The sequence below is a fragment of the Entelurus aequoreus genome, linkage group LG06 (assembly GCF_033978785.1).
Source record: "Entelurus aequoreus isolate RoL-2023_Sb linkage group LG06, RoL_Eaeq_v1.1, whole genome shotgun sequence".
Lineage (NCBI taxonomy): Eukaryota > Metazoa > Chordata > Actinopteri > Syngnathiformes > Syngnathidae > Entelurus > Entelurus aequoreus.
This window is the reverse complement of record NC_084736.1, coordinates 77,356,007-77,417,691: the sequence shown is the minus strand read 5'-3', so window position 1 is coordinate 77,417,691 and position 61,685 is coordinate 77,356,007. Positions and strand designations below refer to the sequence as shown.

Here is a 61,685-nt window from a genome sequence, read left to right as displayed (position 1 = left end):
TTGCCATCCAAGCAACATTATCATGGACGCCCCTGCTTATTTCAGCAAAACAATGCCAAGCCACGTGTTACAACAGCGTGGCTTCGTAGTAAAAGAGTGCGGGTACTAGACTGGCCTGCCTGTAGTCCAGACCTGTCTCCCATTGAAAATGTGTGGCACATTATGAAGCCTAAAATAGCACAACGGCAGGGCCGGCCCGTGGCATAGGCCGTATAGGCAAATGCTAAGGGCGCCGTCCATCAGAGGGCGCCACGCCAGTGCCACAAATGTTGGAGAAAAAAAAAAAAAAAAAAAAAAGTTGGTACTATTATTTTTAAATACAAAAAATAATCCCACATTAATTAAAATGCAAAGTAAAGCCTATTTAATAGAAATATTATTTGTTACAACATTACGCCCCCTCCTCCCCCCGCACGGTGCGCCCCCCCCCCCCCCCCCCCCCTCCTCCCCTCCCGTATCATGACTCTTTTTGTTTTGGACGTCACCACATCAAAAAATCAACACAAGATGTCAAAACGGCCAAAACTGTCAGTTGCCCAGGGAAGAAAAAAGAGAAAAGAAGAGGAGAAACGAGAAAAAGACAGAGGTAGCAGGTAGGTAACGTTAGCCTACATGAAATTATTTGTCTGTTACAGAATGTGATAGTAACCTGGCTTTTTAGCATTAAGCTAATGTTACATGATTCGGCAATTGCTAATCAATAAATAGCTAGTTCTGTTTTAACGTGGGGTTAATATTGTGGAGGGGGCTAACTTGTTATGGAAATTAATAATGTAACGTTAGGTAATTACAGTACTCCCTGGTGTACAGTAATTTGTAAGTCATTCTAGTTAATGCAATATTAAAAAGCACAAATAGAGAACTGTAGGATCCCCTTTTTTTGTAATATAGTTGTTAAAGTCATACTGGTTTGATATCTTGTTTTGTGCAGTGCCTTATTTATATTGTATTTTTAATTTATTTTATGCAACTTGTTGACACGTTTTTATTTATATTGTATTTCATATATTCATTTTTTATTTTTTGTATTCATTTATTTATTCATATTTTTTTTTTATCTTGTTAACTATTCTGATTGTTAATTTGCTTTCTTTAAGTACAAAAAAAAGGTCAAAGACAAAGCTATTCGGTTTCTTGTGAGTATATACACTTCACTGCCGATGTGGGGGGGGCGCCACCTAAAATCTTGCCTAGGGCGCCAGATTGGTTAGGGCCGGGCCTGCACAACGGAGACCCCCGAACTATTGAACAACTTAAGCTGTACATCAAGCAAGAATGGGAAAGAATTCCACCTGAGAAGCTTCAAAAATGTGTCTCCTCAGTTCCCAAACCTTTACTGAGTGTTGTTAAAAGGAAAGGCCATGTAACACAGTGGTGAAACAACTTTTTTGCAATGTGTTGCTGCCATTAAATTCGAAGTTCATGATTATTTGCAAAAAGTTTCTCAGTGTGAACATGAAATATCTTGTCTTTGCAGTCTTTTTAATTGAATATAAGTTGAAAAGGATGTGCAAATCATTGTATTCTGTTTTTATTTACTATTTACACAACAAGAAAACATTTCTTCAAAACAAGTGTGGAAGCAAAGAAAGACGGCATGAGGAAACACGAGGGTTTTGAAAGTTTGAAAAAAAAACAACAAAGATGAGCACACAGGAAGCAGGAAGTGTGATTTGCGATAGTTTACTTTACTGTGTGTGTGTGTGACTGTCAATGTGTGTGTGTGTGTGTGTGTGTGTGTGCAATTAACTCTGACCTCTACTAGAAATTGAGGACTATGTCTCTGAAACTGCGTCGCAACTGGGATTTCAGCACCTTCAAAGCTGACCCAGCACGAATAGGTAAGTACAGCCCGGCCCGTGCTGCGTTCACTGACCGCAGAAAAAGAAAAATCTCCATTTTTAACCAAACAAGAAGCGTCGAATGCAATTGTGATGGAAATAGAAGAAAGAAAATGTTGCACAGTTTTTCTACTATAGAAGCTTGCAAGTTGAATTATTATTATATGCACATTTTTAAAAATCTAATGTAAATACTTTTAAGTTCTCCAAATGGAAAAATGTATACTATATTTCCAGGACAAATATGATGAGGTAACAGTGTTTCTATGCAACAGGTTTAGCTTACCACACATTGAGGTCACAACAGGTCGACATGCTCACTGATCGTCGATAAAACAAGTCCTGATACCGCCTGCAACATTTAAATTACATTGTTATCGACAGCTTGTGTGCGGGGCATTATGGGACCAACAAAGTGTGTAAAAAGATAGACATGTCCTATTTTTATTCTGCTTTTATTATGTTTAATTATTGTTAAAAAGGTGTTTATCGTACAAAAGCAGTGAAGTTGGCACGTTGTGTAAATGGTAAATAAAAAGAGAATACAATGATTTGCAAATCCTTTTCAACTTATATTCAATTGAATAGACTGCAAAGACAAGATATTTCATGTTTGAACTTAGAAACTTCATTTTTTTTTTGCAAATAAACATTTGGGAACTGAGGAGACACATTTTTTAAGCTTCTCAGGTGGAATTCTTTCCCATTCTTGCTTGATGTACAGCTTCAACAGTCCGGGGGTCTCCCTTGTGCTATTTTAGGCTTCATAATGCGCCACACATTTTCAATGGGAGACAGGTCTGGACTACAGGCAGGCCAGTCTAGTACCCGCACTCTTTTACTACGAAGCCACGTTGATGTAACACATTGCCTTGCTGAAATAAGCAGGGGCGTCCATGATAACGTTGCTTGGATGGCAACATATGCTGCTCCAAAACCTGTATGTACCTTTCAGCATTAATGGTGCCTTTACCATTACCCATGCCTTGGGCACTAATACACCCCCATACCATCACAGATGCTGCCTTTTCAACTTTGCGCCTATAACAATCCGGATGGTTCTTTTCCTCTTTGTTCCGAAGCACACGACGTCCACAGTTTCCAAAAACAATTTGAAACGTGGACTCGTCAGACCACAGAACACTTTTCCCACTTTGCATCGGTCCATCTCAGCGAAGCCGGCAGCGTTTCCGGGTGTTGTTGATAAATGGCTTTCGCTTTGCATAGTACGAGTTTTAACTTGCACTTGCAGATGTAGCGACCAACTGTAGTTACTGACAGTGGTTTTCTGAATTGCTCCTGAGCCCACGTGGTGATATCCTTTACACACTGATGTTGCTTTTTGATGTATTTCAGCCTGAGGGATCGAAGGTCCGTAATATCATCGCTTACGTGCAGTGATTTCTCCAGATTCTCTGAACCCTTTGATGATATTACGGAGCGTAGATGGTGAAATCCCTAAATTCCTTGCAATAGCTGGTTGAGAAAGGTTGTTCTCAAACTGTTCGACAATTTGCTCACGCATTTGTTGACAAAGTGGTGACCCTCGCCCCGTCCTTGTTTGTGAATGACTGAGCATTTCTCGGAATCTACTTTCATACCCAATCATGGCACCCACCTGTTCCCAATTTGCCTGTTCACCAAATAAGTGTTTGATGAGCATTCCTCAACTTTATCAGGATTTATTGCCACCTTTCCCAACTTCTTTGTCAGGTTTTGCTGGCGTCAAATTCTAAAGTTAATGATTATTTGCAACAAAAAAAAAAAGTTTATCAGTTTGAACATCAAATATGTTGTCTTTGTAGCATATTCAACTGAATATGTCTTGAAAATGACTTGCGAATCATTGTATTCCGTTTATATTTACATCTAACTTAATTCCCCAACTCATATGGAAACGGGGTTTGTGCAACCCATTTACCATTGACCATATATGACTTTGTGTGAGACCACAGAATATTCAAACGTGTAGGTGGAGGCCTCACTTCCCGTTTACCCCAGCGAGGTAGCTACTTCTTCTCTATTCTGTAGTTGTCCCACCAAGTCACACTGAATAAAGAACTGCATAAACCGGCCTTGGCTCGGATTGTACCATCTGTTCCTATCATCACTGCACTTTGTTGTGTCCGCGCCTGCACTCCATGTCATCTCCAGACCTTTGTACGGTTTGCAGCTCTGCGCTGGCAGCCCCGACAGGAACTTGGTCAGCAGTTTCTACCCACACCCTGAGGGTTCAACTGAAGATCCTGAAAATATTGCATATATTAACTGTGAAAAGAGGAAGCAGTCGTTTAGCGAAGATGTTTCTGTGACGGTCTGTGATGTTTTCCCCCTCTGATGCATCTTAGCCCGGTCCAAGAGCATACTACCCGCTGAGGGAACCCCAGGTTCTGGGTCACGCCGCGTCTCTAAATCCATGGAGAGACCTCTGAAGGCCGGCTGGCTCAAAAAACAACAGAGGTCTTTGGTGAAGAACTGGCAGCAGCGCTACTTTGTGCTGAGAGGCAGCACTCTGACTTACCACAAAGACGACCGGGAGACCGCCATCCTGGTGAGGAATCGACATTCAGTCCCGTTACTTTGAAGGATATTGCATACATACTACAAGATGGTGGTTTCAATCGTATTTTACAGGGCTTCATCCAGCTGCAGTTCAGTAAGATCAATGAACTGCCCGCAAACTCTGACGACAATGGGAAATGCATCTTTGAAATCGTACCAGGTAATATTTATACACCGCAGCTACACTGTGGTATTTATACCCAAGTTGTATGCAATCTAACATGAAGCAGATTTTAACTTTTTTAATATGCACAAACAGACTAACTACAGATAGATGCATGGATGGATGGATGGATGGACATGTTCTCCTCTTTTGTTAAAGGCCTACTGAAAGCCACTACTAGCGACCACGCAGTCTGATAGTTTATATATCAATGATGACATCTTAACATTGCGACACATGCCAATACGGCCGGGTTAACTTATAAAGTGCAATTTTAAATTTCCCGCTAAACTTCTGGTTGAAAACGTCTATGTATGATGACGTATGCGCGTGACGTCAATGGTTGAAACGGAAGTATTCGGACGCCATTGAATCCAATACAAAAAAGCTCTGTTTTCATCGCAAAATTCCACAGTATTCTGGACATCTGCGTTGGTGAATCTTTTGCAATTTGTTTAATGAACAATGGAGACTGCGAAGAAGAAAGTTGTAGGTGGGATCGGTGTATTAGCGGCTGGCTGCAGCAACACAAACAGGAGGACTTTGAGGTGGATAGCAGACGAGCTATCCGACGCTAGCCGCCGACCGCATCGGTGATCGGGTGAAGTCCTTCGTCGCGCCGTCGATCGCTGGAACGCAGGTGAGCACGGGTGTTGATGAGCAGATGAGGGCTGGCTGGCGTAGGTGGATAGCTAATGTTTTTAGCATAGCTCTGTGAGGTCCCGTTGCTAAGTTAGCTTCAATGGCGTCGTTAGCAACAGCATTGTTAAGCTTCGCCAGGCCGGAAAGCATTAACTGTGTATTTACATGTCCATGGTTTAAAAGTATTGTTGATCTTCTGTCTATCCTTCCAGTCAGGGGTTTATTTATTTTGTTTCTATCTGCATTTGAGCCCGATGCTATCACGTTAGCTCCGTAGCTAAAGCGTTTCGCCGATGTATTGTCGTGGAGATAAAAGTCACTGTGAATGTCCATTTCGCGTTCTCGACTCTCATTTTCAAGAGGATATAGTATCCGCCAAGTGTGTGCTCTTTCAGTCAATTAGTGCGCATATATACAGTTTCAAGCATGTTTTACTCAATATAGGTCATCAAATCTCAGCAACAAGCTGTAATATCTTACTGAGATCATTTAGGACCAAAACCCTTAAAACAAGTAAAACACTCTAACATAAAATCTGCTTAGTGAGAAGAATGATCTTATCAGACAGAAAATAAGCAAATATCACCCTTATTGGAGATATTTAATCTTACTTAGATTTCAGTTTTTGCAGTGTAGAGATTGAACAATTTTGGTCCCAGTATTGACCTCTGGGGAACGCCACCAGATATATGTAATGTGTAGACCAGGGGTCGGCAACCCGCGGCTCTAGAGCCGCATGCGGCTCTTTAGCGCCGCCCTAGTGGCTCTCTGGAGATTTTTCAAAAATTTATGAAGAATGGAAAAAGATGAGGGGAAAAAAAAATCAATTTTTTGTTTTAGTATGGTTTCTGTAGGAGGACAAACATGATACAAACCTCCCTAAATGTTATAAATCACACTGTTTATATTAAACATGCTTCACTGATTCGAGTATTTGGCGAGCGCCGTTTTGTCCTACTAATTTTGGCGGTCCTTGAACTCACCGTATAGTTTGTTTACATGTATAACTTTCTCCGACTTTCTAGGACGTGTTTTATGCCACTTCTTTTTCTGTCTCATTTTGTCCACCACACTTTTAACGTTGTGCGTGAATGCACAAAGGTGAGTTTTGTTGGTGTTATCGACTTGTGTGGAGTGCTAATCAGACATATTTGGTCACTGCATGACTGCGAGCTAATCGATGCTAACATGCTATTTAGGCTAGCGATATGTACACTAATATTGCATCATTATGCCTCATTTGTAGGTATATTTGAGGTCATTTAGTTTCCTTTAAAGGCCTACTTAAATGAATTTTTTTTATTTAAACGGGGATAGCAGATCTATTCTATGTGTCATACTTGATCATTTCGCGATATTGCCATATTTTTGCTGAAAGGATTTAGTATAGAACAACGACGATAAAGATTGCAACTTTTGGTATCTGATAAAAAAAAGGCTTGCACCTACCGGAAGTAGCGTGACGTAGTCAGTTGAACATATACGCAAAGTTCCCTATTGTTTACAATGATGGCCGCATGAAGTGAGAGAGATTCGGACCGAGAAAGCGACAATTTCCCCATTAATTTGAGCGAGGATGAAAGATTTGTGGATGAGTAAAGTGCAAGTGAAGGACTAGTGGGGAGTTGAAGCTATTCAGATAGGGAAGATGCTGTGAGAGCCGAGGGTGACCTGATATTCAGCTGGGAATGACTACAACAGTAAATAAACACAAGACATATATATACTCTATTAGCCACAACACAACCAGGCTTATATTTAATATGCCACAAATTAATCCTGCATAAAAACACCTGCGTGTTTGTTATGCTAGCTCCTAGCTCCTCTGCTAGCTCCTAGCTCCATAGAACACGCCAATACAATTCAAACACCTGATCAACACACACAATCACTCAGCCCAAAAGACCGTTTACCTAACCCAAGGTTCATAAAGCTTATATATTTTTAAAAAGTTACGTACGTGACGCGCACATACGGTCAAGTTATCGAATGTTTAGCAGCCAAGGCTGCATACTCACGGTACCTGATATTCAGCTGGGAATGACTACAACAGTAAATAAACACAAGACATATATATACTCTATTAGCCACAACACAACCAGGCTTATATTTAATATGCCACAAATTAATCCTGCATAATAACACCTGCGTGTTTGTTATGCTAGCTCCTAGCTCCTCTGCTAGCTCCTAGCTCCATAGAACACGCCAATACAATTCAAACACCTGATCAACACACACAATCACTCAGCCCAAAAGACCGTTCACCTAACCCAAGGTTCATAAAGCTTATATATTTTTAAAAAGTTAGTACGTGACGCGCACGTACGGTACGGTACGTGTTATGCTAGCTCCTAGCTCCTCTGCTAGCTCCTAGCTCCATAGAACACGCCAATACAATTCAAACACATGATCAACACACACAATCACTCAGCCCAAAAGACCGTTCACCTAACCCAAGGTTCATAAAGCTTATATATTTTTAAAAAGTTAGTACGTGACGCGCACGTACGGTACGGTACGTGTTATGCTAGCTCCTAGCTCCTCTGCTAGCTCCTAGCTCCATAGAACACGCCAATACAATTCAAACACATGATCAACACACACAATCACTCAGCCCAAAAGACCGTTCACCTAACCCAAGGTTCATAAAGCTTATATATTTTAAAAAAGTTACGTACATACGCAAAAAAAAGCCAAAGCTGCATACTCACAGTAGCACGTCTGCGTCTTTGTCATCCAAATCAAAGTAATCCTGGTAAGAGTCTGTGTTGTCCCAGTTCTCTACAGGCGTCTGTGTATCCAAATCAAAAGTCCTCCTGGTTAGAGTCTCTGTTATCCGAGTTCTTCCATCTTGACTGCATCTTCCGGGAATGTAAACAAAGAAGCGCCGGCTGTGTACTGTTGTGGCTGACTACGTTCGAAAAATACGTCCATTTCGCACCGACAACTTTCTTCTTTGCTTGCTTGGCTTCCTTCTCCATAATGCAATGAACATGATTGAAACAGATTCACGAACACAGATGTCCAGAATACTGTGGAATTATGAAATGAAAAGAGAGCTTTTTCGTATCGGCTTCAATGTGGAAGGCATACCCGTGTTCGCCGGGCTACGTCACACGCATACGTCATCCGCAGAGGCGTTTCGAACCGGAAGTTTAGCGGCAAATTTAAAATGTCACTTTATAAGTTAACCCGGCCGTATTGGCATGTGTTATAATGTTAAGATTTCATCATTGATATATAAACTATCAGACTGCGTGGTCGGTAGTAGTGGGTTTCAGTAGGCCTTTAAGTCCTCTTAATTAAATTTATATCTCATGACACATGTAATATGGCTTTTAATTTTTTGCGGCTCCAGACAGATTTGTTTTTGTATTTTTGGTCCAATGTGGCTCTTTCAACAATTTGGGTTGCCGACCCCTGTTCTAGTGGCTCTCTGGAGATTTTTCAAAAATGTATGAAGAAAGGAAAAAGATGAGGGGGAAAAAAATCAATTTTTTTGTTTTAGTATGGTTTCTGTAGGAGGACAAACATGACAGAAACCTCCCCAATTGTTATAAATCACACTGTTTATATTAAACATGCTTCACTGATTCGAGTATTTGGCGAGCGCCGTTTTCTCCTACTAATTTTGGCGGTCCTTGAACTCACCGTATAGTTTGTTTACATGTATAACTTTCTCCGACTTTCTAGGACGTGTTTTATGCCACTTCTTTTTCTGTCTCATTTTGTCCACCACACTTTTAACGTTGTGCGTGAATGCACAAAGGTGAGTTTTGTTGGTGTTATTGACTTGTGTGGAGTGCTAATCAGACATATTTGGTCACTGCATGTCTGCGAGCTAATCGATGCTAACATGCTATTTAGGCTAGCGATATGTACACTAATATTGCATCATTATGCCTCATTTGTAGGTATATTTGAGGTCATTTAGTTTCCTTTAAGTCCTCTTAATTAAATGTATATCTCATGACACATGTAATATGGCTTTTAATTTTTTGCGGCTCCAGACAGATTTGTTTTTGTATTTTTGGTCCAATGTGGCTCTTTCAACAATTTGGGTTGCCGACCCCTGTCCTAGTGGCTCTCTGGAGATTTTTCAAAAATGTATGAAGAAAGGAAAAAGATGAGGGGGAAAAAAATCAATTTTTTTGTTTTAGTATGGTTTCTGTAGGAGGACAAACATGACAGAAACCTCCCCAATTGTTATAAATCACACTGTTTATATTAAACATGCTTCACTGTTTCGAGTATTTGTCGAGCACCGTTTTGTCCTACTAATTTTGGCGGTCCTTGAACTCACCGTCTAGTTTGTTTACAACTTTCTCCGACTTTCTAGGACGTGTTTTATGCCACTTCTTTTTCTGTCTCATTTTGTCCACCACACTTTTAACGTTGTGCGTGAGTGCACAAAGGTGAGTTTTGTTGGTGTTATTGACTTGTGTGGAGTGCTAATCAGACATATTTGGTCACTGCATGACTGCGAGCTAATCGATGCTAACATGCTATTTCGGCTAGCGATATGTACACTAATATTGCATCATTATGCCTCATTTGTAGGTATATTTGAGGTCATTTAGTTTCCTTTAAGTCCTCTTAATTAAATTTATATCTCATGACACATGTAATATGGCTTTTAATTTTTTGCGGCTCCAGACAGATTTGTTTTTGTATTTTTGGTCCAATATGGCTCTTTCAACAATTTGGGTTGCCGACCCCTGTCCTAGTGGCTCTCAGGAGATTTTTCAAAAATGTATGAAGAAAGGAAAAAGATGAGGGGGAAAAAAATCAATTTTTTTGTTTTAGTATGGTTTCTGTAGGAGGACAAACATGACAGAAACCTCCCCAATTGTTATAAATCACACTGTTTATATTAAACATGCTTCACTGATTCGAGTATTTGGCGAGCGCCGTTTTGTCCTACTAATTTTGGCGGTCCTTGAACTCACCGTCTAGTTTGTTTACAACTTTCTCCGACTTTCTAGGACGTGTTTTATGCCACTTCTTTTTCTGTCTCATTTTGTCCACCACACTTTTAACGTTGTGCGTGAATGCACAAAGGTGAGTTTTGTTGGTGTTATTGACTTGTGTGGAGTGCTAATCAGACATATTTGGTCACTGCATGACTGCGAGCTAATCGATGCTAACATGCTATTTAGGCTAGCGATATGTACACTAATATTGCATCATTATGCCTCATTTGTAGCTATATTTGAGGTCATTTAGTTTCCTTTAAGTCCTCTTAATTAAATGTATATCTCATGACACATGTAATATGGCTTTTAATTTTTTGCGGCTCCAGACAGATTTGTTTTTGTATTTTTGGTCCAATATGGCTCTTTCAACATTTTGGGTTGCCGACCCCTGGTGTAGACATATGTTCGTCTAGCTCCACTTGTTGCTTCCTATTTTAAGTTAGATCATTTCTTAACCAGTGCAAGACCAACCTTTTGATGCCATACCTATCTAATTTATTTCATGTGCCAAATGCTTTTGTTAGATCCATCAACTCTAAATCTAACCAGGACCGTCTCTGGCTGGATGGATGGATGTACGGTTGTGTGATGGATGTGCTGTTCACACCCACACATGATTCTTTATGTCTCGCAGGTACAAATGGAGAAAAAGAGCGATGCCATTACGTGTTCATGGCCAACTCTCAGACTGACATGGTGGAGTGGGTCCGCACGCTGCGCAAAGTCGTCGGCGTTCCCAGTGGAGGTTCCCTTTCAAATCTTACTTCAACATTTTTAGACTTATTCCATCCAAGGAATGTGCATAGATATGCAATTGCAGTGAAAAAACAACAACAATGCAGGACACTCTTTCTGACTTTACAAGTACAAACCCCGTTTCCATATGAGTTGGGAAATTGTGTTAGATGTAAATATAAACGGAATACAATGATTTGCAAATCATTTTCAACCCATATTCAGTTGAATGCACTACAAAGACAACATATTTGATGTTCAAACTCATAAACTTGATTTATTTTTGCAAATAATCAATAACTTAGAATTTCATGGCTGCAACACGTGCCAAAGTAGTTGGGAAAGGGCATGTTCACCACTGTGTTACATGGCCTTTCCTTTTAACAACACTCCGTAAACGTTTGGGAACTGAGGAGACACATTTTTGAAGCTTCTCAGGTGGAATTCTTTCCCATTCTTGCTTGATGTACAGCTTAAGTTGTTCAACAGTCCGGGGGTCTCCCTTGTGCTATTTTAGGCTTCACACATTTTCAATGGGAGACAGGTCTGGACTACAGGCAGGCCAGTCTAGTACCCGCACTCTTTTACTATGAAGCCACGCCGTTGTAACACGTGGCTTGGCATTGTCTTGCTGAAATAAGCAGGGGCGTCCATGATAACGTCGCTTGGATGGCAACATATGTTGCTCCAAAACCTGTATGTACCTTTCAGCATTAATGGTGCCTTCACAGATGTGTAAGTTACCCATGTCTTGGGCACTAATACACCCCCATACCATCACACATGCTAGCTTTTACACTTTGCGCCTATAACAATCCGGATGGTTCTTTTCCTCTTTGGTCCGGAGGACACGACGTCCACAGTTTCCAAAAACAATTTGAAATGTGGACTCGTCAGACCACAGAACACTTTTCCACTTTGCATCAGTCCATTTTAGATGAGCTCGGGCCCGGCGAAGCCGGCGGCGTTTCTGGGTGTTGTTGATAAATGGCTTTCATTTTGCATAGGAGAGTTTTAACTTGCACTTACAGATGTAGCGACCAACTGTAGTTACTGACAGTGGTTTTCTGAAGTGTTCCAGAGCCCGTGTGGTGATATCCTTTACACACTGATGTCGGTTTTTGATGCAGTACCGCCTGAGGGATCCGAAATCACTGCTTACGTGCAGTGATTTCTCCAGATTCTCGGAACCTTTTGATGATATTACGGAGCGTAGATGGTGAAATCCGTAAATTCCTTGCAATAGCTGGTTGAGAAATGTTGTTCTTAAACGGTTGGACAATTTTCTCACGCATTTGTCGACAAAGTGGTGACCCTCGCCCCGTCCTTGTTTGTGAATGACTGAGCATTTCATGGAATCTACTTTTATACCCAATCATGGCACCCACCTGTTCCCTTGTGGATCATTAAAGTTTGTCTAAGTCTAATTAGCCTGTTCACCTGTGGGATGTTCCAAATAAGTGTTTAATGAGCATTCCTCAACTTTCTCGGTCTTTTTTGCCACTTGTGCCAGCTTTTTGGAAACACGTTGCAGGCATCAAATTCCGAATGGGCTAATATTTGCAAAAAATAACAACGTTTTACAGTTGGAACGTTAAATATCTCATCTTTGGTACTACTTTGTGCATGTAACTGCTAGTGAAAGATGACATCATAATAAACACACATTACATCATGACTTTTCCTGCTCTTTATTTGGTTAAGTGTCTCTCTTTTTGTGTCCCAGGAGTGTTCGGTAAAAGCCTCACGGACACCGTGACGTACGAGAAGCGTTTTGGTTGCCACATGGTGCCGATCCTGGTCCAGAAGTGTGTGGAATACATCAGAGAACACGGTCTGAACGAGGAAGGCATCTTCCGCCTGCCTGGACAAGACAACTCTGTCAAACAGTTCAGAGACGCCTTCGATGCGGGAGAGAGGCCGTCTTTCCCCAGGTGATGCACACGCCTCTTTACCTATGGAACTTTTTGAGTAAAAAAAATATTCATTCTATGGCTGGACTTCCGGGCAGGGGGTCCAGACTGAGACCAGGAAAAATATAACCTCAATAGCCATAGCACACACAAACAAGTTACAAAGAACACACAAGACTTGCAACAGAGTCAATTTGAAAAATCCCTCCTTTTTGGGACCACCCTAATTTTGGATATATTTCACCACCAGGGAGCAAATGAGACATTCTCTATTAGATGCGATGGTTTTCCGTATTGGGACCATGATTTATGTGCTAACTTGTTCACACCTCCTCAAATGGAAGCTACTTTTCCTTCTTGATGTCTCAAGGAGAGTAGAAATACAAGAACACACACACACAAACACACTCAAACGCACACACACATTCTTGTATTTGTTACCTTCTTGAGACCTCGGAAAAATGCCTACCTCTTTAGGACCACCCTCTCTAGATATATAAAGATTAGTATTCTACAACATTAATAATATATACATACTATGCAAATATAAAAAAGGTGGTGTGAAAAATTTGTTGGAATTTCACAAGGAAAAGGTCACAATTTCACAAGATACACTTTGAATTTTGGCAGTATTATAATAAAAGTCGTAATTTTACTCAGCGGAAGTCAACATTGTACAAGAAAAACTGAACATTTGTGCAATTTTATGATAAAAGTCGGAATTTTACTCAATAACAGTCGCAATTTTATAAGAAAAGCTTAAAATTTTGGCAATTTTATAAAAAAAGAGTCGTAATTTTACTTGACAAAAGTCACAATTTTATAAGAACACTTTAAAATTTGGGCAATGTTATAATAATAATCGGAATTTTACTTGGCAAAATGATGACAAAAGTCATAATTTTACTCAAAAAATTTCACTATTTTACAAGAACAACAAAAAAATGGCAATATTGTGATAAAAGTCAGAATTTTATACGTTTTGCATTAAAAAGTAATAATTTTTTATTTAAAAAAGTATTAATTTCACAAGAAAATATTGCAATATTACAGAAACAGAAAGAACATGAGAAATTGTTCCCAATTTTATAAGAAAAAAGTCGACACATTGTGAGAAAAAGACTGCTTTTAATTTATTAATTTTTTATTAATTTTTGTGTTCGTAATTGATTTACAATCTTCATTATTTATTTCAAGTTATTACAGTATGTCTCGATATACATATTTATTTTATTATTGTAATTAGTTTTGGCCAAAGGGGGCACACTTCAAATTTTTACACACAATTGTTATTTCATTACTTTTCCTTCTCCATGTCTCAAGAAGGATGGAAATACAACACACACACACACACACTCACACACACACACACACACACACACACACACACACACACACACACACACACACACACACACACACACACACACACACACACACACACACGCATATTCTTATATTTGTTACCTTCTTGAGACCTCGGAAAAATGCCTACCTCTTTAGGACCACCCTTTCTAGATATATAAAGATGTGTATTTACAACATTAATAATATATACATACTATGCAAATGTAAAAAAGCTTGTTGTGAAAAATGAGTTGGAATTTCACAAGAAAAACTTGGAATTTTGGCAGTATTATAATAAAAGTCGTAATTTTACTCAGCGGAAGTCAACATTTTACAAGAAAAACTGAACATTTGTGCAATTTTATGATAAAAGTTGGAATTTTACTCAATAACAGTCGCAATTTTATAAGAAAAGCTTAAAATTTTGGCAATTTTATAAAAAAAGAGTCGTAATTTTACTTGACAAAAGTCACAATTTTATAAGAACACTTTAAAATGTGAGCAATGTTATAATAATAATCGGAATTTTACTTGGCAAAATGATGACAAAAGTCCTAATTTTACTCAAAAAATTTCACTATTTTACAAGAACAACAAAAAAATGGCAATATTGTGATAAAATTCAGAATTTTATACGACAAATGTCACCGTTTTGCATTAAAAAGTAATCATTTTAAATTTAAACAAGGATTAATTTCACAAGAAAATATTGCAATATTACAGAAAACAGAAAGAATATGAGAAATTGTTCCCGATTTTATAAGAAAAAAATCGACACTGTGAGAAAAAGACAACTTTTAGTTAATTTTTTGAATTTTTTGTTTGTAATTGATTTATAATCTTCATTATTTATTTCAACTTATTACAGTATGTCTCGATATACATATTCATTTTATTTTTTAATTAGTTTTGGCCAAAGAGGGTGCACTTAAAATTTTAACACACACTTGTTATTTCATATGTTGACCAGAGGGAGAGCACTTAAAATTTTTACACACACTTGTTATTTCATATGTTGACCAGAGGGGGAATACTTTTAAAACCGACACAGTCCATTTGACAAATCCCTCCTTTTTGGGACCACCCTCACTTTGACAGATTTCACCACCAGGGAGCAAATGAGACATTATCTACTAGATGCAATGGTTTTCCGTATTGGGACCATGATTTATGTCCTATCTTGTTCACACCTCCTCATATGGAAGCTACTTTTTGATGAGGTCTCTTGAAGGGTAGAAATACAAGAACACACACACACACACACCCAGACATTCTCCCCAGAGATTTCTTCATGAGTTAACACACCAGGAAGTACCTAGAGAGAAATGCAGAGCGACTTCGATTTCTTCTCACACCACATCCTGTTCAGGTGGGCACGCAAGAGGATGCCTGCCTACACAATACCATAAGCTTTTTTCCCCCACAGCTTGCGTTGCCTAAATAAATGGCCAAGATAGAGCGACATAGTTCAAACAAGTGAATCTAACTCTTGTGCACGGGGATTGACCGACCCAGGGTGCATAGCTGGGATAGGCTCCAGCTCACCGTGATCCTGAACGCTGGAAAATGAATGAATGAAAGAAGTATGGCTCAGTATTGGTTTGTGTGTGTGGACTACGTCTTGTTAGATACCCCAGAACCAGTGAAGTTGTCACGTTGTGTAAATGGTAAATAAAAACTGAATATAATGATTTGCAAATCCTTTTCAACTTATATTCAATTGAATGGACTGCAAAGACAAGATATTTAATGTTCACACTGAGAAACTTCATTTTTTCCCCCAGTCTGTGGAACGCTCTCCCTGACCACCTGAGGGCACCACAGACTGTGAATGCTTTTTTTTATTTTTTTATTATTTTTTTTAAAAAGGCTTAAAAACCCTTCTTTTAAAAAAAAAAATATATGCATGCTAGTTCTAGCTTTTATTTTTATTATCTTTTTATTTATTTATTTAATACACTTTAGCACTTTGAGGTTGTTTGCTCAATGGAATGCGCTTTTTACAAATAAAATCTATTATTATTATTATTATTATTATTAGTCAATAAACGTTTGGGAACTCAGGAGACACATTTTTGAAGTGGAATTCTTTCCCATTCTTGCTTGACGTACAGCTTAAGTTGTTCAACTTTTGATGATATTACGGACCGTAGCTGGTGAAATCCCTAAATTCCTTGCAATAGCTTGTTGAGAAACAAGCTAAACCACAGTTTCTAAAAACAATTTGAAATGTGGACTCGTCAGACCACGGAACATTTTTCAACTTTGCATCAGTTCATCTTAGATGAGCTCGGGCCCCGCGAAGCCGGCGGCGTTTCTGGGTGTTGTTGATAAATGGCTTTCGCTTTGCATAGTAAAACAAGTAAAATTAGTAGGGATGTCTGATAATGGCTTTTTGCCGATATCCGATATGCCGATATTGTCCAACTCTTTAATTACCGATACCGATATCAACCGATACCGATATCAACCGATATATACAGTCGTGGAATTAACACATTATTATGCCTACCGTAATTTGGACAACCAGGTATGGTGAAGATAAGGTACTTTTTAAAAAAATGAATAAAATAAAATAAGATAAATAAATTAAAAACATTTTCTTGAATGAAAAAGAAAGTAAAACAATATAAAAACAGTTACATAGAAACTAGTAATTAATGAAAATTTGTAAAATTAACTGTTAAAGGTTAGTATTATTAGTGGACCAGCAGCATGCACAATCATGTGTGCTTACGGACTGTATCCCTTGCAGACTGTATTGATATATATTGATATATAATGTAGGAACCAGAATATTAATAACAGAAAGAAACAACCCTTTTGTGTGAATGAGTGTAAATGGGGGAGGGAGGTTTTTTAGGTTGGTGAACTAATTGTAAGTGTATCTTGTGTTTTTTATGTGGATTTAATTAAAAAAACAAACGATACTGGTAATAAAAAAACCGATACCGATAATTTCCGATATTACATTTTAACGCATTTATCGGCCGATAATATCGGCAGACCGATATTATCGGACATCTCTAAAAATTAGCTGACAAAAATATCTTAAAATAAGTATATTCTGACTAATAACAAGTGCATTTTTCTTGGTAGAAAAAAAAGAAGAGACCTTTTTGATCAATATTTTGAAAAATATTCTTAAATTAAGTAAATGCTAGTGCCATTATCTTGACATAATGATATGCGCTCGGCATCCTGATTTTTTTTTTCATGCTTAAAGTAAGAAAGTATTACTTTAAAAAAGTAGTTTTATACTTGTGAGTGTTGATGACACAGCTTTGCAACAGTTGATATTCTAGTTTCAAGCATGTTTTACTCAATATAGGTCATCAAATCTCAGCAACAAGCTGTAATATCTTACTGAGATCATTTAGGACAGGGGTGTCCAAAGTGCGGCCCGGGGGCCATTTGCGGCCCGCAGCTAATTGTTTACCGGCCCGCCACATATTCTGGAAATGCTATTGCAAAAAAAATAAAATAAAAAAAAATAAAATGTGGAATGAGGTGAAATCTAACTAGAAAAAGTTGCAATGTTGACACAAAGCTGCCATGCAGGCTGTTTTTTGTCTTTTGTCTATCTTTATTTTTTTTTTTTGCCATTGCTCAAAAAAACAAAACAAAAAAAAAAAAAATCAACGTTATAATGAATTATTGACCTATTCAAGGCTCCAATTATTTAAAATATTTCACTTTAAAATGCTTTATGTGGAAAATATTGCATATATTGTGTGGTTGCCATATACAAATATCAACGTTTTCTTTGACAAAAGAGCATAAAACAAACAAAATAATAGTTCAAACGTAAAATTGACAGATATATCTGAAGTTGATCTCGTAACTTAAGTGTTGAAAGTAAAAACAACTAATAAAAATGTATCACTTTATGAGTGGGGCACTTTTTGGATCCCAAATATATTTAATGGGATTTTATTCATCTTTTCACTGTGATTACTCAAAAATAATAATTAATTAAAATCAATGGTGTCCTGCATTATTGATCTTTTTCACATCAAACTTTGCTTTCTGAATGTTTTGGGCAGTGGGGGAAATACTGCATATTTCAGTTTTATTATAAAAAACTAAGTTGTCTAAAACAGGAAAGGCTTTTTTTTTAAAAACTTAATATCAACCTGAAGTTGATATACTGTAGAGATTTGCTGTAAGCGTTAAATAAATTAAAAAAATAATAATTAAACTTTTTTTTTTTTTAACAAATTTTAACATTTTAATAATTGAGACCCTTTATGGTCCTAAAGGTAAAAAAAAAAAAAAAAAAAAAAAAAATCCATATATTTTGTTATGGTTTTGAAAATGAAAAATATCAAATTGGCCCCCGCATGCTTTAATTTTCCCGTGTGCGGCCGTCAGTGGAAAAAGTTTGGACACCTCTGATTTAGGACCAACACCCTTAAACAAGTAAAATACTCTAACATAAAATCTGCTTAGTGAGAAGAATTATCTCATCAGACAGAAAATAAGCAAATATCACCCTTATTTGAGATATTTCATCTTACTTAGATTTCAGTTTTTGCAGTGTGACAGTTTTTGAAACATGTTGCAGGCATCAAATTCCGAATGAGCTAATATTTGCAAAAAATAACAACGTTTTACAGTTCGAATGTTAAGTATCTTGTCTTTGCAGTCTATTCAATTGAATATAGGTTGAAAAGGATTTGCAAATCATTGTATTCTGGTTTTATTTACCATTCACACAACGTGCCAACTTCACTGGTTTTGGGGTTTGTAAATGCATCAACTTTTTTATTTGAAGCTTTGGCATCATTTAACACAGGGGTCGGCAACCTTTACCACTCAAAGAGCCATTTTGGAAAGTTTCACAAATTAAAGAAAACAATGGGAGCCACAAAAAAATTTTGAAAATTTCAAATGAAAAACACCGCATACAAAGCTTAAATTGATTTGCGCTATGTTAACCAGGGGTCTCTGACACACGCACCGGCACGCATCTTAATAAGGAAAGTTAATGTCAGTGCGGCCCGCGACTTTTAATTGAATGGCGCTTGATAGCGTCTTTCTTGCCAACCCTCTCAATTTTCCGAGAGACTCCCAAATTTCAGGACGTGCTGGCACTGCTTTTAGCGCCCTCTACAGTCTGCCCAAACAGCGTACCTGCTTGGCCACATGTTGAATGTAGCTTTTGCTTGCTCACGTAAGTGCCAGCAAGGCATACTTGTTCAACAGCCACACAGCTTACACTGACGGTAGTCGTACAAAAACAACTTTAACACTGTTACGTTACAAATATGCGCCACACTTTGAACCCACACCAAAAAAGAATGACAAACACATTTCTGGAGAACATCTGCACTGTAACACAACATAAACACAACACAACAAATACCCAGAATCCCATGCAGCACTAACTCTTCCGCTCAACCGACGCACGGAGACGGGGGGGGGGGGGGTTGATGTGTGGGGGGTTTGGTGGTAGCGGGGGTGTATAATGTAGACCGGAAGAGTTAGGGCTGCATGGGATTCTGGGTATTTGTTGTGTTGTGTTACGGTGCGGATGTTCTCCAGAAATGTTTTTGTCATTCTTTTTTGGTGTGGGTTCACAGTGTGGCGCATATTTGTAACGTAACAGTGTTAAAGTTAACTTTTTAACTTTAACTTATACGGCCACCGTCAGTGTAAGCTGTGTGGCTGTTGAACAAGTACGCCTTGCTGTCGCCTACGTGTGCAAGTAAAAGCAACATATAACAGCTGGCACGCTGTTTGTAAATGCTATAGAGGACAATTAATGCAGTGCCATTAGGGCACGCCCTTGATTAAGTAATTAGAGTGAAAATAGGATAATATTTACCCTGGGAGATTTCTAGGAGAGGCAGTCTGCTGGGAAAATCGGGGGGGTCGTTGGAAAACCTGGAGGGTCGGCAAGTATGCAGTTGAGCCGCATCAGAGTGGTCAAAGAGCCGCATGCGGCTCCGGAGCCGCGGGTTGCCGACCCCTGATTTAACACGAACGACATTTACAGGTCAAAAACAAGGAAAAACATCATATAAGTCTTCTTTTATCGAGTGTTTTGTCTCCCACAGTGAGACAGATGTCCACACTGTAGCGTCACTGCTGAAGCTGTACTTGCGGGAGCTGCCAGAGCCTGCGATACCATGGACTCAGTACCAGGATTTCCTGGACTGCACCAACCTGCTGGACTCCAACAAAACTAAAGTATATTGAGTCCGGACTTGTCTAATCTGCACGTCATGTATGCCCTACCTATGTGTGTCCTTGCACTTTGCGTGACACGTGTTTCTTTTTGTGGCGTTTAGGGTCAAGAGAAGTTGGAGGAACAGATCTCCCTCCTCCCCAGGGTCAACTACAATCTTCTAAGTTATGTCTGCCGGTGAGCTAACGCTGCGTCACAAAGTATCTGTTCAGTATCTGCACACGCGTTCAACGGTGTGTGTTGTTGCCCACTAGGTTCTTGTTTGAGGTGCAGCTGAATTCCAAAGTCAACAAGATGAGTGTGGAAAACTTGGCCACTGTGATGGGAATCAACCTGCTCAAACCTCAAATACAAGACCCCTTCTCAGTGATGGAGGGTGCGAACATTACATTTATACAGAGTTCCATTCCTGGTCTGAGGTTCTACCTAAACCAGAAGTGTCAAAAGTGGTTTTCGCTGAGGGCCACATCGCAGTTATGTTTGTGTCAGGTTCCAACACTGATGACATTTATTAAACAGGCAAGAAGCAAGGAATCATGCAGAGACAGAGTTACATTTTGCTCAATGAAGAGACGTTTTGGGCTGTACTCTAATTACGGAAACAACCTACGCTCTAAAGTCCAGCCCACGTGCTCCTGTATTTATTTGGGAGGTCCCTGGTTACATCACTGAGGCTGCTGCTGAAGGAAGGGGGGTAATTTCAGCAGCCCCAGTTAGACACAATATTAGGGCTGCAACAACTAATCGATTAAATCGATTCAAATCGATTATAAAAATAGTTGGCGATTAATTTAGTCATCGATTCGTTGGATCTATGCTATGCGCATGGGCAGAGGCAATTTTTATTTTTATTTTTATTTTTTCTTATTTTTATTTATTTTATTTATTTTTATAAACCTTTATTTATAAACTGCAACATGTACAAACAGCTGAGAAACAATAATCAAAATAAGTATGGTGCCAGTATGCTGGGTTTTTTCCCCAATAAAATACTGGAAAGGATAGAATTGTAGTTTGTCTCTTTTATCCGATTATTAATCGATTAATCGAAGTAATAATCGACAGATTAATCGATTATCAAATTAATCGTTAGTTGCAGCCCTACACAATATATGATTATTCAGAAATGCAAATGTGCTGCCACTCGTGATATCGCCCTGTCTCTGTTTTGTCTGCGTCACGGTACTCGATGTTCGCCCTTGGCAGTCAGCAGGCCGGTTCTGGACACAAACACTGATACGAGACGACTCGCTTCGCACAGATAGAAAAGTACAGCTTCAGCACAATTGATAATAACTATAGCAACGGCCTTTAAGCACAAGAGTTGTGTGATAACTTCCACATAATTATTCCAACAGTTTGGCTCCAGAGGGCCGCATCTAACAGTGAATACTATTATTACACAATTTTTCTATGCTTTTTATTAGTAGATTTTTTAAAAACTAAAATGCAAAAAAAAAATGGTAAGTTGTAATAATTTCACCTCAAAATGTCGTGTATATTACTGTAAATGGAAAAACAGTAGTTTTATGGTAAAAAAGGCAGTCATAATTTTACTGTAAAATTTACATTAGTTTTTTTTTTCTGTAAATTAAAAAAACTGCAATTTTGCAGTAAAATTTTAGCACCTGAGCTGCCAGTTTGTTTTATGTGTTTTTACCGCAAATCAACAACTGTAGATTTTTTCGGTGTATTACTGTAAATGCCAAAACGGCATTATTTATTACAGTAAAAAAAAAAAAGAACAGTTTTTTTATTTAGAGAAAAATGCTGTAAAAACCACAGCAAATCTCAAAAATTTGACCATGAAATCTATTTCTACTTTTATATTGCACAATTCGATGGATAACTCGCTTTGAAATCATTATTATTAGTATTTACTTCTATATTCAATTGAATATAAGTTGAAAAGGATTTGCAAATCATTGTATTCTGTTTTTATTTACCATTTACACAACGTGCCAACTTCACTGGTTTCGGGGTTTTGTACATCCGGCAGACATATTTGCTAATTCCTTCAAATTCTGCAGAAAAATATTGTGATTTGTGATGAAGACGCTACGAAAACAATTGCCTCCAGTCTTCTGTAAGTGACGTCAGCAGGCTGATCCAATTTTGCAGCTAATGTGCTGAAACTCGTTAAAAAAACCCAACCTAAAATCACTACTTTGTCTATTTTGGGGGAACTTTGCCTGTGGACATCATTTGTAGGTCCTGAAGTATAGAATACGTGCCAATTTCGCCAGCATTAGACGGGCTTGTCAGGCTCAAACACTGATGACATCTATTAAACAAGACAAGAAGCAAAGAATTGAACAGAGACAGAATTAAATTTGGCTCAATTTGAGGAGAAACGTCTGGTCTGCACTCTTGTACAGTGTCTCAGCATGCTAAGGCGAAAGATTGTACGCCTACTCCTTTATTTGGTCTTTCTCTGACCACATGGCAACAGCTGCTTCTAAGGGACGTGGGTCGTAAACAGCCATCGCCTTTGATTACAACAGTTCAAAAGAAAAGGTCGTAAACAGTTCACAGAAATGGTCGTAAAAGAGTTCAAAAAGAGGTTCGTAAAACAGTTAAAAAAAGGAGGTTCAAAAAGAGGTCGTCTGGAACTTGGGCAGATCCTGCCTTCTCTCCGCTTTGTAGTCCTTGGGTTAAAACAATATCTTTCTGTTGATTACAATACATGAAAGAAAACCGAAACCCCTTCATGTTGTTTTCCATCCTACACAGTGGAGTTTTACAAGCCTTCTTGGTAGGTTCAAAGACAGCTTTTGGTTTTCTCGCTGGGAACTCATTTCAACACAAAGTTTTGTTGATAACTTAGATCAAATTATTCTAACACGGGCTCTTTAGAAATTGATCAAAATTGTGATCACGTTTACTTTCCTTCACAGCAACTCCTCACATCCACAAGTTGATGACGGTGATGATCAGGCAACACGAGACTCTGTTTCCTCTCAGCAAAGATGTTCTTCCTCCCTCACCTGGCAACAAGGCCGAGAGCCAGAAGAACTCTCCACGTAGCTTCGTGGGCTGGGAGTCCACCGAGTCGGACGATAGCTTTGTGTCCGAGTGTAACGCCAGTTCGGGTCCCAGAACAGGAAACAGCAGCGCTCCAGATGTCCTACAAGACTCTCTTCTTCCGTCGCCTTCCGACAGCTGGCAAGGAAGTACTCGGAAGCGCACACAAACCCTGCCCACCTTTAACTGCCCGCTCACGGGGATGGCGGCAAAGGCCAGCGCCATCAACCGCTGGAGTCGCGTCCAGGGGATGGTGGATGAGAAGAGCAGTACGTTATCAGAGGACATCTTTAAAATCTTGGACCTTCGAAGTTCAGAATCTTTTTCTAAAGGCTCACCGACCAGCACCAAGGTGGGAAAAGTCAAGTTCAAAGAGAGCAAAGGTTCCAATCCTGCTAATTCCCCAAAAAGGAACAGTGACTCTCAACCTGACGCCATGATAGAAAGTGGTACTGATGAGAGGAAAGACAGCCAGCAGTTTGACAGGTGAGGAGTGCCACTGTTGTTCGTGTCTGTAAAAAATGGAGGGTGTCTTAAAGAGGTTGTACACCAGGGGTCACCAACGCGGTGCCCACGGGCACCAGGTAGCCCGTAAGGACCAGATGAGTAGCCCACTGGCCTGTTCTAAAAATAGCTCAAATAGCAGCACTTACCAGTGAGCTGCCTCTATTTTTTAAATTGTATTTATTTACTAACAAGCTGGTCTCGCTTTGCCCAACATTTTTAATTCTAAGAGAGACAAAACTCAAATAGAATTTGAAAATCCAAGAAAATATTTTAAAGACTTAGTCTTCTTTTGTTTAAATAAATTCATATATGTTTTTTACTTTGCTTCTTATAACTTTCAGAAAGACAATTTTAGAGGAAAAATACAACCTTAGAAATGATTTTAGGATTTGTAAACACATATACCTTTTTACCTGTTAAATTCCTTCCTCCTCTTTCCTGACAATTTAAATCAATGTTCTAGTACATTTATTTTTTTTATTGTAAAGAATAATAAATACATTTTAATTTAATTCTTCATTTTAGCTTCTAATTTTTCGACAAAGAATATTTGTGAAATATTTCTTCAAACTTATTATGATTAAAATTAAAAAAAACTATTCTGGCAAATCTAGAAAATCTGTAGAATCAAATATAAATCTTATTTCAAAGTCTTTTGAATTTCTTTTAAAATTTTTGTTCTGGAAAATCTAGAAGAAATAATGATTTGTCTTTGTTAGAAATATAGCTTGGTCCAATTTGTTATATATTCTAACAAAGTGTAGATTGGATTTTAACCTATTTAAAACATGTCATCAAAATTCTAAAATTAATCTTAATCAGGAAAAATTACTAATGATGTTCCATAAATTCTTTTTTAAATTGTTTCAAAAAGATTCTAATTAGCTAGTTTTTCTCTTCTTTTTTTCGGTTGAATTTTGAATTTTAAAGAGTCGAAATTGAAGATAAACTATGTTTCAAAATGTAATTGTCATTTTTTTCGTGTTTTCTCTTCTTTTAAACCGTTTAATTAAGTGTAAATATAATTTATTATTATTAATAACATAGAGTTAAAAGTAAATTGAGCAAATTGGCTATTTCTGGCAATTTATTTAAGTGTGTATCAAACTGGTAGCCCTTCGCATTAATCAGTACCCAAGAAGTAGCTCTTGGTTTCAAAAAGGTTGGTGACCCCTGTCGTACACTATATTGCCAAAAGTATTCTGCCACCTGCCTTTACTCACATATGAACTCGAAGTGCCATCCCATGGAATTGTCAAACATCTTTTGATATCCTGGAGCATTCAAAGTTCCCTTCACTGGAACTAAGGGGCCAAGCCCAACTCCTGTAAAAAAACAACCCCACACCATAATTCCTCCTCCACCAAATTTCACACTCGGCACAATGCAGCGTTCTCCTGGCAACCTCCAAACCCAGACGGGTCCATCAGATTACCAGATGGAAAAGCGTGACTCGTCAGTCCAGAGAATGCGTCTCCACTGCTCTAGAATCCAGTGACGCTTTGCATTGGACTTGGTGATGTATGGCTTGGATGCGGCTGCTCGGCCATGGAAACCCAATCCATGAAGCTCTCTGCGTACTGTACGTGGGCTAATTGGAAGGTCACGTGAAGTTTGGAGCTCTGTAGCAACTGACTGTGCAGAAAGTCTTTGCACTATGCGCTTCAGCATCCGCCGACCCCTCTCTGTCAGTTTACGTGGCCTACCGCTTGGTGGCTGAGTTGCTGTTGTTCCCAAACTCTTCACTTTTCTTATAATAAAGTTGACTTTGGAATGTTTAGGAGCAAGGACATTTACGACTAAATTTGTTGCACAGGTGGCATCCTATGACAGTTCACTGAGAGCGGCCCATTCTTTCACAAATGTTTGTAGAAACAGTCTTCATGCCTGAGTGCTTGATTTTATACACCGGGCTAAGTAATTAGGACACCAGATTCTCATCATTTGGATGGGTGGCCAAATACTTTTGGCAATATAGTGTATTATGATTTGGTTTTTTTTAAATATTTAAAACACTTCCTTGTGGTCTACATAACATGTAATGGTGGTGCTCTGGTCCAAAGTTTGCGTAGATTGTGTTTTACAGACGGGTTTACAGGTGGCCAAGGTAGTTAAAAAGCTCTTCGGTGGGTGAGATCCGCCCGGAGTTCCTTAAGGCTCTGGATGCTGTGGGGCTGTCTTGGTTGACAAGACTCTGCAGCATCGCGTGGACATCGGGGGCGGTACCTCTGGATTGGCAGACCTGGGTGGTGGTTCCTCTCTTTAAGAAGGGGAACCGGAGGGTGTGTTCCAACTATCGTGGGATCACACTCCTCAGCCTTCTCGGTAAGGTCTATTCAGGTGTACTGGAGAGGAGGCTACACCGGATAGTCGAACCTCAGATTCAGGAGAAACAGTGTGGTTTTCGTCCTGGTCGTGGAACGGTAGACCAGCTCTATACTCTCGGTAGGGTCCTTGAGAGTGCATGGGAGTTTTCCCAGCCAGTCTACATGTGCTTTGTGGACTTGGAGAAGGCATTCGACCGTGTCCCCCGGGAAGTCCTGTGGGGAGTGCTCAGAGAGTATGGGGTATCGGACTGTCTGATTGTGGCGGTCCGCTCCCTGTATGATCAGTGCCAGAGCTTGGTCCGCATTGCCGGCAGTAAGTCGGACACGTTTCCAGTGAGGGTTGGACTCCGCCAAGGCTGCCCTTTGTCACCGATTCTGTTCATAACTTTTATGGACAGAATTTCTAGGCGCAGTCAGGGCGTTGAGGGGATCCGGTTTGGTGGCCACAGGATTAGGTCTCGGCTTTTTGCTGATGATGTGGTCCTGATGGCTTCATCTGGCCAGGATCTTCAGCTCTCACTGGATCGGTTCGCAGCCGAGTGTGAAGCGACTGGGATGAGAATCAGCACCTCCAAGTCCGAGTCCATGGTTCTCGCCCGGGAAAGAAAAAAAGATTCTGCTCATGCCCTTCTTGTATACAGCTTTGCTGTTGTCCTTCCAGTCCAGTCTTCTGTTCAAGTGGACTCCCAGGTACTTGTACTGCCCCACTACTGCCACCTACCGGCCCTGGATCTTGATGGGCTCCACAGGGGTCATTTTCTTCTTGATGTATATGTATATCTATTTATCTGACCCTTCCATTTCTTGTGTCTTGCAGTCTCCAGCAGGAGATGATGAAGCTGAGGAAGACAGTAGCTGAGCTCCAATCCACTCTTGAGGCAGAGCGCCGCCGTGTGGCATCTTTGGAAGCATGTCTGCGAAGCACGGAGAGCAGCCGAGACCAAGCTCAGAGACGTAATGAAGCGCTGCAAAGGGAAATTCAGCGGCTAATGTCGGGAGAACAGCAAGCTCCCACTTAACAGTCATTTATAATTTTGTATCAGCTAATATAAACTTTAAAATATTCTTGTTTTAGAGTTAGGTGACTGTGGAATCCCACTGTTGGCTCCTGTGCGGAAGAGACATGTTTTGGCTTTTTGCAGCCAGATACATAGAGTATTCATCCATGTTTTGAAAAAGTTTCTAGAAGTTTCTCCAGCAAGAAAACTGTCCTGGAATAAAGAAAAAGAAAATTGACAAATGACCATTTCTGAATTCCCACCTACGACAATTGTTGACATATAGCTGACGCACCGTAACAATATCATGGATGGAAGTTAAGGCCGGTTGCGGCTCAAAGATTACAGCAGAATACATATTAGCGCATAATATTTATGGATTGCAAGGGCAAAGAACTTAAAGGCCTACTGAAAGCCACTACTACCGACCACGCAGTCTGATAGTTTATATATCAATGATGAAATCTTAACATTATAACACATGCCAATACGGCCGGGTTAACTTATAAAGTGACATTTTAAATTTGCCGCTAAACTTCCGGTTCGAAACGCCTCTGAGGATGACGTATGCGCGTGACGTAGCCCGGGGAACACGGGTATGCCTTCCCCATTGAATGCAATACAAAAAAGCTCTGTTTTCATTTCATAATTCCACAGTATTCTGGACATCTGTGTTCGTGAATCTGTTGCAATTATGTTCATTGCATTATGGAGAAAGAAGCTGAGCAAGCAAAGAAGAAAGTTGTCGGTGCGAACTGGACGTATTTTTCGAACGTAGTCAGCAACAACAGTACACAGCCGGCGCGTCTTTGTTTACATTCCCGAAAGATGCAGTCAAGATAGAAGAACTCGGATAACAGACTCTAACCAGGAGGACTTTTGACTTCGATACACAGACGCCTGTAGAGAACTGGACAACACAGACTCTTACCAGGATTACTTTGATTTGGATGACAAAGACGCAGACGTGCTACTGTGAGTATGCAGCTTTGGCTTCTAAACATTTGATCGCTTGACCGTATGTGCGCAACTTTTTTTTTGCGTATGTACGTAACTTTTTAAAAATATATAAGCTTTATGAACCTTGGGTTAGGTGAACGGTCTTTTGGGCTGAGTGATTGTGTGTGTTGATCAGGTGTTTGAATTGTATTGGCGTGTTCTATGGAGCTAGGAGCTAGCATAGGAGCTAGGAGCTAGCATAACAAAGACGTAGGTGTTTTTATGCAGTATTAATTTGTGGCATATTAAATATAAGCCTGGTTGTGTTGTGGCTAATAGAGTATATATATGTCTTGTGTTTATTTACTGTTGTAGTCATTCCCAGCTGAATATCAGGTCACCCCCGGCTCTCACAGCATCTTCCCTATCTGAATAGCTTCAACTCCCCACTAGTCCTTCACTTGCACTTTACTCATCCACAAATCTTTCATCCTCGCTCAAATTAATGGGGAAATTGTCGCTTTCTCGGTCCGAATCTCTCTCACTTCATGCGGCCATCATTGTAAACGATAGGGAACTTTGCGTATATGTTCAACTGACTACGTCACGCTACTTCCGGTAGGGGCAAGCCTTTTTTTTTATCAGATACCAAAAGTTGCGATCTTTATCGTCGTTGTTCTATACTAAATCCTTTCAGCAAAAATATGGCAATATCGCGAAATGATCAAGTATGACACATAGAATAGATCTGCTATCCCCGTTTAAATAAAAAAAAATAATTTCAGTAGGCCTTTAAGTTTATGATAAGCGTCATCATTATACGCCATTGTGTGACCGGAACGTGGGAGAGTCCACCCTGAAGTCGCATCATAACACTATCTGATTGATTTGTAATATAAAACTCATAATAATATTGTGAATAATATTGCTGACGGAAAAAATAACTTCCATACTGTATGATAAGCAAAGCACACTGCTACAACTTTGCAGTACAGGTGTGCTACCTAAACCTAATTGATGTAGTTTTCATAGCCTTAGTGTTATTTTAGAGTCATGTTTTGGGCATACTTGCCAACCCTCCCGAATTTTCCGGGAGACTCCCAAATTTCTGTGCCTCTCCCGAAAATCTCCCGGGACAACCGTTCTCCCGAATTTCTCCCCGATTTCCAGCCGGACAACAGGCACGCACCCTCCAGGTCCGTGCGGACCTGAGTGAGGACAGCCTGTCGTTACGTCCACTTTTCCTTCATATAAACAGCGTGCCGGCCCAGTCACGTCATAGCATCTACGGCTTTTGGAGAGTGCACAACTGCACACACAGCAAGAAGGAGACGAAGCAGAAGAACGAAGAAGAGACAGTCATGGCGACGACGAGTGACAGAGAATAGAACGAGGATGGACAATTCAACCCTAAACTCAGTCCTTTCCTGCAAATTAAATTTGACAGATGCTGCCCATACCTACGCTCCTTCAAAGGCTGTGCTACTGGCTGCAAAGCATTGCACTTTCAAATACAACAATGAGTAGAGTGTTATGTGTGTGTATATGTGTAAATAAATGAACACTGAAATTCAAGTATTTATTTTATTTATATACATATATATATATATATATATATATATATATATATATATATATATATATATATATGTATATTTATATATATATATATATATATATATATATATATATATATATATATGTATATTTATATATATATATATATGTATATACATATATATATATATATATATATATATATATATATATATATATATATATATATATATATATATATATATATATATATATATATATATATATATATATATATATATATATATATATATAGTGAATTCTAGCTATAAATACTCAGTTCACCTCCAGGCAACTACAACCCTAAACTAACACCCTCCCCGGATTGTTAATAATCAAATGTAAACAATCAAATGTAGATACTTTTTCTTATGCCTTCTGATCTCTCTCTCTCTCTCTCTCTCTCTCTCTCTCTCTCTCTCTCTCTCTCTCTCTCTCTCTCTCTCTCTCTCTCTCTCTCTCTCTCTCTCTCTCTCTCTCTCTCTCTCTCTCTATATATATATATATATATATATATATATATATATATATATATATATATATATATATATATATATATATATATATATATATATATATATATATGTCCACTACTTGCTGTACATATCCTACCAAGTCAGACCTACACTGTTCCAATATCCTTTTCTCTGTTCTCAATTGTTGATGACTGATGATAACAACCAAACCTAACCTAAAATCTAATTGATTGCAAAAAGACTTTTAAGAACGACTGGACAACAAAGTATGAATTTTCTACCCCGAGCAAGTGCTCCAGTCATTGTTTTCTGGGGGACCTTTACTTCATCAGAAAACTTGGTCAAACATTTGTGAGTAGATATTGTACATAATGATAATTAGTTTGTTTTGTATCGAAATTGCTGACTTCGTGATGTCTTTTTGTATTTGTGCTTGTGTTGTTTTGTTTTTGTCTGAGAGGAACGATCAAACCTAGTTTAATATATGCAGTGCTAAATTTGACCAGCAGAGGGCGACAACGCTAATAGTGATGAGTCGCATACAATGTTTCTGTGTGTGACTGTTGTGTCCATAGACATGTTATAAGTAGACGCAGCATTGGCTGCTGTGACGCGAGAAATTCGGCCGCCATCTTGAAGTGGTGACGAGGAGCGGGCGGGCAGCCTAAACTGACAGTTGACAGGTAGAAAACAAAGATGCCAGACTGTTAAAAATAGGAATCGGGGGATTGATTTTCACAAGTAAGATTTAACATTAACGTACTATTTGTTGTATTTTGTGAAAAGAATATTACCACAGAGTTGAGAAGGAGCAAAGATCTTCAATAGTACTGAAATCGTAGCCGCTAGCAAACAAGAGTATGACCATAATCGAATTGCTTGTCAATTAAATTAATTAAATTAAAAAATGTCATACTTGAATAACATAAAGTTTAAATAAATGATTGTGACATGATTATGATGCGTTCTCATTTTAGGCAATAAGACAATACTTTCTTAACAGTATAATTGTAACCAGGAATAAATCTTCAAGTTACAATATTCAAATACTAACGTTGTTGGGTAAGACAGAATTTGGTTTTATTCTGAATCCAGTGAAACAGATTGGTGGTTTTAGCTGATATAAACACTTTCAGGTGTTTATATATGTTTACTCTAAAGGCTTAGTGGCCACATGCGTGGACAGCACCTTTTAGCTCTTATTTCCAAAATGGTGTACACTACTGAATTGGGGTCTTATGGCCGCTTATGTGGACACTTATACTGCCATCTGGTGGTGTCAGAAGAGTGAAGTGAAGTGAATTATATTTATATAGCGCTTTTCTCTAGTGACTCAAAGCACTTTTACATAGTGAAACCCAATATCTAAGTTACATTTAAACCAGTGTGGGTGGCACTGGGAGCAGGCGGGTAAAGTGTCTTGCCCAAGGACACAACGGCAGTGACTAGGATGGCGGAAGCGGGAATCGAGCCTGGAACCCTCAAGTTGCTGGCACGGCCACTCTACCAACCGAGCTAAACCGCCCCACATACAATGGAATTTGGAAAAAAAGTGTAAAAATAAGAATTAGCATGTCACTAATTTGAAGTACACGTTTGTGTACTAATGGACTAAGTACATCATATCAAAAATATGATTCTTAGATTTTATTCTAATTAGGGTCCAATAAGCCCAAATAGCAAAGAGAAATTAAAAAAAAAAAAGTATGTAAACAAACAGCTTGAGAGGTTAAGATTTTTGGCAGACGCTTTTATCCAAAGCGACATACATATAAAATACATATAAAACAATCACTGTAAACATGATCATTTAAGGGAAGAATGTAAAACAAAATATCAATACAAAGTGTCAAGACAGAATAAACTCTCTGCTGCTGCAGCAACAGAGATACAGTCTATAAGATATATAGATATATAATGTATTCATACATTGTTTATGTAGGATATACACATGTATATATAATCTAATCATATTGTTTCTTCAATTTAAAAATAGCTGACCGTTTTTTTCCCCCTTCTCTGGGATTATATTCCCAGTTTTGATCTCAGACGTCTGGTCACTTATAGCATATGAGAATATTCTATTACTGTTAAAGGCCTACTGAAATGACATTTTTTTATTTAAACGGGGATAGCAGATCTATTCTATGTGTCATACTTGATCATTTCGCGATATTGCCATATTTTTGCTGAAAGGATTTAGTATAGAACAATGACGATAAAGATTGCAACTTTTGGTATCTGATAAAAAAAAGGCTTGCCCCTACCGGAAGTAGCGTGACGTAGTCAGTTGAACATATACGCAAAGTTCCCTATTGTTTACAATGATGGCCGCATGAAGTGAGAGAGATTCAGGCCGAGAAAGCGACGATTTCCCCATTAATTTGAGCGAGGATGAAGAAAGATTTGTGGATGAGGAAAGTGCAAGTGAAGGACTAGTGGGGAGTGGAAGCGATTCAGATAGGGAAGATGCTGTGAGAGCCGGGGGTGACCTGATATTCAGCTGGGAATGACTAAAACAGTAAATAAACACAAGACATATATATACTCTATTAGCCACAACACAACCAGGCTTATATTTAATATGCCACAAATTAATCCCACATAAAAACACCTAGGTGTTTGTTATGCTAGCTCCTAGCTACTAGCTACTAGCTCGAGCTAGTTATAGCTCGAGCGGGTAATATGGACAGGATCCCGTATATATAACCCGCCAATACAATTCAAACACCTGCACAACACACACACTCACTCAGCCCAAAGAACCGTTCACCTAACCCAAGGTTCATAAAGCTTATATATTTAACCAAAGTTACGTACGTGACACGCACGTACGGGCAAGCAATCAAATGTTTGGAAGCGCGCGGGTGGGACCTGATATTCAGCTGGGAATGACTACAAGAGTAAATAAACACAAGACATATATATACTCTATTAGCCACAACACAACCAGGCTTATATTTAATATGTCACAAATTAATCCCGCTAGCTCCTAGCTCCTAGCTCCTAGCTACTAGCTACTAGCTCGAGCTAGTTATAGCAAGCGATCAAATGTTTGGAAGCGTACTCACGGTATCGCGTCTGCGTCTGTGTATCCAAATCAAAGTCCTCCTGGTTAGAGTCTCTGTTGTCCGAGTTCTTCGATCTTGACTGCATCTTTCGGGAATGTAAACAATGAAACACCGACTGTGTTGTGTTGCTGACTTCCCTCGCAAAATACTCCGCTTCGCACCGACTTTCTTCTTTGCTTGCTCAGCTTCTTTCTCCATAATGCAATGAACAAATTGCAACAGATTCACCAACACAGATGTCCAGAATACATCCAGAATGAGATGAAAACAGCTATTTCGTATTGGCTTCAATGGGGAAGCCATACCTGTGTTCTACTGGCTACGTCACGCGCATACGTCATCCTCCGAGGCGTTTTGAACCGGAAGTTTCCCGGGAAATTTAAAATTGCACTTTATAAGTTAACCCGGCCGTATTGGCATGTGTTGCAATGTTAAGATTTCATCATTGATATATAAACTATCAGACTGCGTGGTCGGTAGTAGTGGCTTTCAGTAGGCCTTTAAGCAAACTATGAATAATAAAACGCGCCAAAACACGTGTCCTTTATCATAGCTACACGTATGACAAAAAAGTGTGTGAAAATGAGTGGTATTCAGTGAGGTAAGATGAATTAAATGCGCTGACAGTTCATTGCTCCTGCCAAATGAATTGCACTGAGTGGAGCGGATCACCACTCCAAGATGGCGGCCCCGCGTCTCGTCAGCGCCAGTAGGCAGTAGCGCTCGATGCTGCGTCTACTTATAAGATGTCTATGGTTGTGTCATTTCTATATGTGCAAATATTTGTAGTTTATCAATCAATCAATCAATCAATCAGCTTTATTGTCCATTCTTACATGTACAAGACACATAAGAACTGAAATTACATTTTCGGCACAATCCCGCTAAGAGCAGACATACGTTACAGGGAGACAAGACGGGACCGCCAACGGATCAGCCTCACTTAGGCGCTCCTCAAAAAGGTGGGAAAAAGGTGACATTGGGGGGAGGGTGGAAGTAAAAAAAAATATCAGTCTGAGGCTGGACCCTCAGGAATGGTCCAGACTGAGTCCGAGGAAAAAAACCTCACATAGCATGGCACACATAAACAAGGTACATTTAATCACAACAAACTCGCAACAAAGTCATCCAACAGGACCTTGGAGGCCAGCAGCTGCTGTTAAGCGCTGCTCAGCCCCCACAACCCCGGAGGAATAAAGCAGTGGTGAAGGCGTTGATTGGGGAAGGGTATATGCGTGCATGTATGCCCAATAACTTGGGTGAGATGTTGGATTGTCTTTATGGGCCGAGGCCGGCCCCAAGAGTTCAAGAGTTCAAGAGTCCGACCCAGGTGCTTTTGAAGAAAAGGGAAAGGTCAAAAGCGTCCATCTTTGAGGAGTCCTCGGGGGAGTATTTTCAAACAGCCTGTTCCTCAAGGCCATTCGAGGGAGTCAAATCGTAGATTAAGATGTTGTTTTTTTCTTCGAGCAGTCAAAACAATGACATTCCTGCTCTGTATGCTGGCTCTGACAATTCCAATTTATTCTTTCTGTAACATCATCAAGATCGAATCTACCTTGCGATTCAAATCAGCAATCGCTCCAGTCTGTGATCCCACAGCACGACCCATTCCTTCCATTGCGTTGAACAGCCTGTTGGCCCCTTGAGTGGCTGCCATCGTCTTCCGAATTTGACGATACACCAGAGCAATGCCCAGCCCAATCAGCAAATGCCCTGCGATCACAGCTCCAAATAGGTAGATGTCTTCCACGTCCTCGATGGAAAGGACTGAGAGGCACATGATTCTCCAAGTATTCCAGGAATCTCTCACGTACCCCGCAGCAATGGTTCCATCAGGGCAGCCAGGCTCCCCCGAGCCTCTTTTCCTTGTCGAAAAGACTGTGTCAATTGCGTCAAGAGTCCAGTTGATCAAATTCATTTTGATGTTTAGATTTGAGGACAGCTCAAGAAAAGAGGCTTCAAAATAGTTCAAACAAGACAAAAACAAAGAGAGCAAGCAGGGAGGGAAGGAGGGAGCGGAGAGAGATGCGACCGCCCTCACCAGTGGCAAGACAGATGTGAATGTATTAACACTAAAAATTATTATATTTAAAATACACAATGGACAATATTTATGTAAACTACACAATGGATGTTATACTTTTGTGTTTTTTTTTAGTTTATATTTTCAGTCTTACAAACCTAAATGAAGGAAGAAGTGTAAAGAAATAAAACTAAGGAAGGAAAATAATTCAAAATTTCTCCCTTCGACTCCCGGTGGCTCTCATGGTGCGCATCTCTAGGACTGAAACTACCAAAGTAGAGAGCCCTGGGTTTGATTGCATGTCGAAGTTGAAATGGTGAAAACTTTTTAAACTTACACTACCGTTCAAAAGTTTGGGGTCACATTGAAATGTCCTTATTTTTGAAGGAAAAGCACTGTACTTTTCAATGAAGATAACTTTAAACTATTCTCAACTTTAAAGAAATACACTCTATACATTGCTAGTGTGGTAAATGACTATTCTAGCTGCAAATGTCTGGTTTTTGGTGCAATATCTACATAGGTGTATAGAGGCCCATTTCCAGCAACTATCACTCCAGTGTTCTAATGGTACAATGTGTTTGCTCATTGGCTCAGAAGGCTAATTGATGATTCGAAAACCCTTGTGCAATCATGTTCACACATCTGAAAACAGTTTAGCTCGTTACAGAAGCTACAAAACTGACCTTCCTTTGAGCAGATTGAGTTTCTGGAGCATCACATTTGTGGGGTCAATTAAACGCTCAAAATGGCCAGAAAAAGAGGACTTTCATCTGAAACTCGACAGTCTATTCTTGTTCTCAGAAATGAAGGCTATTCCACAAAATTGTTTGGGTGACCCCAAACTTTTGAACGGTAGTGTATGTTTTAATGTTGTTAAAATGGTTTAAAACACTTAAAATCAGCATAGTAATTGAAAACTTGAGTTGTTAATAGTTTTGCTCAAGGTAATAGCCATGATTTCAGCCTTTAAAATGTTTGACCTTTTGGTATTTGTCAATTCCTGGTTATTACCCTGCTCCATACCCCATATTCTGACCCGAAAAAAACAAAGAACAAAACCAGTGACAAGAAGCATCCCTAGTAGAGGCCAACTTTCAGTGGGAACAGGCTTAACCTACTGCTGGCAATACGAACTGTGCATGTCTATATTGCAAGGAGTACATTATACTAAAAGTCAACGTTTGCACGGCTGAGTAGTACGTAGTAGTAGTATGGTTTGATCTCAAATGCAGTTGCACTCAAAATGGTTCAAACTCCTATTGCAAATTCCATTTTCTTGCAATCAGACACCAGTGTGTCCTATGAGTGTTGAGCAGAAGACTGAGAATTTAGAGCAAAAAGGAAAACAATGAGGCAACGTCCTGCCAGGAACGAAACAACAGATAACAGGCCTGAGAAGATAAAGTAAAAAAAAAAAGAAAAGTGCATTGTAGCAAAGTCAACAGGGATCCTAGCCAACAAGCTAACACGGTCAGGTGACCACCAATCGTAGTTGGCGTCATCATCAAGGGCAGCGTCTACCAACCTCCCCTGGTTTGTTTTGATTTGTTAGGTTTGACACCATTGCCCACCTTAGGCCTATTTTAAAATTGTTAAGCCCCCCTAAATAATTTGGTGTGAGTTTGTATTCTTTATTTTTTTACGAAAAAATTCTATGTTAATATGCAACAATGTGAGTTTAGATAAATAATAACATCACCTGTCATTATTCATTATGATTATAAATCATTTGAAGACCCTTTGTCAGCGCTTATTGTCCAATCCAATCTGTTGCATCAGTAGCGCCCGCATTACTATACTAGAAATCCAGTCCACGTTTTCAATATTACCTTAGCAAGGTCATCAAATCAAACCAAATCAAGCTTTGTTTATAAAGCGCATTTCATACATAACCGAAATGCAATGCAAAGTGCTTTATAAAGTTAAAAACAATACCCCGATGACTAGGGGTGCAACGGTACACAAACATTTCAATTCGGTACGCACCTCGGTTCAGAGGTCACGGTTCGGTTCATTTTCGGTACAGTAAGAAAACAACAAAATATAAATGTTTTGGTTATTTATTTACCAAATTTGTAAACAATGGCTTCATCCTTTTAACATTGGGAACACTATAATAATTCTGCCCACGTTAATCAACATTAAAGGCCTACTGAAAGCCACTACTACCGACCACGCAGTCTGATAGTTTATATATCAATGATGAAATCTTAACATTATAACACATGCCAATACGGCCGGGTTAACTTATAAAGTGACATTTTAAATTTGCCGCTAAACTTCCGGTTCGAAACGCCTCTGAGGATGACGTATGCGCGTGACGTAGCCCGGGGAACACGGGTATGCCATCCACATTGAAGCCAATACGAAAAAGCTCTGTTTTCATTTCATAATTCCACAGTATTCTGGACATCTGTGTTCGTGAATCTGTTGCAATCATGTTCATTGCATTATGGAGAAGGAAGCTGAGCAAGCAAAGAAGAAAGTTGTCGGTGCGAAATGGACGTATTTTTCGAACGTAGTCAGCAACAACAGTACACAGCCGGCGCTTCTTTGTTTACATTCCCGAAAGATGCAGTCAAGATGGAAGAACTCGGATAACAGAGACTCTAACCAGGAGGACTTTTGACTTCGATACACAGACGCCTGTAGAGAACTGGGACAACACAGACTCTTACCAGGATTACTTTGATTTGGATGACAAAGACGCAGACGTGCTACTGTGAGTATGCAGCTTTGGCTTCTAAACATTTGATCGCTTGACCGTATGTGCGCAACTTTTTTTTGCGTATGTACGTAACTTTTTTAAAATATATAAGCTTTATGAACCTTGGGTTAGGTGAACGGTCTTTTGGGCTGAGTGATTGTGTGTGTTGTGCAGGTGTTTGAATTGTATTGGCGTGTTCTATGGAGCTAGGAGCTAGCATAGGAGCTAGGAGCTAGCATAACAAACACGCAGGTGTTTTTATGCAGGATTAATTTGTGGCATATTAAATATAAGCCTGGTTGTGTTGTGGCTAATAGAGTATATATATGTCTTGCGTTTATTTACTGTTGTAGTATGAATACGCACTGCTGATTGGCTGTTACCGCTTTTTGTGTAACCAATCAGATGGTCGTGTGGGTGGGACAATGCTGGGTGCTGAGACAGAGGCAGAAGAAGCAAAGCAGCTTGTTAAGACTTTAGCTTAGAAACTCGTTCGGTACACCCCCCGTACCGAACCGAAGCCCCCGTACAAGAAACGGTTCAATACAAAACACGTACCGTTACACCCCTACCGATGACCCATATCCCCCATTATCACATACGTACGCACGGACACAGATACCGAACACAAACACAAACACACACACAACATACACACATCGGCAACTATATGGACAACTATATGGACAGTGGCCTAGTGGTTAGAGTGTCCGCCCTGAGATCGGCAGGTCGTGAGTTTAAACCCCGGCCGGGTCATACCAAAGACTGTAAAAATGGGACCCATTACCTCCTTGCTTAGTACTCAGCATCAAAGGTTGGAATTGGGGGTTAAATCACCAAAAAATATTCACGGGCGCGGCACCGCTGCTGCCCACTGCTCCCCACTGCTCCCCTCATTTCCCAGGGGGTGGAACAAGGGGACGGGTCAAATGCAGAGGGTAATTTCACCACACCTAATGTGTGTGTGGGACTATCAGTGGTACTTTAAAGGCCTACTGAAATGATTTTTATTTATTTAAACGGGAATAGCAGATCCATTCTATGTGTCATACTTGATCATTTCGCGATATTGCCATATTTTTGCTGAAAGGATTTAATAGAGAAAATCGACGATAAAGTTTGCAACTTTTGCTCGCTGATAAAAAAAAAGCCTTGCCTGTACCGGAAGTAGCGTGACGTCACAGGAGCTAGTATTCCTCACAATTCCCCGTTGTTTACAATGGAGCGAGAGAGATTCGGACCGAGAAAGTGATGATTACCCCATTAATTTGAGCGAGGATGAAAGATTCGTAGATGAGGAACGTTACAGTGAAGGACTCGAGAGGCAGTGCAGGACGTATCTTTTTCCGCTCTGACCGTAACTTAGGTACAAGCTGGCTCATTGGATTCCACACTCTCCTTTTTTTATTATGGATCACGGATTTGTATTTTAAACCACCTCGGATACTATATCCTCTTGAAAATGAGAGTCGAGAACGCAAAATGGACATTCAGTGCCTTTTATCTCCACGACAATACATCGGCGAAATGCTTTAGCTACGAGCTAACATGATAGCATCGTGCTTTAACTGCATATAGAAACAAAAAAATAAACCCCTGACTGGAAGGATAGATAGAAAATCAACAATACTATTAAACCGTGGACATGTAAATACACGGTTAATGCTTTCCAGGCTGGCGAAGGTTGACAATGCTGTGCTAACGACGCCATTGAAGCTAACTTAGCAACTTAGCAACGGGACCTCACAGAGCTATGCTAAAAACATTAGCTCTCCACCTACGCCAGCCAGCCCTCATCTGCTCATCAACACCCGTGCTCACCTGCGTTCCAGCGATCGGCAGAAGGACGAAGGACTTCACCCGATGCGTTTGGCGGCCCGGAGACGTAGGAAGTCAAGGTGAGGTCGGCGGCTAGCGCGGCTAGCGCGGCTAGCGCTCCAACAAAGTCCTCCTGGTTGTGTTGCTGTAGTCCGCTGCTAATACACTGATCGATCCCACCTACAACTGTCTTCTTTGCAGCCTTCATTGTTCATTAAACAAATTGCAAAAGATGTCCAAAATACTGTGGAATTATGAAATGAAAACAGAGCTTTTTGTATAGGATTCTACGGGTAACATAACTTCCGTTACTCTGACTTCGTCACGCGCATACGTCATCATACCGCGACGTTTCAGCCGGATATTTCCCGGGAAGTTTTAAAAGTCACTTTATAAGTTAACCCGGCCGTATTGGCATGTGTTGCAATGTTAAGATTTCATCATTGATATATAAACTATCAGACTGCGTGGTCGGTAGTAGTGGCTTTCAGTAGGCCTTTAATAGTATTGTTGATTTTCTGTCTATCCTTCCAGTCAGGGGTTTATTTATTTTGTTTCTATCTGCAGTTAAGCACGATGCTATCACGTTAGCTCCATAGCTAAAGTGCTTCGCCGATGTATTGTCGTGGAGATAAAAGTCACTTTAAATGTCCATTTCGCGTTCTCGACTCTCATTTTCAAGAGGATATAGTATCCGAGGTGGTTTAAAATACAAATCCGTGATCCACAATAGAAAAAGGAGAGAGTGTGGAATCCAATGAGCCAGCTTGTACCTAAGTTACGGTCAGAGCGAAAAAAGATGCATCCTGCACTGCACTCTAGTCCTTCACTCTCACGTTCCTCATCCACGAATCTTTCATCCTGGCTCAAATTAATGGGGTAATCGTCGCTTTCTCGGTCCGAATCGCTCTCGCTGCTGGTGTAAACAATGGGGAAATGTGAGGAGCCCTTCAACCTGTGACGTCACGCTACTTCCGGTACAGGCAAGGCTTTTTTTTTATCAGCGACCAAAAGTTGCGAACTTTATCGTCGATGTTCTCTACTAAATCCTTTCAGCAAAAATATGGCAATATCGCGAAATGATCAAGTATGACACATAGAATGGATCTGCTGTCCCCGTTTAAATTTAAAAAATTCATTTCAGTAGGCCTTTAATGTTGGCCTTCGGAAGAACTTGCAACATGTTTTCAACTATGGAATATTTCCAAAATCCCCTAGCCACATTTCTGATGGAACGTTTCTCGTTTGCAAGCCTGCAAGTGTGTGTTTGTGTGTGTGTGTGTGTGTGTCTGCGCGCTGTAGGCCATTACCAAACCTTGGTTCTGTCATCAGGAAGATGGTCTGTTACGACGTCAGTGTAACAATGCAGCAGATAAGAGCACGCCTGTCAAGTGTCAGCCTGGCAGACGCGGGAAAAGCGTATTCCTTGGTGACACGTTGCAGTCACGAGTGTATCTGCGGGTCGCACAAAGAAGCTGCGGAACGACGGACTGTCGCGGGGTGGCATGTGAGTTTAGGCGTTGTGGCAGGAATGTTCTTCCCATCGGGAAAAGGGCTTTTTTATCACATCAGGAAACATCTGAGCAGCTTTGTGACGACAGCAGTCTACCATGTAGACATACTGTCCAGTACAAGTTAGTACAGTATAGTACAGCCTGTAACCCTGTTATGAACCCTATGACGCATGAATAATGATAACCAACTTCAGTGTTTTTAACACACTTTAAGCTTGAAAAAAACATGCACTAAAAACATAAATTTTTCAAGAAGATGGCGGACAACGTGCATTTAAAGGCCTACTGAAATGAATTTTTTTTTATTCGAACGGGAATAGCAGATCCATTCTATGTGTCATACTTGATCATTTCGCGATATTGCCATATTTTTGCTGAAAGGATTTAGTAGAGAAAATCGACGATAAAGTTCGCAACTTTTGCTCGCTGATAAAAAAAAAGCCTTGCCTGTACCGGAAGTAGCGTGACGTCACAGGAGCTAGTATTCCTCACAATTTTCCTTTGTTTACGATGGAGCGAGAGAGATTCGGAGCGACAAAGCGACGATTACCCCATTAATTTGAGCGAGGATGAAAGATTCGTAGATGAGGAACGTTACAGTGAAGGACTAGAGAGGCAGTGCAGGACGTATCTTTTTTCGCTCTGACCGTAACTTAGGTACAAGCTGGCTCATTGGATTCCACACTCTCTCCTTTTTCTATTGTGGATCACGGATTTGTATTTTAAACCACCTCGGATACTATATCCTCTTGAAAATGAGAGTCGAGCACGCGAAATGGACATTTAAAGTGACTTTTATCTCCACGACAATACATCGGTGACACACTTTAGCTACTGAGCTAACGTGATAGCATCGTTCTCAAATGAAGATAGAAACAAAAGAAATAAACCCCTGACTGGAAGGATAGACAGAAGATCAACAATACTATTAAACCATGTACATGTAACTACACCAGGGGTCGGCAACCCGCGGCTCCGGAGCCGCATGCGGCTCCTTGACCACTCTGATGCGGCTCAGCTACATACATGCCGACCCCCCCGATTTTCCCAGGAGACTTATTGATCTCAGTGTCCCTCATAGATTACTCCCAGGGAAAAAATAATCCTATTTACACTCTAATTACTAAATAAAGGGCGTGCCCTAATTGCACTGCAGTAAATGTCCTCTATAGCATTTACATACAGCGTGCCAGTCCAGCCACATGTTGCATGTTATTACTTGCACACACAGGAGACAGCAAAGCATACTTACTCATCAGCCACACAGCTTACACTGACGGTAGCCGTATCAAACAGCTTTAACATTGTTACGTTACAAATATGCGCCACACTGTGAACCCACACCAAAAAAGAATGAAAAACACATTTCTGGAGAACATCCCACCGTAACACAACATAAACACAACACAACCATTACCCAGAATCCCATGCAGCCCTAACTCTTCCGGTCTACATTATACACCCCCGCTACCACCAAATCCCCCCACACATCAACCCCCCCCCCCCCTCTCCGTGCGTTGGTTGAGCGGAAGAGTTAGGGCTGCATGGGATTCTGGGTATTGGTACCGTCAGCGTAAGATGTGTGGCTGCTGAGTTAGTACGCCTTGCTGTCACTTACGTGAGCAAGCTGAAATTGCATTCTACGTGTGGTCGAGCAGGTACGCTGTTAGGGCAGACTGTAGAGGGCGCCAAATGCAGTGTCATCACGCTCTGATATTCGGGAGTCTCCCGGGAAAAATGAGAGGGTTGGCAAGTATGACGCTATCAAGCGCCATTCATTCACAACTCGCGGGCTGCACTAACATCAAATTTCCACATTAAAGTGCGTGCCGGTGCGTGTGTCGGAGACCCCTAGTTAACAAAGCACAAAGCATTTAAGCTTTGTATGCGGTGTTTTTCATTTTAAATTTTACATTTTTTTTTGTGGCTCCCATTACTTTCTTTAATTTGTGAAACTTGCCAAAATGGCTCTTTGAGTGGTAAAGGTTGCCGACCTCTGAACTACACGGTTACATCAACAGCCGTGCTCACCTGCGTTCCAGCGATCGATGGCGCGACGAAGGACACCCATCATCGACGAACCTCTGTAGCATGAGCTAACGTGATAGCATCTGTCTCAAATGCAGATAGAAACAAAATAAATAAACCCCTGACTGGAAGGATAGACAGAAGATCAACAATACTATTAAACCATGGACGTGTAACTACACGGTTAAAAATCCTCAGCCTGGTAAGGCTTAACAATGCTGTTGCTAACGACGCTAAGGCTAATTTAGCAACTTAGCAACCGGACCTCACAGAACTATGATAAAAACATTAGCGCTCCACCTACGCCAGCCAGCCCTCATCTGCCCATCAACAGCCGTGCTCACCTGCGTTCCAGCGATCGACGGCGCGACGAAGGACTTCACCCGTGGGTTTGGCGGCAAGCATCGGCTAGGCGTAGTAAGTAGTCCTTGTTGTGTTGCTGTAAGTATTGTACTTAGCCGCTAATACACCGATCGATCCCACCTACAACGTTCTTCTTTGCAGCCTCCATTGTTCATTAAACAAATTGCAAAAGATTCACCAACACAGATGTCCAGAATACTGTGGAATTTTGTCGAAGAATTCGATGGGGTCCAACCACTTCCGTGGATTTTGTGACGTCACGCGCATAAATCATATCCAAAGGAGTTTTTCAACCGGAAGTGTGGCGGGAAATTTAAAATTGCACTTTATAAGTTAACCCGGCCGTATCGGCATGTGTTGCAATGTTAAGATTTCATCATTGATATATAAACTATCAGACTGCGTGGTCGGTAGTAGTGGCTTTCAGTAGGCCTTTAAGGTTGAATTGATGAAAAAATAATAATTCAAGAATGAATTAATTTTTCTGTTATTTTCTATTTGTTATTTACTACTGTTGTCCTTTACTGCCTATTTATTACTGCCTTCTTACTACTTGCCCGGGCCTGAGTTCAAATTTCGTACTGTATACTTGCAAATGCAAGCTTGACAAATAAAACTCCTTGAATTCTTAATTTAGTTACAATCATGACTAGGGATGATGTTCGAAACCGATTCTCCCGGTTGTTCGAGCCCATGTACTCGAATCCCTTTTTGAGAACCGGTTCCCGTTATCGAGGCCACTATAGTAAAGAAAAAGAGTCGGTTCTTTATTCGAATCCCTGGGAACGAATCCCAAATGGGCAATGTTATGCCCAATTGATTGTAGACTCTTACTGACACCTTGTGGCGATATGAAAATACTACGCGTCAACAGTTTGGGCACTTTCGGGTTGACGATGTTAGACCAGTTCATGAGACAATTGAGAAGTAGACAAGTTGTGTTAGCTCTTACAAGCCTTGGAAAAGATACGTCTGTAAGTAAACTGTTTAACTTTTTTATGTAACTCAATATTAAGGTGGAAAGTGGTACATTTGATAGTAAGATGTTTATTGAAAAACGATGGATGTTTTGAGGACTTAAAATGGCTGCCAGTCATGTATTTCCACCATCGAAATGATTTCAACACTCAGAAGTATTTGTTTGATGATAGCACTGTATATTTGTGTGAAGCTAATAGTTACATATTGTGTATTACATTTCAGTATGTTAATTGAATCACATAGCTTATACATTTGTCATTGTGTGTATTTCAGTTAAAAAAAAAAGAAAATAACAGTCCAGTGCAAGACAAAAGTAAAGATAGGAAAAGACAAAGCAAGATCAACAACAATAAAGAGCCTAAGTGGATTAATCTGCTTTGGAACTTTATTAGACGTCTTGGATTGTTTGTTAGCTGTCTGCCTGTGTTTGTAGTTAGTATGTTCCAATAGCAGCAGAAGTGCACTTTTTGGAGAGCTGTATTATTTTCAGTTTTGTGCCCAAGGGACTAATTTTATTTAACACTATATTATTATTTATACACCTATAGTGATCACAGAGACAGGTTGTTTTTGTGTTACTGTATATATTTGTTTTTCTGAAAAATCCCACTTAATATACTTTGGGTAACAACAGTCAATATTTATTTGTTTTATTATTTTAGGGGGGGGGGGGGTAACAGTCAATATTTATTTATTATTATTATTTTTTTCTTATAAAATAAAAGTGAGCTTTTGTTAAACCAAATATTGTGTTTTTTTCCATATACAACAACCTATCTGGATTCGATAAGAGAATCGATAAGGAATCGGTTAGATAAGAGGATTCGATAATGGGCTGGAACTCGATAATTTCTTATCAAACATCATCCCTAATCATGACCAGAAGCGAGCAAACATTGCTGCTGATGTTGGATGACGGATGCATTAAACAATGTAACAAGGTTTTCCAAAATAAATCAACTCAAGTTATGGGGAAAAATGCCAACATGGCACTGCCATATTCAACAGTGAAATGTGAAAGATAAGTCGCTTTTGCAGGAAAATTTGGTTTTAGCTCCTGGTAGAGAGTGGTGTTAAGTATTTAGTGGTAATCACAGCTCAAAGTGTACAAAAAAGGGTCCTTGCCTTTTTCCAAGAGGAGAGATATTGAAGCTTGGTTTAGTGTTTGAGCAAGGCGGCCAAATTTCAAACGATTTATTGTCTATGTCCAATAAAAGGGGAGCTAGCTTATGCCAAATTCTGGAGGATAGCCATCCGGTCCTGAAGATTTTCTGTTTTCTGTTCTCTACCTCTACTGCAGCAGACCAATAAAACTGAGGGGGTGTCCAGATTGGCAAACAAATCATCAAGCTCAGGAGTTGGTGCAGTTCAGCTAAATTTGTTGGTTTTTCTGGCATGGACTTGTTTCTTCAGCATTGTCCACACGTTTAAGTCAGGACCTTGGGAAGGCCATTCTAAAACCTTCATTCTAGCCTGATGTAGCCATTCCTTTACCACTTTTGACGTGTGTTTGGGGTCATTGTCCTGTTGGAACACCCAACTGCGCCAAAGACCCAACCTGATGGTTTTAGGTCAGGGGTGTCCAAACTTTTTCCACTGAGGGCCACACACTGAAAAATCAAAGCAAGCGAGGGCCATTTTGATATTTTTTATTTTAAAAACCAATACAATGTATAAAAAAGATACATTTAGGCCTCCACTCAGACTTGATCCCGGGGACCCCAAAAGGTTTTGGTCCAAAAAAATATTACAAATGTGTCATTATTTATTATTATTATTATTATTATTATTATTATTATTATTATTATTATTATTATTATTCAAGGTTTAAATCTCTAGATCAACATTAGGTCTATCTGTCAATATAACACTTTTAAAGATTTAAGTTGTATGCCATTTTTGTCAAGGAAAACCGTGTTTTTTATGGGAAAAAAACACAAAATATGCAATATTTTCCCCCAATAAAATTTTAAAGTGGAATATTTGAGATTATATATTAATTGGAGCCTTAAAAAGGTCAATAACTCATAACAACATTGATTTTTTTGAGCAATGACACTTAAAAAAAAAAAAAAAAAGTCCCACTAAAATTATTGGGGATCCAAAAGGGTCCTGCTCAGTAAAGTTCAAAAAAAATAAATCCAACATTTTTTTTTTTACTTTTACCACAATAGTCTCAAGATCAACTTCAGATCTATCCGTCAATTATAAGTTTTATTGTTGTTTATGTTTTTTGTTTGTTCGTTTTAGGCCCTTCTTTAAAAAACTTTGTTTTTTAAATGGCAACCAAAAAATATGCAATATTTTCCCCCGAAAATATCTCAAAGTGGAATATTTAATGTGAAGTAAATGGAGCCTTGAATAGGTCAATAATTCATAATGAAATTGATTTTGATTCATTATTATTTTTTAAAGAAAGAAACAGCCTGCATGGCAGCTTTGTGTTATTAGAGTAAACAATGCAACATTTTCTTGTTACATTTCACCTGTTTGCTCTTTTATACCACGTTTTTTTTTCGTTTTTTTTCATCGTATTTTTAGAATGTGCCGTGGGGCCGTTAAAAAATTACCCGCGGGCCGCAAATGGCCCCCGGGCCGCACTTTGGACACCCCTGTTTTAGGTTGTCCTGAAGAATTTGGAGGTAATCCTCCTTTTTCATTGTCCCATTTACTCTCTGTAAAGCACCAAACAGGCCCAGAGCGTAATACTACCACCACCATGCTTGATGGTAGAGATGATGTTCCTGGGATTAAAGGCTTCACCTTTTCTCCTCCAAAGATATTGCTTGGTATTTTGGTCAAACATCTAAATTTTGGTTTCATCTGACCACAGAACTTTCCTCCAGAAGGTCTTATCTCTGTCCATGTGATGTCAGGTGAAACAAAAATGGAGCTGTTTGACCACGACTGTAAATTACTGATCTCAAGATCATCCGTAAATATACCTGAATCGGATTGACTTTGCGGAATATAACGGGATGCTGATATATGGCGTAGTTGATGAGCTAATGGTTTACCGGTTCTATCCTGCTGGTGCCCAGAGTCAGGACCAAACATGGTGAGGCTGCATTTCAGTTTTATGCTCCTAAAATCTGGAATAGTTTTCCAGGAGACCGGAGACAGATCTCAACGTTGGCAATGTACAAATCAAGGCTAAAAAACACTTTATGTATTACAACTAAAAGTGTTTTATCTACACTCTTTGATTTTCATCGAATTAATGATGGCTCTAATGATTTTATACGTCTTTTTGTAATTTTATGCATATGTAAAGCTCTTTGAATTGCCTTGCGTATGAATTTGCGCTGTAATTAAACTTGCCTTGCCTAATTTACTTTGTCAGCAATAAGACAGGACTAAGATTTGGATGTTTTCTTCTGATAGCTTAGCATTTATTGACCTACGTAGGACTATTTAAAGGCCTACTGAAATGAAATGTTTTTATTTAAACGGGGATAGCAGATCCATTCTATGTGTCATACTTGATCATTTCGCGATATTGCCATATTTTTGCTGAAAGGATTTAGTAGAGAACAACGATGATAAAGTTCGCAACTTTTGGTCGCTGATAAAAAAAAACGGAAGTAGCGTGACGTCACAGGAGGAAGGGCTACTCACATTTTCCCATTGTTTACAATGCAGCGAGAGAGATTCGGACCGAGAAAGGGACGATTACCCCATTAATTTGAGCGAGAATGAAAGATTCGTGGATGAGGAAAGTGAGAGTGAAGGAATAGAGAGGCAGTGCAGGACGTATCTTTTTTTTCCGCTCTGACCGTAACTTAGGTACAAGGGTTCATTGGATTCCACACTCTCTCCTTTTTCTATTGTGGATCACGGATTTTTTATTTTAAACCACCTCGGATACTACATCCTCTTGAAAATGAGAGTCGAGAACGCGAAATGGACATTCACAGTGACTTTTATCTCCGCGACAATACATCGGCGAAGCTCTTTAGCTACTGAGCTAACGTGATAGCATCGGGCTCAAATGCAGATAGAAACAAAAGAAATAAACCCCTGACTGGAAGGATAGACAGAAGATCAACAATACTATTAAACCATGGACATGTAAATACACGGTTAATAATTTCCAGCTTGGCGAAGCTTAACAATGCTGTTGCTAACGACGCCATTGAAGCTAACTTAGCTACGGGACGACTTTCGACGACACCCCGGCCGCCATCAGAGTCGGCAAGAAACATATATTTCCCCAAAGTTACGTAGGTGACATGCACATAGCGACACGAACGTACGGGCAAGCGATCAAATGTTTGGAAGCCAAAGCTGCGTACTCACGGTAGCGCATCTGCTATCCATCTCAAAGTCCTCCTGGTTGTGTTGCCGTAGTCCGCCGCTAACACACCGATCCCACCTACAGCTTTCTTCTTTGCACTCTCCATTGTTCATTAAACAAATTGCAAAAGATTCACCAACACAGATGTCCAGAATACTGTGGAATTTTGCGATGAAAACAGAGCTTTTTTGTATTGGATTCAATGGTGTCCGAATACTTCCGTATCAACCATTGACGTCACGCGCATACGTCATCATACATAGACGTTTTCAACCCGGAAGTGTGGCGGGAAATTTAAAATGGCACTTTATAAGTTAACCCGGCCGTATTTCATCATTGATATATAAACTATCAGACTGCGTGGTCGGTAGTAGTGGCTTTCAGTAGGCCTTTAAATGTACAAAGTGCATCAAAGTGGTCCCCTATCCTTAGATTTGTATCCTAACGACCCCTTCTGGATAAAGTTTGGACAGTCCTGGGCTCCAGGAAATGTGAGGAGAGATTGGTGTGCTTCATTCTTTGTCATTAGGCCTCACAGCTCATTACATTTCAATTTCGTTTGGACAAGTGATTCATATTGCTGTTAAATCCAATCCAACACAACAACGGCTAGCAGAAGTCTGCCATTTGCAAAGCAAATAAACAAACGAAGGGAATCAACTCTGGTGCACCCACCCAAACAAAACAGCACTTCCACAAGGAAGAAGCTACAGGACCGTGTTTACAAAATCCTCATTAAGGAAGTTGTGAGATACACACTTGTGTGCATCACACACAGTTGAGGGCACGCACACACCCACACACACACACACACACCCACACACACACTACAAGCAGAGAGCAGAGCCCACCATATCGTAGATAAGAGACTGCGAGAAAAAGCTGGGTCGACAGAGCAAAGCGCAGAAAGAGCATCAGACGCCACAGAGATGAGTCAATGGACGCCACTAAGAAGCTGTCACTGCCTTCGGACCTGCTGCACCTTACGTGAAAAGGTGTGCTTGGTGAGCACTGCAAGGTGGCGTGTGACTCACACACTACCGCAGAAAACGCAGCAAAGGTCAACAACACTTTTTATTGACAGGGACTGCAGAAAGCAAGCTGCGGGATTTTTGATCTCCATGGCGAGCATTTTGTTTTATTTATTGGGAACTATTTGCAGCACCAAAACTTTTCTCTTGCTTTGGGCCCTCCTGTTGCTCCACGGGCCTCTCTGCGGACAGAGCAGCCCCATCTCCAATACGGACCGGAGGCCTCGGCCGGTTACGGGGACACGGGACGTTCTGGGAGGGGCGGCCAACCCGTCCCGTTCGGAGCAGGAGAGCAACCCGAACAGGCAGGGGGTCCTAGAGAGCTTGAAAGAGCAGTTTTTGCAGACGTTCAACATGTCCGGCCTGGGTCCGCCTCCGCTGCCACCTGGAAGCATACGAGAGGAGCCACCGGAGTACATGATGGAGCTCTACAACCGCTTCGCCAACGACCGCACTACCCAGCCCGTTGCCAGCATCATCCGCAGCTTCAAAAACGAGGGTAAGTCTGCTCGGCTTTTGGGTAAAACTCCTGAACTAAAGCCTTTGCATGTGAGCTAGGGGACGTTTTACACTTCCGATTCTGATCATTCATGAGTGGGATCAATACCGATACTAATTACATATACATTTCTCTTCAGTTTAACAATATCCACTCAATATTTGAACTTTTTCCTTATTCTCTTTCTCTGTGTGTAAAATGTTCCGCCTTATCCTCCCCAGTGACAGTGATACTTAACAATGATACTTGAAATACCCAGTGACAGTGATACTTAATAATGATACTTAAAATACCAAGAAAGGCATTTTTGGCCGTAATGGAAGTGATTAGCTGTGTATGGAGACACATAATTAGCTGCTAGCTGCTCGTCAGCCGGGGAACTACAGATAAAAAGTGTCAGCCAGAGGTGATCGGTGTTTGTGATCTGCAATAAAATTAGTTAATCAGCAATGACGATTACATACTTTTCTTTGAAACTCGTCCTGATACTGATCGGTGACTAATCGATCGGCACATCCCTAAGGTAAGCTTTTTCTCGACAGTGTTGCATGAGCTTGTCCAAGTTATTGCATTATTTGGTAACTTAGACTCAATGTCCCTCCTCAAATCAAGATTCAAACCACACCTATTCCTGACTGCTTATTCATTGTAATCATCTTTTCTTTTCTATCTTTGTTGTTGTTGTTTTTATCCAATTTGATTTTATCGTTTTGATTTTGTACGGTGTCCTTGAGTGCCCCAGAAAGGCGCCTTATAAATACGATTTATTATTATTATTATTTACACTACCGTTCAAAAGTTTGGGGTCACCCAAACAATTTTGTGGAATAGCCTTCATTTCTAAGAACAAGAATAGACTGTCGAGTTTCAGATGAAAGTTCTCTTTTTCCTGGCCATTTTGAGCGTTTAATTGACCCCACAAATGTGATGCTCCAGAAACTCAATCTGCTCAAAGGAAGGTCAGTTTTGTAGCTTCTGTGACGAGCTAAACTGTTTTCAGATGTGTGAACATGATTGCACAAGGGTTTTCTAATCATTAATTAGCCTTCTGAGCCAATGAGCAAACACATTGTACCATTAGAACACTGGAGTGATAGTTGCTGGAAATGAGGCCTCTATACACCTATGTAGATATTGCACCAAAAACCAGACATTTGCAGCTAGAATAGTCGTTTACCACATTAGCAATGTATAGAGTGTATTTCTTTAAAGTTAAGACTAGTTTAAAGTCATCTTCATTGAAAAGTACAGTGCTTTTCCTTCAAAAATAAGGACATTTCAATGTGACCCCAAACTTTTGAACGGTAGTGTATACCCCAAAATTACTCTGGAAATTTATTTTGGGATTTTTTATATTATATGGATGGATGGATAGTATAGTATTTTCATATATGGCCTACATTTTTTTAAATGTACTTGTCCTTATTTAATGTATTAATTGATTCTATTTATTATTAACAATCTTAACGTTATTCCCTTTTTATTCCTATTCCTTTTCCTTAGCACTTTGGAAGCTATAAACACCTTCAATTTCTTTTCTCACTGGAATTAAACACAGTTGTGTCAGTTATGATGCGGACGAATTATCAGTAAGGTCGGATTGAATAAGGTCCGCTTCTTCCTACTCCTTTTCAGGCATGTTGAATTGTACAAATGTAAGCATGTGACGAGTCTGTTTGCGTTCTAAAGTCTAAGCTCAAATCAAGTTCACCAATCAATTTGGGTCTTGTATTAGAGCAGCGGTTCTTAACCTGGGTTCGATGGAACCCTAGGGGTTCGGTGAGTCGTCCTCAGGGGTTCGGCGGAGGTCAAAACACACCCGACTCATCGTGTAAATAAAAACTTCTCCCTATCGGCGTATTACGGATACGACAACAGCTGACTGATTTGCAGGTGTGTAATTTGTTGTGAGTTTATGCACTGTGTTGGTTTTGTTGTTTGAACAAGGTGATGTTCATGCACGGTTCATTTTGTGCACCAGTAAAATAACAAGGTAACACTTTAGTATGGGGAACATATTCACCATTAATTAGTTGCTTATTAACATGCAAATTAGTAACATATTGGCTCTTAACTAGTCATTATTAAGTACTTATTAATGCCTTATTTGGCACGGCCTTATTATAACCTTAACCCTCTAACCCTCTAACCCTAACCCTCTAACCCTAACCCTAACCCTAACCCTAACCAAATAACTCTAAACTAAGTCTTTGTTACTTAGAATATGTTCCCCATACTAAAGTGTTACCAAAAACATATAACTTTGTCTTGAATTTGAAAAAAAACAACATTTTATTTTTCACTAAAGAAGGGTTCGGTGAATGCGCATATGAAACTGGTGTGGTTCGGTACCCCCAACAAGGTTAAGAACCACTGTTTTAGTGCGATTTATTTAACCGCTTGTGTATCTGTGCACACTTCGGGCATGCGCATGTACACGAGAAAGCCTTTTCATTCGGGCCGACTAACAATTTGCGTTCAATATATTTACCGTAATTTCCGGACTATAAGCCGCTACTTTTCCCCCTCGTTCTGGTCCCTGCGGCTTATACAACGGTGCGGCTTTTTTACGGCTTACGGTAACCAGGGGGGCGCGCACTACCGAGGATGCGCGAGACCGAGGCAGACATCTGGCGCCAGGTAACGAGAGCAAAACAAAGAGTAGGAGAGCGTCAGCGACAGTTTGCGCGAAGGAAGTGTTCATGCAAACACCCTCAATATGGAAAACAAACGGAGAAGTGCATATGATGCTGCTTTTAAGTTAAAGGCAATCGATCTGGCTGTCAAAGAAGGGAATAGAGCTGCTGCACGTACCCTTGACATCAATGAATCAATGGTGAGACGTTGGAGACGGCAGCATAAAGAACTGATACCCTATATACTATGGTAATTACACATCATCAATCAATCAATCAATCAATCAATCAATGTTTATTTATATAGCCCTAAATCACAAGTGTCTCAAAGGGCTGTACAAGCCACAACGACATCCTCGGTACAGAGCCCACATACGGGCAAGGAAAAACTCACCCCAGTGGGACGTCGGTGAATGACTATGAGAAACCTTGGAGAGGACCGCATATGTGGGTAACCCCCCCCCCCCCCCCCCTCTAGGGGAGACCGAAAGCAACGGATGTCGAGTGGGTCTGACATAACATTGTGAAAGTCCAGTCCACAGTGGATCCAACACATCAGCGGGAGTCCAGTCCACAGCGGGGCCAACAGGAAACCATCCCGAGCGGAGACGGGTCAGCAGCGCAGAGATGTCCCCAACCGATGCACAGGCTAGTGGTCCACCCGGGGTCCCGGCTCTGGACAGCCAGCACTTCATCCATGGCCACCGGACCTATGCAACTCCCCCTCGCAAGGGACAGGGGAGAAGAGGAGAGAAGAAAAGAAACGGCAGATCAACTGGTCTAAAAAAGGGGGGGTCTATTTAAAGGCTAGATTATACAAATGAGTTTTAAGATGGGACTTAAATGCTTCTACTGAGGTAGCATCTCTAACTGTTACCGGGAGGGCATTCCAGAGTACTGGAGCCCGAATAGAAAACGCTCTATAGCCCGCAGACTTTTTTTTGGCTCTGGGAATCACTAATAAGCCGGAGTTCTTTGAACGCAGATTTCTTGCCGGGACATATGGTACAATACAATCGGCGAGATAGGCTGGAGCTAAACCGTGTAGTATTTTATACGTAAGTAGTAAAACCTTAAAGTCGCATCTTAAGTGCACAGGAAGCCAGTGCAAGTGAGCCAGTATAGGCGTAATATGATCAAACTTTCTTGTTTTTGTCAAAAGCCCATCAAAACGCCTGCGGCTTATAGTCGGGTGCGGCTTATATATGGAGCAATCTGTATTTTCCCCTAAATTTAGCTGGTGCGGCTTATAGTCAGGTGCGCCTTATAGTCCGGAAATTACGGTAGTATTTGTAAAACAATAGACATTTAGAAAACCAAAAAAAAAAGCTGTTTTAAACCACATGTCGTGAAATAACCTTGCCTTTGTTGTTCTAGTTTCAAAAATATCATTTTGAGCAAGTTGCAAACATCTCCGTTTATAATGGGTGGATTTTTAAATAGTTCGTTATAACACCATGTTGTAATATGTCTTTATGGTTCATCACATTTTCTTAAATTTGGCTAAATTGTTAGCTTTGAGCATTGATTGACTGCCTCAAAGTGAAACATCCAGCGTCAATATTTAACTCTTAAAGGCCTACTGAAATGAATTTTTTTTATTTAAACGGGGATAGCAGATCTATTCTATGTGTCATACTTGATCATTTCGCGATATTGCCATATTTTTGCTGAAAGGATTTAGTATAGAACAACGACGATAAAGATTGCAACTTTTGGTATCTGATAAAAAAAAAGGCTTGCCCCTACCGGAAGTAGCGTGACGTAGTCAGTTGAACATATACGCAAAGTTCCCTATTGTTTACAATGATGGCCGCATGAAGTGAGAGAGATTCGGACCGAGAAAGCGACAATTTCCCCATTAATTTGAGCGAGGATGAAAGATTTGTGGATGAGTAAAGTGCAAGTGAAGGACTAGTGGGGAGTTGAAGCTATTCAGATAGGGAAGATGCTGTGAGAGCCGGGGGTGACCTGATATTCAGCTGGGAATGACTACAACAGTAAATAAACACAAGACATATATATACTCTATTAGCCACAACACAACCAGGCTTATATTTAATATGCCACAAATTAATCCTGCATAAAAACACCTGCGTGTTTGTTATGCTAGCTCCTAGCTCCTAAGCTAGCTCCTAGCTCCATAGAACACGCCAATACAATTCAAACACCTGATCAACACACACAATCACTCAGCCCAAAAGACCGTTCACCTAACCCAAGGTTCATAAAGCTTATATATTTAAAAAAAGTTACGTACATACGCAAAAAAAAGTTGCACACATACGGTCAAGCGATCAAATGTTTAGAAGCCAAAGCTGCATACTCACAGTAGCACGTCTGCGTCTTTGTCATCCAAATCAAAGTAATCCTGGTAAGAGTCTGTGTTGTCCCAGTTCTCTACAGGCGTCTGTGTATCGAAGTCAAAAGTCCTCCTGGTTAGAGTCTCTGTTATCCGAGTTCTTCCATCTTGACTGCATCTTTCGGGAATGTAAACAAAGAAGCGCCGGCTGTGTCCTGTTGTTGCTGACTACGTTCGAAAAATACGTCCATTTCGCACCGACAACTTTCTTCTTTGCTTGCTCAGCTTCCTTCTCCATAATGCAATGAACATGATTGCAACAGATTCATGAACACAGATGTCCAGAATACTGTGGAATTATGAAATGAAAACAGAGCTTTTTCGTATTGGCTTCAATGTGGAAGGCATACCCGTGTTCGCCGGGCTACGTCACACGCATACGTCATCCTCAGAGGCGTTTCGAACCGGAAGTTTAGCGGCAAATTTAAAATGTCACTTTATAAGTTAACCCGGCCGTATTGGCATGTGTTATAATGTTAAGATTTCATCATTGATATATAAACTATCAGACTGCGTGGTCGGTAGTAGTGGGTTTCAGTAGGCCTTTAAGTTACTAAACTTTGCACAAATAACAAAATGACAATAAATAGTCAACTTTAATTTAAAATCTGAATTTGTTTTCTTTATTCCCCAGATTTTTCTTCAAGTGCCGTGGGTGTCGGAGGCGTAAGGCGCCACCCACTTCTCTTCAACGTGTCCGTCCCCCACCACGAGCGCATCACGGCCGCCGAGCTCCGCCTCTATACCCTCGTCCAGACCGACCGCCGTTTGTACGCCGGCGTGGACCGCAGGGTCACCATCTACGAGGTGGTACCTGGCGACGGAGATGACAACACCACTCATGAGAACGTCCTCGTAGAGGTAGAGCTGGTGGAGTTGGCTTCGCGGCAAGTGTTCGGCACGGACGACGGCTGGGAAGCGTTTGACCTCACCTCTTCCGTCCTGCGGTGGCGTACGTCCGAGCGCGGCACCACGCATCGATTGGAGGTGCACATTGACAGCGTGGCGCTTGAGGTCGAGGCTCAAGGGTTCAGGGAGGAAAACGAAATTGAGAACACGGCAGGAAACATGAAGATCGACACCAGCAACAAGGAAAAGCACAAACCTCTGCTGATTGTTTTCTCCGATGACCAAAGCAGCGACCATCGAGATAACAAGCATGAGCTGAGTGAAATGATTGACCACGAAGCCAACGTCATCCTCCAAAACGACCAAGAGAACGACTTGTGGGACGGGTATGACGCCGACGACGAGTCAGAGCCGGACGAAGCGGACCTGATACAAATGCGCTCCAATCTGATCTACGATACAACCCCGCGTATCCGCCGCAACGCCAAGGGCAACCATTGCAGGAGACAACCTCTACATGTGGAGTTCAAGGACATCGGCTGGGACAGCTGGATCCTGGCGCCCAGCGACTACGACGCCTACGAGTGCTCGGGGACGTGCTCGTTCCCGCTGACGAAACACGTCACGCCTACTAAACACGCCATCGTCCAGACACTGGTGAACATCAACAGTCCTCAGAGGGCGGCGCGGGCGTGTTGCGTGCCCACCAAGCTGGATCCGATCTCGCTTCTGTACCTGGACGACACAGGCGTGGTGACGTACAAGCACAAGTACGAAGGCATGGCCGTAGCCGAGTGTGGCTGTAGATAGTTGACGCTCTTGGAAAGAGCTGAAGTGCATTGACCGTTGTGTCAGGTGTGGTCCGAAGGATTCTGTACATTGTATTTATTATGAATAATAGTTGCCAAGTTTCCGACACAGTGGAGATGAGGTCTCACAACTAAAATGTTGTTCGGAACTAAACACATTCTTCAGGGTTCTGTGGGAACTAGTGGGCCAGTGCTCCCCCCCCCCCCATGACATGTGTTTCCCTCCACTTATCACTTGATGCAAACACTAATCAGCACTTCAGTGAAATGACCTCCTTAAAGCAACCTGAACTCTCCAAGCCCGCCTCCTGTGGCCTCCTGATACGTAGGCACCACGCAAGGAGTCCGACTGGCGAGGTTATCTATCCAAACCCGGTTTCCCACTCGGCATGCCTCTTTTCCAACAGTCCCCCACCCCCCTTCCCCTCACGCCAAAGCTACAGTGATAGCAAGGTGTTTGCGGCTGAGAAACATGTATTCCACCCATCAGACATGGACGCCATTCCAGGCAAGGTTTGAGGCGGTGGGATGGGGCCGGGGGGTGGCACGGAACAAGGACCACATTCCTGGGGAGTCTTAACACGCTGACCCGGCGCCGTCTTCTTCCAGTGCGTTTCTAGCTCCTGAATTGGGTCATCCATCACTATTTTGGGGTCGTTATCAGCCGTGGAGCAGAAAAAGAACAGCAGTGTTGAGTTTGCTCGTCTTTTGTAATAAGGCTTTTGATAGCTCTGCTGCTTGGAATAAATGACCGACTATTTATTGTTCTAATTTATTATTATTTTTGATAAAACAGATGACTATATATGTAAATGTTCTATGTTACCCAATGTTGAGCATCCAATAAGACTATAAGGTTGAATCTCATTGTTTAAGTTAAAGGCCTACTGAAATGAAATGTTTTTATTTAAACGGGGATAGCAGATCCATTCTATGTGTCATACTTGATCATTTCGCGATATTGCCATATTTTTGCTGAAAGGATTTAGTAGAGAACAACGACGATAAAGTTCGCAACTTTTGGTCGCTGATTAAAAAAAAGCCTTGCCTGTACCGGAAGTAGCGTGACGTCACAGGAGGAAGGGCTCCTCACATTTTCCCATTGTTTACACCAGCAGACCTGACCATACCCCCATGGGCATGATCAACACGTTTCAGTAAAGGACCCACAGCGTCCAGATGGCCGAAATTTTACGAACAAGTTCTCTTTATATATTTTTTGCTCCCAAAAATGAATCTGGCAGTCATTTCCCACAATATAAATTTGTTTTTGAGTAATCGGTACATAACTAACTGTACTTGGAAAGCCCTCTTTCCATTGCCAGACTCGACATGCCGCCCCTCTTGGTGTGACGTCATCTACAGAACTGTAGCCTATTTCCCCGCATAGACAGTGTAGATGAAGGACTGTAAAACTATTATTTTGATCACGTAATTGCATGTTTTTGTTGCCCTGGTCCATGATTATTTCCAAATTTATATGGTTAACATTATGAGCAAACAAATAAATATACGGACTTCCCTGCTCTTCCCATAGCCTGTGTTTCCTCAAGCATTATGAGGAAAACATCAGTAGAAGAGGACACAAAATTGAATATTAGCGGCATACCTTCTTTTTCTCTCATTTTTGAGCGCCAGTGTTCTGTCAAAAAGAGCTACCCAACGCTATTTAGCATACGCTAAAGTTGTCCTCAAACGAAATAACTATCAAAATGAACTATATGTGTAGACATACCTCGTTTGGACTTTGTCACTAGCGCTACGAGTGTACGGATTTATTTTATACTATATATTTTCTTCATTGTGTCTTCTTACCAGTTAGCATGTAGACCAGTGGTTCTTAACCTGGGTTCGATCGAACCCTAGGGGTTCGGTGAGTCGGTCTCAGGAGTTCGGCGAAGGTCAAGACACACAAATAAAAACTTCTCCCTATCTGCGTATTATGGATACCCCCAAACAATGTTCCCTTTAATTTTCTATCTGATTTGCAGGTGTGTAAATGTCAGAATAATTATGTATACGTTATCACACAACTCTTATGCTTAAAGGCCGTTGCTATAGTTATTATCAGTTGTGCCGAAGTTGTACTTTTCTGTCTGTGCAAAGGCACAACTTGTAATCTTGCTTTGCGAGTTGTCTCGTGTCAGCAGTTTGTTTCCAGACCCTGCCTGCTGACAGCCAAGTACGGACATCGAGTACCTCAACGCAGACAAAACAGAGACAGGGCGAAATCACGAGTGTCAGCACATTTCCATTCTGAATAATAATTATAATAATAATAATAATACCTGGGATTTATATAGCGCTTTTCTAAGGACTCAAAGTCGCTTTAAATGTAGAACCCATCATTCATTCACACCTGGTGGTGGTAAGCTACTTTCATAGCCACAGCTGCCCTGGGGTAGACTTTCCATTCTGAATAATCTCGTCTTGTGTCTACTGGGGGCTGCTTGCATTACCCCTCCCTTCAGAAGAAGCCTCAGTGATGTTAACTAGGGAACTCCTGAATAAATAGAGGAGCGCGGGGGCTGTACCTTAGAGCGTAGGGGGAAACTGTAACTGAGTGTACAGCCCAATACGTCTCTCCTCATGAGTAAAATTCAACTCTGTCTCTGCTTGATTCCTTTCTTCTTGTCTTGTGTAATAGATAGTTCGGTGTTTGAACCTGACAGTAATTTGTTGCGAGTTCATGCACTGTGTTGGTTTTGTTCTCGGAACAAGGTAATGTTCATGCACGTATATATATAATAATATTTTTCACTAAAGAAGGGTTCGGTGAATGCGCATTTGAAACTGGTGGGGTTCGGTACCTCCAACGAGGTTAAGAACCGCTGATGTAGACAATAACAGCGCAAGGAAAATTCACATTGACGCAAATAACGGTAGCCTTGTTCAAACAGGAATACCAACTGGTAGTTTTTGATTGCAAAGCAGCTCATTTTGACAGAACATTTGGTCCGTTTTTCCACATGTTCTGACTTAAGACTTTCCCCCCCTTGATCACGTCAAGGAATTTTGATGACGAGAGGTTGGAGTGCGCACAAAAACCGCAACATAAAAACTCCAAGTGCTCGGAAATGTGTAACAGGAAGCAAGGATATTAACTCATTTTCGACCCATGACCGTAATATTGTTCAGTGTTCCGATTGAACATTCCAATATTATTATGAATCAAAATGTGTTTCAAGTGGGAAAGTCCGTGTTTGGGTAGTTTGTGGGTAAGTGTAACTCAAAGGTACGTATTGACAGCCTATGTTTTCTGACTCTATGCTACATGGCTTCACAATTAGTAGGATTTAATCAATCAAAGTTGATTTATTTAGCCCTTAATCACAAATGCCTCAAAGGGCTTTGACAAACAACAACAACGTTCAGTTGATCTGCCGTTTTCTTTTCTCCTCTGCCCCCTCGCTGGGTTATTCCGGTTCCGGTGACCATGGATGAGGTGCTGGCTGTCCATAGCTGAGACCCGGGGGTGGACCGCTCGCCCGTGCATCGGTTGGGGACGTCTCTGCGCTACTGACCTGTCTCCGCTCGGGATGGTCTTCTGCTGGCCCCACTATGGACTGAACTCTCACTGTTATGTTGGATCCACTAGGGACTGTACTTAGAGGGGGGGTTGCCCACATATGCTGGATCCACTAGGGACTGTACTTAGAGGGGGGGTTACCCACATATGCTGGATCCACTAGGGACTGTACTTAGAGGGGGGGTTACCCACATATGCTGGATCCACTAGGGACTGGCATTAGAGGGGGGGTTACCCACATATGCTGGATCCACTAGGGACTGTACTTAGAGGGGGGGGGGGGTTACCCACATATGCTGGATCCACTAGGGACTGTACTTAGAGGGGGGGTTACCCACATATGCTGAATCCACTAGGGACTGTACATAGAGGGGGGGTTACCCACATATGCTGGATCCACTAGGGACTGTACTTAGAGGGGGGGTTGCCCACATATGCTGGATCCACTAGGGACTGTACTTAGAGGGGGGGTTGCCCACATATGCTGGATCCACTAGGGACTGTACTTAGAGGGGGGGTTACCCACATATGCTGAATCCACTAGGGACTGTACTTAGAGGGGGGGTTACCAACATATGCTGGATCCACTAGGGACTGTACTTACAGGGGGGGTTACCCACATATGCTGGATCAACTACGGACTGTACTTAGAGGGGGGGTTACCCACATATGTTGGATCCACTAGGGACTGTACTTAGAGGGGGGGTTACCCACATATGCTGGATCCACTAGGGACTGTACTTAGAGGGGGGGTTGCCCACATATGCTGGATCCACTAGGGACTGTACTTAGAGGGGGGTTGCCCACATATGCTGGATCCACTAGGGACTGTACTTAGAGGGGGGGTTACCCACATATGCTGGATCCACTAGGGACTGTACTTAGAGGGGGAGTTACCCACATATGCTGAATCCACTAGGGACTGT

At 40.8% G+C, this 61,685-nt stretch overlaps 2 protein-coding genes across 4 annotated transcripts; both read left to right on the top strand.

Moving 5' to 3' along the window:
- The first annotated feature begins 1,687 nt into the window (after positions 1-1,687).
- On the top strand, positions 1,688-27,454 carry arhgap25 (Rho GTPase activating protein 25). 3 transcript variants are annotated; one of them, XM_062049681.1, is made up of 10 exons: positions 1,688-1,841; positions 4,190-4,392; positions 4,476-4,563; positions 10,819-10,929; positions 12,646-12,853; positions 20,242-20,374; positions 20,476-20,549; positions 20,627-20,748; positions 23,270-23,882; positions 27,048-27,454. In XM_062049681.1, the coding sequence occupies exons 1-10, from the start codon at positions 1,778-1,780 to the stop codon at positions 27,247-27,249; spliced, it is 1,818 nt and encodes a 605-aa protein (XP_061905665.1). In that variant the 5' UTR covers positions 1,688-1,777; the 3' UTR covers positions 27,250-27,454. The 3 variants fall into 3 exon arrangements, with proteins under 3 accessions (XP_061905665.1, XP_061905666.1, XP_061905667.1); XM_062049682.1 differs by lacking the exon at positions 10,819-10,929; XM_062049683.1 differs by lacking the exons at positions 1,688-1,841; positions 4,190-4,392; positions 4,476-4,563 and adding an exon at positions 10,158-10,269.
- Positions 27,455-49,954: 22,500 nt separating this feature from the next.
- Positions 49,955-57,722, top strand: bmp10 (bone morphogenetic protein 10). Its single transcript, XM_062049680.1, has 2 exons — positions 49,955-50,574; positions 56,207-57,722. The coding sequence occupies exons 1-2, from the start codon at positions 49,974-49,976 to the stop codon at positions 57,229-57,231; spliced, it is 1,626 nt and encodes a 541-aa protein (XP_061905664.1). The 5' UTR covers positions 49,955-49,973; the 3' UTR covers positions 57,232-57,722.
- Positions 57,723-61,685: the final 3,963 nt, after the last annotated feature.

What these genes read in the sequence shown, in the direction of transcription:
- arhgap25 (XM_062049681.1), top strand. Translation starts at nt 1,778, where the DNA reads ATGTCTCTGAAACTGCGTCGCAACTGGGATTTCAGCACCTTCAAAGCT. An exon ending in CATCTTTGAAATCGTACCAG is followed by an intron (nt 4,564 to 10,818) that starts GTAATATTTATA and finishes TATGTCTCGCAG; the next exon opens with GTACAAATGGAGAAAAAGAG. An exon ending in GACAGCCAGCAGTTTGACAG is followed by an intron (nt 23,883 to 27,047) that starts GTGAGGAGTGCC and finishes TGTGTCTTGCAG; the next exon opens with TCTCCAGCAGGAGATGATGA.
- bmp10 (XM_062049680.1), top strand. Translation starts at nt 49,974, where the DNA reads ATGAGTCAATGGACGCCACTAAGAAGCTGTCACTGCCTTCGGACCTGC. An exon ending in CCGCAGCTTCAAAAACGAGG is followed by an intron (nt 50,575 to 56,206) that starts GTAAGTCTGCTC and finishes TTTATTCCCCAG; the next exon opens with ATTTTTCTTCAAGTGCCGTG.